The sequence below is a fragment of the Neovison vison genome, chromosome 1 (assembly GCF_020171115.1).
Source record: "Neovison vison isolate M4711 chromosome 1, ASM_NN_V1, whole genome shotgun sequence".
NCBI classification, from domain to species: Eukaryota; Metazoa; Chordata; class Mammalia; order Carnivora; family Mustelidae; genus Neogale; species Neogale vison.
The window spans coordinates 165,062,915-165,134,301 of record NC_058091.1 but is presented as its reverse complement, the minus strand read 5'-3'; the positions used below and the strand labels follow the sequence as shown (position 1 = coordinate 165,134,301).

The 71,387-nt window shown below is 45.0% G+C and overlaps 2 protein-coding genes across 10 annotated transcripts in view; both read left to right on the top strand.

Moving 5' to 3' along the window:
• The window catches only part of ZFP62 (ZFP62 zinc finger protein), a 16,266-nt gene extending 10,325 nt beyond the window's left edge, over nt 1-5,941 (top strand). For all 5 annotated transcript variants that reach the window (XM_044262116.1, XM_044262088.1, XM_044262106.1 and 2 more), the window contains one exon: nt 2,056-5,941. In XM_044262116.1, coding sequence (XP_044118051.1) covers nt 2,070-4,835 — 2,766 coding nt within the window. In that variant the 5' untranslated portion in view covers nt 2,056-2,069 and the 3' untranslated portion in view covers nt 4,836-5,941. The remainder of the gene's footprint in view (nt 1-2,055) is intronic.
• Nucleotides 5,942-38,553: 32,612 nt separating this feature from the next.
• MGAT1 (alpha-1,3-mannosyl-glycoprotein 2-beta-N-acetylglucosaminyltransferase) lies at nt 38,554-57,143 on the top strand. Of its 5 annotated transcripts, none has more exons than XM_044262052.1 (3): nt 38,554-38,641; nt 39,426-39,854; nt 54,570-57,143. In XM_044262052.1, the coding sequence occupies exon 3, from the start codon at nt 54,657-54,659 to the stop codon at nt 55,998-56,000; it is 1,344 nt and encodes a 447-aa protein (XP_044117987.1). In that variant the 5' UTR covers nt 38,554-38,641; nt 39,426-39,854; nt 54,570-54,656; the 3' UTR covers nt 56,001-57,143. The 5 variants fall into 5 exon arrangements, with proteins under 5 accessions (XP_044117987.1, XP_044117993.1, XP_044117980.1 ...); XM_044262058.1 differs by lacking the exon at nt 38,554-38,641 and adding an exon at nt 38,715-38,873; XM_044262045.1 differs by lacking the exon at nt 38,554-38,641 and adding an exon at nt 38,715-39,353.
• Nucleotides 57,144-71,387: the final 14,244 nt, after the last annotated feature.

The following is a 71,387-nucleotide window of genomic DNA, read 5'->3' as shown; positions in this document are numbered from 1 at the left end:
GAAATCATGACCTGGGCAGAGGCTCAACCCACTGAGCCAACCAGGCGCCCCTGCATTTCTCTTATGAGTGGTATTAAAAACATGTTTAAGGGACATTTTAATATTTCTTTCTGTGAATTGTCTGTTTTTGTCTTGCACATTTTTCTATAGGAATTTTAGTATATTTTTTCAACTTCTGAGAAGTTTTTATGTAAGAGATATTAGTGCCTATATATGATGCATGTTGCAAATATTTTTTCATTTGTCATTTCTCAGTTTTGCTTATAGCATGTAATTTATATTTGCCATGTAATTTATATTTATGCAGTCAGATTTATCCATTCCTTCTTATTGCATGTGAGTCATAGTTTGAAAACTTTTTCTGGACGCAGGTTATAGAGGCATTTTTTCATGTTTTCTTCCAGTATTTGTATGGCAGCACGTTTTTGTATTTAGAGCTCTGCTCCATTTGGAGTAACATTCTTGAGTGTGGTGTGAAGAATGATTTAATTTTATCTTTTTCCAGGTGGCTTTAGAGTTGTTCCAACACTAAAGACCATCTTTGCTCCAAGAATTTGATGTATCATCTTTATCATTGCTTGATTTCTGTGTGTGATTAGGATTACTTCTGGACTTTCTGTTGTTTTCCTTTGGTCTGTACACTGGTACCATGCTGCTTTTGTTGTAGAGGCTTTGTGGTATATTTTAATACCTAATGGGGCTAGTCCTGACTCACAGCCCTTTTATGTTTCTCTCTAGTAATTTCTTTGTGTTTTATTTTTTTAATTTTAAGTAGGCTTCAGGCCCAGCATGGACCTTGAACTCGAAGATCCTGAGACTGTGAGTCCTAAGCTCTACTGACTAAGCCAGCCAGGCACCCCTTGTATATTTATTTTAGAGGATTTGGTTTTATGGGTGTAGGAACTTGAACATCTTTCTCTTCTGAGGGCCAAGGATGAATAGAGGTGGAGGGGCCAAGGCCAAAGGGAATTAATGGAGCATGGGCCCTGATGTGTGTGGGAGCAGGATTCAGAGCACGGATAAAAGGCACGTTGCTGTGTATGGTTATGGAGTTCCACTGCCTGCCCAGTAGGCCTCACATTTAAGCAACATGGACAAGTGGAGTACTTTCAGGGGGAACAAAGAATTCCTGCCTGAGCCCTAAAATCTGTTTTAGGAAGGAGTTTACCTTTCCTGAGTCCTGTGCTTTATACCCAGCTTCCAGCCTGGATCAGATAACCAAACCTCAAATAATAAATAGTAATAACTAGGCATCTAGCACTCACCAAGTAGTAGGCATTGTTCACAACACTTTAAATAACTTTCTCAAGGTCACGCGGCTGGATATTTGAACCCAGGCGGTAGTGTTTCCTTTGCTTGGCAGTTTGTATTTTAGCTTCTGATCTTCGATGTGCTCCGATTGCAGTTAGCTCTTTCATAAAGTGGGCATGGAAGCCTCTGCCTGGCACACTGGAGCACACTATTCCATGCAGATTCCCCCGACTGCCCAGTCTCTAGGGTCAGGTTTTCTGTGCAGGGGAAGTCCAGGAGGCCAGACCAACTCCAGGAAGCTGCAGTTTGCTTTCTTTCTCATGTCTGTTGTGACTCTCTTCATCGTTTCATTCTCATCGCCCTAATACCATCACTTAGGTACTGATTTCTTCCTTTTGGCTTTGCCTCTTTAGTTCTGCTGATTATGTCTCTTTTGTTTTATTATTTTTCGGCTTCTTATTCAGAGATTTCTTCTGCTTTTTGTTTTTTCATGACCCCAAAACTGATCAATACTGTCCTTGGTTCTGTGCATTATTTCAATGCCCTTATGCTAAACTGTTATGCAAGAATACAAAAGCTCTTTGTTCCATTGAAAATCCAGGGCTCTAATATTTTAACATTAACTCCAAAGGGGCAGAAATTTTAGCATGTCCCATCTTGTATCCCCTGCAGCTAAAAATGGTACTTAATCACACAGCATGCAGTCAATAAACATTTGTCAAGTGAATGAGTAAATTTGGTTGTAATTCTTCCAGTTTCCTCTAAACAAAGTGAACAGGTATCATTTTCATTTTCTTGCTTTAGTGTCACATTTGAAGATGAGGGGCACTGAGGATGAGAAATCAACTGAAAAGTATGAAAATGTTGGAAATGCAGAATCTTTGTGGCCAAAAGTGGAAGGTCTTCACAAGGATCGTATACAGGAATATAAGGTTGGTGAAACTTGTGATTGGAATAGCAAGGTAGAGAATCAGCTGCAAAATCCTGAGGGAAAAAGAATGAAGGAAGACAAAAGTGGCATCAGGGAAAAGATCGACAAAGCCAAGAATGCAGCAAATATAAAGACAGAACGGGAAGACGAGGCATCTGAGAAAAGCTTACATCCAAGTTCAAAACATGTTATACACCAGACTCTCTCTGTAGAACAGATAAGCAGTGAACAAGACAGATGTGTGGAGAACTTTAATGGAACCTCTCACCCTGGTCTGCAGCAGAAAACCAGTGCTGTTAAGAAGTCACACAAATGTGATGAGTGTGGGAAATCATTCAAATATAATTCCCGCCTCGTTCAACATAAAATTATGCACACTGGGGAAAAACGCTATGAGTGTGATGACTGTGGAGGGACTTTCCGGAGCAGCTCCAGTCTTCGAGTCCATAAAAGGATCCATACTGGGGAGAAGCCCTATAAGTGTGAGGAGTGTGGGAAAGCCTACATGTCCTACTCCAGCCTTATAAACCACAAAAGCGCCCATTCTGGGGAAAAGAACTGTAAATGTGATGAGTGTGGGAAGTCCTTCAATTATAGCTCTGTTTTGGACCAGCATAAGAGGATCCACACAGGAGAAAAGCCCTATGAATGTGGTGAGTGTGGGAAGGCTTTCAGGAACAGCTCTGGTCTCAGAGTCCACAAAAGGATTCACACAGGGGAGAAGCCCTACGAATGTGATATCTGTGGGAAAACTTTCAGTAATAGCTCCGGCCTTAGGGTCCATAAGAGGATCCACACAGGTGAGAAACCTTATGAATGCGATGAGTGTGGGAAGGCCTTCATTACTTGCAGAACACTTCTAAACCATAAAAGCATCCACTTTGGAGATAAACCTTATAAATGTGATGAATGTGAGAAATCGTTTAATTACAGCTCTCTCCTCATTCAGCATAAAGTGATCCACACTGGAGAGAAACCTTATGAATGTGATGAATGTGGGAAGGCCTTCAGGAACAGCTCAGGCCTTATAGTGCACAAAAGGATCCACACAGGAGAGAAACCCTACAAATGTGATGTCTGTGGCAAAGCGTTCAGCTATAGCTCAGGCCTTGCCGTTCATAAAAGCATTCACCCTGGGAAGAAAGCTCATGAATGTAAGGAGTGTGGAAAATCCTTCAGCTATAACTCACTTCTGCTTCAGCATAAGACCATTCATACTGGAGAGAGACCTTATGTATGTGATTTGTGTGGGAAAACTTTCAGGAACAATTCAGGCCTAAAGGTCCACAGGAGGCTCCATACTGGGGAAAAACCATATAAGTGTGATGTGTGTGGGAAAGCCTATATCTCACGCTCTAGCCTTAAAAACCACAAAGGAATTCATCTTGGGGAAAAGCCCTATAAATGTACCTATTGTGAGAAATCTTTCAATTACAGCTCTGCCCTTGAACAACATAAAAGGATTCATACAAGGGAGAAACCTTTTGGGTGTGAAGAGTGTGGAAAAGCCTTCAGAAATAATTCAGGCCTTAAAGTACATAAACGGATCCACACTGGGGAGAGACCTTACAAATGTGAAGAATGTGGGAAAGCCTACATCTCACTCTCAAGCCTTATAAATCATAAAAGTGTACACCCTGGGGAAAAGCCCTATAAGTGTGACGAGTGTGAAAAAGCCTTCATCACATACCGAACCCTTATAAACCACAAAAAAATCCATCTTGGGGAGAAGCCCTACAAATGTGATGTATGTGAGAAATCTTTTAATTACACTTCACTCCTTTCTCAACACAAAAGGGTCCACACTAGAGAGAAACCTTATGAATGCGACAGATGTGAGAAGGTCTTCAGAAACAACTCGAGCCTTAAAGTGCATAAAAGAATCCATACTGGGGAGAAGCCCTATGAGTGTGATGTATGTGGAAAAGCCTACATCTCACACTCAAGCCTTATTAACCATAAAAGTACCCATCCTGGCAAGACACCTTTCACATGCGATGAATGTGGAAAAGCTTTTTTCTCAAGCAGAACTCTTCTAAGCCATAAAAGAGTCCATCTTGGGGAGAAGCCCTTCAAATGTATCGAGTGTGGGAAATCTTTTAATTACAGTTCACTCCTTTCTCAACACAAGAGGATCCACACAGGGGAAAAACCTTATATATGTGATAGGTGTGGGAAGGCGTTCAGGAACAGCTCAGGCCTCACAGTGCATAAAAGGATTCACACAGGCGAGAAACCCTATGAATGTGATGAGTGTGGGAAGGCATACATCTCACACTCAAGTCTCATTAACCATAAAAGTGTCCATCGTGGGCAGCAGCCCTATAATTGTGAGTGTGGGAAGTCCTTCAATTACAGATCAGTTCTTGACCAACACAAAAGGATCCACACTGGAAAGAAGCCATACCGATGTAATGACTGTGGGAAGGCTTTTAATATCCGATCGAATCTCACCAAGCACAAAAGAATCCATACTGGAGAGGAGTCTTCCAGTGTGACCTCTGTGGGGAGTCACAGTGATACATCACAGAAGAGAACTTATGAAGGAGGGAGTACTCTGGATATGACCAACATGAGCATATCTGTAGGTGGCCGAGCTTACCAAGTCTCAGGTCAAATGGAAGAAAAACCTTATGAATGTGTGAACATCTGAGCTCTTTGTTCATTTGTAATTTACACAATGTACATGAGACTACCAGTGCTTTTCAGGGCGATCTGCATCACAGCCAGCAAAGAAGCCTCCAGTGTCAAGATACTTGAGCCTGAATGGGACACAGTTTGTCCTGGGATAAAACCGATCCAAGTAACAGTGATTTAAAAACCTTCCAAACAAGAAGACATTTCTGGACATAAAACACGTGGATGAGGAAAGAACTTAGAGGTCATATAATTACCATCAGAAAGCTCATATTTGGGTAAATTTTGTGAATAGAAATGGGGGAAGTTCAGGTATAGCTTTGAATCCTAATTATACATTAGTCGGTGGGAAAAATACAAGGAGGGCCTCCCAACAGGCAAATTCAGGAGAGAGATAGGCTTCAGGGAATAAAAACTTATTTAATAGTGGTGATTGCAAAGAATAAATTTGATATAATTGAGTAATTTGTGAGGGGTGATGATAAATTTTGAAACAAAATTGGATTTGTTGTAGGAAGAATAAAAAGTGTAGACATGAATCTAGCAGGAAATAGTAATTTTAAAAATGTAAGTTGAATGCAAAAAAGAAAAAGGAAAAAAATGTAAGTTGATTGGACTATATGGTTGTAATGAAATACTCTGAATGGGCAAAACTTTTTAAAAATTTTCAAATGAACCCCCTCAATGAATGATGAAGTGTGGTGAGTGAAAACATCACACATGCTACACATACAAGGTTCTACCATAACCAGAAATTCAGCAATTAAATAACTAATGGAACACGTCTTCAACATGAATTTGCACCTACACAAAAATATTTGATTCAGGGATTCCTGTGAATAGGAATGCTGAGAAAGAGATTTTATTGGAAAAGCTAGAAAGCTAAGTACCTATTGATAATTGAGGGATTGGAGGAAATTCATGATTCTTAATATTCCTGTTAAATGTTTGGTTGTTTTGGAATGTGTTATTGTAAAGATTTCATGCACTACATGTGTGTATTGTCTGTTGTAAAATGTTATGAATACTTTGTTCAGGGCTCACTCTGTCTTGGCCGTGAAAAGCCAGATAGATATGGTGAGGTAAGGTGGAAGTCCAATAAAGAAACTCCTCAAAAGTAAACAGGCTCTGACTGACTTTAGATGGAACAGTACACAGAGAAAACAGTTTGTGTGTCACATCTTTGAGATAAGTGAGACCAGATGTGAGGCAGGGAGGGCAGCAGGGGACTTATCCCATAGGGCTAGTAGCTCAGGTTTCACAAGAAATTACGTGGTGTCTCTACCAGGAGACATGCAGAATGGACTGATCCTCATACCGGGCCTGGATTATAGCTCCTGGGAGTGGGCAGGCTATGGGGCTGGTCTGTCACCTCGCACAAATACTTCCTTTGGGAACAGAACTTAACAAAATGTGGTTTATGTGTTAAAGCTGTTAACAGGGTGACTCAAAGGGTAAAAGTAGTGTGAGCGTTAAGTAAGCTGTCCAACAATACTTTGGATAGCGCCTGTCTGTAGAGGCTGAATCCTGGTCTTATCTGGGGCTCCAAAATCCATTCTCCCTACCAGAGAGCAGTCTCCTCTAGCTGATAGTTTCCTGGCTTTCTAGGATTTGTCTCTAGCCGCATTCTAGTCTCTCATGGTTTCCCTGACCCTCTCTAGGTGTATAATTCTTTCACTTTATCTCCAGCCTCCACCAGTAAGTTTTGATAGAAGGAGAGGGACAGAGCTAGGAAGGGAAGAGGGGAAGAGTATTTCTGTCACTCAGCTCCACTTATGTCACTGCCACGCTTGTTATGTCCGTCTTGGAACACTGACCCTCTGCACAGACTTGGATTAATGGATTCAGCAATTACTCACTGAGGATCTGCTAGGCACAATCCCCTCTACTAGGAGCTAGGCAGCAGGAGTAAGTAAAGGGTAGGTAAGGGAGAAAGTCCTCAAGAAAACCACACTTGGATACTGAACTGAACTCTGCAGTGTTGAGTAGAGAGTGACTGCCACCAAAGGGGAAGAGGGAGGCAGCGGGGATATCTGGGTGGGACATTTGGGTTTTTAAAGAGGAAGGAGTGGGAAATAGGATGGTTTGATTAAAGGCCTCATCAGAAAAGCTCACACATCTTCAAAAGGGGCTGGTCATTCAGGGTTGGTGTGTAATGGGCAGAAAGGAAGTCCATAGAATACCAATTCCAGGAGTCACCAGGTCTCCACCTTTCATTTATCTGAGGCCACCAGTGGCTTGAACATCCCTCCTCCATGCACACACACACCCATGTACTTGAGCTCTACCTGGACCCAGTGTGCCTCCTACAGTGGGGAAACATGAAATAAGGGAGAGGATGGCTACCACTCAAATGGGAATTCAGAAGCTGAGTGATCCAGCCTGCTAAGCAGTAGGACATGCTCCTGCTGAGGCCTCCACTGACTCCACTGACTTGACCACAGGAAATGGGCCTCAGGGCCTCCAGTCCCCCTAGGGCCAGTAACATGCTGCTCAAGCTGATCTCACAAGATTTCCACTTGTGCCAGGTGGACTTTGTGGCACAGATTCAACGAGCTGTTCAGACTGGAGCATGTTTCGGGAGCACCATCTGCCACCTCTTTCCAGAGAAAATACCTGATGTGCAAGAAGAAAAACTTGCCAACATGTAGGTAAATCAAAGCACTCTTTTAAAAAGGCAGAGTCTAATGCAAAGGACTAAAGATAGAATTGAAATGTTGGGGATGTCAGGGTGGCTCAGTTAAGCTGCTGCCTTAGGTCGTGGGATCGAGTCCCGCATAGGGCTTTTTGCTAGCTCACTCTCTCTCTGACAAATAAAATCTTAAAAAAAAAAAAAGAATTGAAATGTTGGACCCTACTAGGTTAAACTGGAAGCTGGAGATCCACATGAAAGTGCCCCAAAGTGCTTGTGGTATTTCTGGGGAGGTCAAGATGCTCTTAGCTCTGCATTTTGTTATGTTAACTATGTGTGGTAAAATGTCATGGGCAAACCAGAAGGATCAAGTGTACGAAGTATCTAAAGATCTGGGCTGGAGAACCTTAAAGTCTGGAAAGAGAATAAAAAAACACTGAAAAGGCAGGGCAGTACCTTCTGGAAAAGGTGGGCTAGTTTAGTTGGGTCCGTTTCATACCAACAACCACGAAAGTCTGCATTTAAAAAAATGTAGATGGCATGCCACCCTTCCTCTCGAGAGCATTGAGGATAAAAAGACTGTAGTTTAAACCGGACAGTTTAAAAATGAGATCCTGTCACCAGAGAGGGGAACACCAAAGCAACTTCTGTCCTAAACTGTCAGCTGATGCTGCAGAGCTGGGTCGCACTTAACCAGCCTCAGGATAACCCTGCGCTATACCTAGTTAACCAGCCACTGGGAGTGAGAGAGACAAAGGTCAGGGCCAGGCCCACCCACAATGGAGAGTCTTTATATGAGAACTTCCTGAAGTTAAGCTGGGTTCCCAAAGTGCCACATCCTCAAGAGAAACCATCCCTCCATCCCAGGGGACTATAGAGAACAGTGGCTGTGTACCTGAGCAGAGCAGTAGAAAAGAAAGGGAAAAGAAAATCTCCCAATACCTTGTGGTCGCCGACCAACCCTTATGACCCAGGTAAACACAACCTGAGCCCCAGCCAAAGCAACACAAGGCATCTTTGGAAGAGGACTTCTTCAACTAGACCTCAGGGAATATTTTGAAGTTCATTTTTCAGGAGCATTTAATAAGTATGCGAAGATAATCAGGCACAAGGGGAAAAGGCATCATGACAAAACCAGAAAAGAACAGATTCACATAGACTTCACATACTATCAGTTACTTTTTAAAATTGTTTTGTTTTATTTTGGCTTTTTTTTGGGGGGGCTCTTTTAAAAAAAACTGCTTAAAATATTTAAAAATGTATTTGGCTACAGATTGTGACAAAATTAAAAAAAATTGGTGAACTCAAAGGTAAAGGTGAAGAAAGTACCAGAATGCAGTGCAGGGTTAGAAAAATATGGGACTACGGACTCTGAAAAACAATCTGAGGGGTTTGAAGTGGCGGGGGGGTGGTGGGAGGTTGGGGTACCAGGTGGTGGGTATTATAGAGGGCATGGCTTGCATGGAGCACTGGGTGTGGTGAAAAAATAATGAATACTGTTTTTCTGTAAATAAATAAATTGGAAAAAAAAAAAGAAAAATATGGGAAAATAGAGAAGGGAAGGTTTCAGTGGGAAGTTTTACATGCAAATATATGTAAAGTTACAGTCTCAGAAGGCAAGGACAGAAAAAAGGGCCAAAGGGACTGGGACTGAGAATTTTCCAGAGCTGATGAAAAACAAAAGTCTGCAGTTTGAAAAGCCCAAAGAATGCATTTACAAAAATCACATCTAGGGGTGCCTGGGTGGCTCAGTGGGTTAAAGCCTCTGCCTCGCTGGGGTCATGATCCCAGGGTTCTAGGATCGAGTCCCACATTGGGCTCTCTGCTCAGAGTGGGGCCTGCTCCCCATCCCCCACCCCCCGCCTGCCTCTCTGCCTACTTGTCTCTGTCAAATAAATAAAATCTTAAAAAAAAAAAAAATCACATCACACATCATAGTGTAACTGCGGAAAAAGAAGAAAAATATTAACAGCTAAAGAGAAATTACCTTCAAAGGGCAGGAGACTTCTCAGTAACAACAGAAGAAAGATTGGAATGAAAACATGAGTGTAAAGGTAGACAATGACCATCCACCCCAACATTCACACCCAGTGAGAATACCTCTCGAGAGTGAGGACAAAATAAATACATTTTAGAGCAAAACTTGTTTCATTTTCCCCTGCCTACCCTCACTAAGAGCAATTCTAAAGAAGGCATTTTAATACAGAGAGTGATCCCAGATGATGTTCTGAGATGCAAAAATGAAGAGCAAAGAGTAAGAGCTATGTAGGCAAATGTAAATGAACATTTTTTGTACAAAACAATAAAGATTTAAAGTTGTTAAGATAGACTCAAAATACCAGACAACAATAATATCTGTCAAGAGAGAGTAAAAAAGGATTCAAGTATAATATGAGTTAAGGCTTTGGTTAATATCATACACATTGTAAAATCCAGGGGAATCATGAAATAGAATATATATATTTTTAATACTAGTAGAGGAAAAATGATTTTTTTAAAAGATTTTATTTATTTATTTGACAGAGAGCACAAGAAGGCAGAGAGGTAGGCAGGGAGAGAGAGGGGGAAGCAGGCTCCTCGCTGAGCAGAGAGCCTGATGTGGGGCTCGATCCCAGGACCCTGGAATCACGACCTGAACCGAAGGCAGAGGCTTTAACCCATTGAGCCACCCAGGCACCCTGGAAAAATGAATATTTAAGAGATCAATTAAAAACAAAAGAAAAAACAGGAGAAGGAAAAATAGTGGCAGATCTTAAGCCAAAAATAAGAGTATTTCTTTTTTTTTTTTTAAGATTTTATTTATTTATTTGACAGGCAGAGATCACAAGTAGGCATAGATGCAGGCAGAGAGAGGGGAGGAAGCAGGTTCCCCACTGAGCAGAGAGTCCGATGTGGGACTCCATCCCGGGACCCTGAGATCATGACCTGAGCCGAAGGCAGAGGATTTAACCACTGAGCTACCCAGGCGCCCCTGAGTATTTCTTTTTAAATGACAAAGATTGTCAAACAATGTCTTAGTCAATTCAGGCCACTATAACAAAATACCATGGACTGGTTGGGTGGCTTATCAACAACAGAACTGTATTTCCCACAGTTCTGGAGCCTGGAAATTGAAGGTCACAGTGGTTAGAGATCAGTATGGTTGGGTGAGGGCTCTCTTTCAGGTTGCAGATTTCTAATTGTACCCTCATGTGGTGGAAAGGGCTGGGAAATTCTTTGGGGTCTCAGATAATAGCACTGATCCCATTCATCAGGGCTCCACTCTTCATGACTCAATCTCTTCCCAAATCCCAACTTCCTAACAATATCACACTGGGCATTAAGATTCCAACATGTGAATTTGGGGGGAATATGAACATTCACACTGTAACAGGACAAAAATATAAAACTCCACTGTATACTGTGTACAAGAGAATCATCTTAAATATGAGGACATTCAAAATTTTGAAAGTAAAAGAATGGGAAAAAAGTTATTTGAAGCAAATAGTAACCATTTAGAAGCTGGTGTAGCTCTACTAATATTAGATGAAATAAATAAGTCATAAACTATTCCTACAGGTAAAGGGATAAAACAACTAAAACTTTATTACATTAAGACAAAAGGTCCAGGGAAGAGAATATACTGGAAAGATACAAAAGTTTTAAGTTAGTATCTACTTATTAACATAGCTCAAGAGTTGGCAAATATGTGCAGAACTCAAAGGAGAAATATAAAATCCAAAATCATGATGGGAGACTTTTGATACCTTTCAGTAATTAGTGGGACAAGAATATTAGATATTAGTAAAGTTACAGATTTGAACACTGTAATTTAGTAAGGAATCTAATACATGGAACCCTGCACCATTGTATTAAGGATACATTTTTTTTTAAGATTTTATTTATTTATTTGACAGAGAGAAATCACAAGTAGATGGAGAGGCAGGCAGAGAGAGACAGAGGGAAGCAGGCTCCCTGCTGAGCAGAGAGCCCGATGTGGGACTCGATCCCAGGACCCTGAGATCATGACCTGAGCCGAAGGCAGGGGCTTAACCCACTGAGCCACCCAGGCGCCCCTACATTTTTTTTTTTTTCAAAGCACACATGAAACATTTTCAAAAATTGACCTATACAATGTGAGATGTCAATTATATCTCAATGAAGCTGGAGAAGAAATTGACCATATGCCAGATCATAAAGTAAACCTTAACAAATTTTAAAGAATTAAAATCATACAGAGTATGTTATCTTGACTATGCAATTAAGTTAGAAATGAATAATAAAAAGGTACTTAGGCCATCCCCATTATATTCAGAAATTTACAAATACTTTTCTTAATCATGGTTCAAGGAAGAAAATATTTTGAACTGAATACTGTAATCAAGACCAGTGGGATATTGGTAAGCAGTGCTTAGAGAGACATTTATAGCCTAAAAAGATATTTTAGAAAACCTGGTAATTAATCATCTAAGTACCATCTCAAAAAGTTAGAACAATCAAAATAAATCCCAAAGAAGTTAAAGTAATAAAAGGTAGACTTTTATGAAATAGGAAAACAAACACAATATAAAGAATCAACAAAACCAAATGCGTGTGTGTATTTTGGAAAAGACTAGTTAAACTGACAAGCCTCAGGTGAGATTGATCAAAACAAAAAGAACACCAAAGTCAAAATAAGGAGAGCTGTGAAATTTTCTACTCTGTGGACATGCACTGACCTCCCCACTCCCTGCTACTGAGAGAACTACCCACTCCCTCCAAATTCCTTGAGCAGCAGTTCTGAGAACAGGCTGTAAAATAAGTGAGCCAAGTCACAAAGAAACACAATCCATTTCTGCAAGATTACAACACCTACATGACCAAAGCCCACCAAAAAGTCAGTGATGTTTGGAGAGACAGTTCCTTTGAGAACGTCCCTTGTTGCAACCATTTGAATAAAGCACCCAGTCCCTTGGAGTTGAAGTCTCAGAGATTTCTAAAGTTTGATGTTACAAATGCTACAGGTATTAAAACAGTAAGATATTACAACTTTATTACAATAAGTTAGAAATGTTGTTTGAAATTTTAAAAATCCTAGAAAAGTGTAACTTACCAAAACTTACTAAGGGTCTCCCATCTTAAAGATGTGGAGTTAGTATAGGAAAGACAATGGAGGGAGTTACAGTCCTTAGGGAACTTGATGGAGAAGCCAGAGGACAGAGGAGAGAGGAGGAAGGGGTAAAAAGTAGAAAGGCAAAACCTTAATCAACAGTGAGTATGGAAAAGCCTTCCATAGCACTCTCTATCAATGAATTTGAAAGTGAAAACCTGAAAAATAATTTTTTTTTAAGATTTTATTTATTCATTTGACAGAGTTCCCAAGTAGGCAGAGAGGCAGGCAGGGGCAGGGGGCAAAGCAGGCTCCCTGCTGAGCAGAGAACCCGAATCGGGACTAGATCCCAGGATCCTGAGATCATGACCTGAGTTGAAGGCAGAGGCCCAACCCACTGAGCCACCCAGGTGCCCTCTGAAAAATAATTTCATCTGTGTTTATGTATGGACACTCTAGGAGTGAAGAGGTACTGAGTACCAGTCATGCAATGCAAGGGAACTTTTCCCTCCTGGATTTCAAAACCAAGAGAGGCCCCACTGAGGACCAGTTAGCTGAGGACAGACAGTGGGGACCTGCAGTCCGTCTGCATCAGGACCTTAAAAAATTGGGTATAACCGCTTCCAAGGGATTACTTGGGCTGGGAGGTTTCTCCAGTCTCAGCTTGGAGACCCAGAGAAAGAAGACACAAATTTTAACTCAATTCTTTCTAAAGGGTGTTTCTATTTAGACCTGGCAGTTCTTCTCAGGGTGTGGAGTGTGTCGGTTATGCTCAGTTTGTATGAATCCCACGTAGAGAGACTACAAAGTATAGTGGCCAAAACATGGCCCTTCCACAACAAAGCCCAGATGCAAATAAGAGCTGTAATAAGCCAGATGACTTCAGGCAAGTAATTAAATCTTTTGTTTTATGTTGTATGTCCTCAGCAGTCTCTTACTGGAATAACAATAGAAGTGAGTTGGAAAAGTTGGGTTATTAGAGCCCTTAGAAGTGTGCCTGGAATGAGAAGCTTTAGCATAAAAGTGTGTGAAGTGAGTCTCACCATGTGGTGGTCCATGTCCCAGGACTCTAGCGACCCGACAGTCAGGTAGTAGAAGGCAGTCCCATCTGAAAGCCAAGAAAATAGCTGAATGACCGCCCTACACACAGATACAACTGAAGATGAGATTCGAGAAAAATGACTACTCTTAATCTGGTTACTCAGCAGTATCTTGCTTCTAAGCAAGCAATCCACTGTTCCTAAGCGAAAATGCATTGCTTTTTCAGGCTGGAAAAAGGGTCAGCAGAAGAAGCTTCCAGCTCTACTCCAGTAAAGTGTTGCCTGGGACCAACGCTTCTTCACACTTGCTTCTCCAGCTTAGGCAGCCTGCCCACTCATACTATATGCATTTTGCTTCTCTCCCTCTCCCCGTTTTCCTACAATAGATAGGCTAGAAATTAATACAGAAAGGGTTGGCGGGAGCCAAGCCTCCAGCATCTTAACCATGGCTGTTTGAGGGGAGACAGTCCCTTAAGATCTCAAAATATGAGAGAAGATCCAGGGGGTGGCAGGGCAAAGCCCTGGAGAGGAGCAGAAGTTCCTCTGGTCTTGGATGTAAACCTTAGGGTCAGCATTTCAGGGAATGCAACAACTATGAATTTCTTTTCCTGGTTATAATTTCCCCACCTATTAAAAGGGAAATGACCCAACTCACAAGGTTGCTTTAAAGATTCGTGAAAAAGCATTTTGTATTTTGAAAATCTCTATATGAACATCATTGTTAAATTGACTAGTGAACGGTCTTGTTTTTTAAAGTTAAAAGAAGGAGATAAAAATAACAGCAAAGATTAATGAAACAAAATGACACAAGAGAAAGGATCAAAAGTCAAGGTTGTCTATACCAAATATTTATTGAGATTTATTTTCCTCTTTACTACTTACTTCTCTGTCTCCTCAATTTTCCATACGGGGCCATTTTCCTTCCTTTTGTCCGGAAAACATCCTATAGGGACAGTCTGTCCTGTTAGAGGTAACACCTTCCAATTTTTGTTTGCCTAAAAATAGCTTTATTCCACCTCATTCTTAAAAGATATTTTTACCCAGGAATAGAATTCTAGGTTGAGTGTCTTTTGTCCCAGTGGAAGCATCAAGCCACCAATCCCTGACTTCCATACTGGTTGGTGGGCGGTTCATCTTCCTGTTTAATGCCTTCTTTTAAGTTTTTTTTTTTTTTCCTCTGTGTCTTTGGTTTATTCCATTTTTACCAAGATACATTTGGGTGTGGATTTTTTAAAAATATATATAGTAATGCTGCTTAGATCCTTTGGGCTTTTAAATTTGTGGATTTGTATCTTCAGTTTTGGTAAATTCTCAGCTGTTTGGGTGCCCTCATTCTCTTTCTCTTTCCTTCTGTGACTCCAGCAAAGGCATATTAGACCTTATCACCATAACTCCTATGGTTAAGTAGTAATCTTACCCTCTCATTTTCATCCCTTTGTCCCCCCTCCCTGCCCAGGCTTCATTCTGGATGTAACTTCTATTTCAGTTCACTAAGTCTCTCATTGGCTGTGTAATCTGCCATTAAGTCGATATTCTGTTTTTCAGCTGGAGACTTTCCATTTGTTTCCTTTTTTATAGTATTCCAAACATGTCTTTTTTTTTTCCTCAAACATTATTTAAAAGCTGTATCTGATGACATCTGGCAGGGGCTTCCCCTGCTGCTGGTCTCTTTGTGTGTCACATGTTCCCTGCATTAGATTCCCTCTGTCCAAATACTTAGAGTGGTTTCTGTTTTCCTGCTTGGAATCTGACTGATACACTGCTATCTGCCAAGCCCTCAACCCTGGGCCTTACAACTTTCTACAATTTTTTTTTCACTACCTTCAGCTCCTCTTTATGTTTTGTTAACTTTTAGCAAAAGGAAACTTAAATTAAGAAGCTACAGAATTTGTGGTCTAAAGCCAGGAGTCTAAACTGAACACAAACGGGAAAAAAGAATCCCTTCCCAAAGACTCCTACTCTTAGTAAATAATTTTGGAGGAACATTTTTGGGGGAGACACTGCCATCCCCCCAATTTTGTTTCAGTTGGCCTGTCATCCCCCTGTTCCACAAAACAATATCTGGGATACATATGTTAGTTATTCACGAATAGTTAAGTCATCCTGAAGCTGTCTCAATTACGTATTTAAAATTTTTCAGACAGAAGTCACTTCTTCCAAAAAAATTTTTTTTTCTTAGAGCCTGTCCTCTGAAGATACATTTAAAACAAAACAACAAAACACTTCAGTGAACACAAACCTCAGAACTCCCAGGTCCCAGCTTCTTTATCAGGAGGTTTATTTTTCCCCCCTCAAAAAATAAAGATAAAAATATGTTACAACAGAAATACTATAAAAGCAATACTCTGACTAGCATTTCTTCCTGTGATCTTATTTCCCTCCTCCACTTTTAGCCACTTTAATGGGAAGAGTTACATCATTTCCCAGTTCTGCTCTCACTTCTCCCCTCCCCAATCTAGAATCTTGGTGGTTACCTAGTTTATTTTGTCTGGGGATATGCTGACCAGTGGAGCCTTGAGGAGAAAACTCAGGGCCTTCCTTCCCAGCCCTTTGCCCTCTCTGAGGTTGACTGACCCTCTCGTGGCCTGTGGGGAGATCTGCCATTGGGCACACCAACCCTTGACAGAGACCAGTCTGAAGACTAACAGTGCCTCAGTGCCTGATCAGTCAGGGGGAAGGGACACAGATAAACACCATCCTAGATGGATAGCAGAAAAACACCGTCCTAGAACTTCTGCACAGAACACAGTCTTGAGGACTAAATGAGGCCCCCATCTGGGGATCCCCACTCACCTCTTTAGCCAGTCCCAAAGTGCAGTATTTCGAGTGGGCTGTAGACTGGTGTAAAGGTACCACAAACATACACCCATTGTGGGGGTAGAATAAGCTCCTTGTTTAGTTAACCAGCTTCAAAATCTTATCAGAAGCAAGACGGCATCTGGGCAGGATTCAGGACCTCACAGGGATGTTGACCTCAGTGCCCAGGGTCCCTGAGCAGCTAGGTTCTGACCAAAGATCTGACCAGATCTGGAGCATTTTTTTTCTTGTCTGGACACAGCCATTCTAAACTCTATCTGTCTTTGGAATCCAAACCAAAAAGCTGTGCATTTATGCTTTCAAGAATCTGTAAAGACAAGAGGCTCTCGCTGGTGGAACTGGACCCAGCAGCACCAGGGAGCACATGAAGGGAAGTGAATTTGAAATAGCACTTGCACTGTTGCTTCCAAACATTCACTTCCAATTTTTCACAGAAAGGAAACTTCCCATACATGCATTAATGTGGTGGTTCTCCTTTCTGCGAAAGGACATAGACATCTTTTGCATTGTCTCTAAAGGCTTCCTAGTTACTTACTGTATAGTTACACCATAACTTATCCAGTCCCTAGTGCTAAATATTTGGGTTGTTTCCAGTTTTTTGTTTGCTTGTTTGTTTGTTTGTTTGTTTTTTGCTAGTATAAGCAGTTTCGCAATAAAATATATTTTCTCACCCTTACAGAAATTTATCTGAAGGATACATTTTTTTCTTTTTTTAGAATCATAAAAATTAATCTTTTTTTAGTTTAATTTTTTTTTAAAAATCTGAATATAGTTGACACACAATGTTACATTAGTTTGAGGATTACAACATAAGGATTTGACAAGTTTATACCTTATGATATGCTTACCGCAAGTATCACCACAAAACACTCTTACAATATCACTGGCTATGTTTGAAGGTTACATTTCTAGAGACAGAGTTCTTGAGTCAAAATTTGCCTTAAATTTTTGATAACATCCTCTTGCTGTCCAAAAATATTGCAAAACTTATACTTCCAACAGTACTTGGTAGAACACCTTCACCCACACTAGGTACTATCGACATTTTTCATCTTTGACAGGCTGATATTTTACAAATGATATCTACTGTTTTTTTTTTCTTATCTTGAAAACTGTCTCAAAGAAAAATGGAAAGTACAATGTAAGACTTCTTCTCTTCCTGAACTATTTGAAAACTAAGTGGCTGACAAGGCACCCCATCACCTTTGAAGACTTAGTGTATATTTCGTACAAGCAAGGATCTTCTACAACACCACCACAAAATCATCAAAATCAGAAAATTAACATTGACTAAGTATGACCATCCAATGTCCTGACCCTGTCCAAGTTTCTTTAATTGTCCCAGTAATGTCCTTTGGAAAAAAAAATATTCAGTTCAGAATAATGCAGTGCTGAGTTTCTGCGTCTTTTTGGTCTCCTTCAATGTGGAATAGTGCTCCCACTCTAGAACAGTGCTTTTCAAGCTTGCACAAGTGTCAGAATCATGTGGTGGACTTGGTAAAATTACTGGGTCCCAGAGCTCCTGATTTAGGGTGTGGCTAAGAATTTGCAGAAAATTCTCAGGTGACACAGATTCTGTTGGTCCAGGGACCTCTCCACACTAAAGTCCACCAGCCTGACTGGTCCCAGATTGCTCCTGAGACAGTCAGTAGGCTATTGCACAAGGTAGAAGGTCAAGACATAGTCTTATCTTCTTAGCATTTAAAATAATGCTTCATACTAGCAATAGGTAGTGTTTGGAAAAAGGAAATACTAAATGGGGTTGTATTAGTTTCCCAATGCCATAATTCAGTGGCTTAAAACAATATAAATTTATTATATTAGCGTTCTGAAGACCAGAAGTCCAAAATAGGTGTCTTTGGCCCAAGATCAAGATGTCAGCGGAAGTTGCATTCTTCCTTGAAGCTGTAGAGGAGAATCCATTCCTCTTAGTAAATAATTTTGGAGGAACATTTTTGTTTCCTCCATGCTGCATCAGTCTTTCTCATGCTGCATCAGTTCTGACTCCCTCTTTCACTTAGAAGAACCCTCATGATTACACTGGGCCCCTGGGATAATCCAGAGTAACACCCTCATTTCAAGATCCTAAACACCCTCAAGTTCTCTTTTGCCACATGAGGCAATACACTCACCGATTCTGGGGATTAGCACACCTTTGGGGTGCATTACTCTGCCTATCATAGTGAAGACCGCTGGCTGTCTACCAAACTCTGTTCTTCCCTCTTAGGGGCACAGAGCTAGACTACGTTTTCTGGTCTTCCTTGCAAATGGGTAAGGTCTCTCAAGAGGAATGTGAGCGGAAGTGTGTGTGCTTTCCAGGCCTGCGAGAACCTCCTTTGCATGCTCCTCCTGTTCTTTCTCCTTTCTCGGGCAGGACCTTAGATGATGGGGAGCCTAGGTTATCGCTGACCTGAACACCCATCCTAGACTATTAAGTGAGTAAAAAATTAAAATTCTATAGCACGGAGATGACACTGTAGAGCCTTGCATTTGGGGTCTGCTTGTTGTAGTAGTCGATCCTTCAATAGTCAGTCAATCCTAACTATTCCATCAACAAATGGAATGTTTCTTCATAGGCCCTTGACTACTAATGCCCATATTTCATAAGACCCAACCCTTCTACTTCCCTAAGAAGACTGAGGTCCTCTGAAATAGGCAACCACAGTTTTTCACCTCCTCCCTTCAAACATTTATTGAACAGGCACAGGGCAGGTGCACTAGGAATGCCTGTGATGCCTGCTTCTTTTGTCTCACTGGGCCTAGTTTCCTGTCTCTCTTGTTGCCTTTTTTAAACCACGTCTCCTTCTCCAACTCTGCTGCCCTCATCACCTTCTTCTGCTTTCTCCTCTCCACTGGTACTTTAACTTCTGCTTTCCAACCTGCTGGCCTTGACCCCAGTGCTGAGTCAGCCTTGCCTTCACTCTGCTGTGCCAACAAACTACTTCTCTATTCCTCTGCCTCTTTCCACTCTTAGACTTCAGGAGCTGGGGCCTCACTTTGGTAGAAGTCCAGAGATGGGAGGGAGCAGAGATTGACCTGGTCTGGGGGCTCAGGGAAAGACATAATGAAGAGGCAGCGTTCTTGCTAATGGGTGATGGCTGAGGAGGCATTAGCCAAGCAAATGAAAAAAAAGTTACAGGCAGACATGCTGCTAAAAAGAGGCTGCACCCGCAAGTACACATGGCAACTGGGGTGGGTCAAGGACGCATGTAAAAGAGAGAAGGAAGGCCTCTGGGGACAGGGCTGGGGTTCGAGGTGGGGTATGAAGAAGAGCTGGGGAGTGAGGTATACATGGCAGGGGGCTCGAGCTCCAAGACAGCTTGGATTGTTGCCTCTACAAAGCTCTGGGGCCTGTCAGCCCCCACCCCACTGCCCAGCACACTCTGCAGACAGAGCTCAAACCCACAATCCAGCCAAAGCTGTCAGGCACCTCCAGAAGTGTGACCTGGGGTTCTGTGCCCCGCTTGGCCACTCAGGAAGCTTGGGCACCCAGGTTTTGACTAAAGGCCCATTCTAATTTGTAAAAATGAGAGGACGACCAAGAAGATGGGTGATGGCCCCGAGGTGCCTCTTCTCCCAGCTTGTGTCTGGAGGTGCTTAGGAGCCGTCAGGGATGTGTGGGGCTGCGAGCAGAGACGCCCTGGTGCTGATTCAGTCTCCCTATGCTAAGGGCTGTGCTGTTCTGGGGCCAGCCCACAAAGATCCCAGATGTGGAAGTGGGCTGGGCTGTGAGCCCAGCAGAAGAACTCTTGGCACGTCATCACTTTGTCCAAACCCTGCATGAAAAGACTGGAACAAACACTTGCATAGTTTCTAACAGGTCAAGGCCATGTCCCTGGGATGTCTACTCTGGCCCCTGGAAGTTCCTGCATGGGAAAGCTTTGAGCTGCCAGAAGAATTTAGTGTACTCCAGCCAACATGCGAGGACAAGGTCCCAGTCTTCCAGTCTCTGTAGGAGGGTAGGAGCCTAGCTTCCATAAGCACCAGTTAGCAAATCCAGATAGCCCAAGCCTGCATGGGTATCTTTCCATTTCCCCAATTCTGCACGCCACCCCTGGTGACTACATTCAGAGAAAGTTTGGGATTTTTCAATGTTGGGATTCTTAGCTTCTCCTAAGACTGGGAACCATTTGGTATGAGTGTGGGAGAGGGATCGGGTGGCAAAACAAATGAGCTTCTTATGTGAGGACATATGGCTGGCTCTGGGTGGATTCTCACCCCCTTACCTCGGGTTCTGCTCATCAGACCGGCTCTGAGGGGTAACTCAGCCTCTCATTGACTTGAGCCTCTTTTTCCTCCTTGGCACACTAATCCCTAAAATGGTCTTCAAACTTGTTTACATGTAGAAACGCCATTTTTTTTCCTGATACAAATTTAGATAATGTTCCCAAACAGATAAAAGTAGATCCTCTTTTGTAGAGTGGGGAACTGAGAGGTTGCCCGTGGGGTCTAACAGACTCTCCAGGGGGAACTGAATCACCTCCAAAGAACCAGTTGTGGCAGGAACTACTGGTTCCTCCAAGGCACCCAGTCTCACCTTCTTCCACTGAGCAATCAGACCCCACCCAGCAGAGTGTTGGCAGGGCACCCGTTTATCTTCCCTCAGGCTTCTGGGCAATGGGATGTGAGCAGAAGTAAAAGAGCAGCTCTCAGTGATTCCCTGAAAAGAAAGCTCTTAGCACTCTGCTTCCTCTGCCTTCTTCCACCTGGCTGGGGAAGGGGACAGCTGGAGTGGCATCTTGAACCCACAGGTAGATATCACGTATTGACAATGTGAAGCCCAAGATGTCACCCTCATTGCCCAGTGACCTCATAGAGCAGAGCAACCATTGCTCTGACCCCCTGACCCCACTATACTATCACCTGAAAGAGAAACAGTGGCCCATCTCAAAGCCCATGTGTCTGGGTCTTTTGGGAAAGTGGCTCACTCAGCCAGTTGCATAACCAGAGGATCAAGGCTCCTCAAAGGAGGAGTTGGGTAAAGTTCTACATGCTCCATGTATGGAAGACCATTTCGCTTATTAGGTTCCCCAGGTGGCTTTGGCCCAGGTTTAAACCTTCCTCAACTCCACCCCAAAAAAGAAGTCTGCAGGTTTGTTGAATGAGAAGATCAGAGTCAGTTCATCCAGTCGGTCATCCCGTAGATGCTAATTTCCGAACTGGTGTAAGAACACAAAGGAAATTAGTAGAAAAGCTGATTTCTTTTTTCTTTTCTTTTCTTTTTTTTAAGATTTTGTTTATTTATTTGACAGACAGAGATCACAAGTAGGAAGAGGCAGGCAGAGGCAGGCAGAGGGAAGCAGACTCCCTGCTGAGCAGAAAGCCCAACATGGGGCTCAATCCCAGACCCTGGGATCATGACCCAAGCTGAAGGCAGAGGCTTTAACCCACTGAGTCACCCAGGCATCCTGAAAAGCTGATTTCTATTTCCTTTTCTTCTTGCATCATTGCCTACCAGCTCCTGCCTTTTGAATTTATTTATAAGGCAATTCTTCCTCACTTCTCTTTCCCCTTTGGATTTTCTATGGAGTGCCTACGTAAGTTGTTCAAACATGTGACATTATATGGGTCTTCAGTGATGGCTCATGGAAAAGTAGGACACAGCTGAGTGATGGTCACTTGAATACCAGGGGATAGTGACACCGCAGGAGAGCAGGGAGCTTCCTGCTGAGACTCGGCTAAACCTCAGAGGGAAAATGGAAAAAGGTCAAGAGTCACCTACAAGTAAGAAGCAGCTGTGAAAAGAATCCTAAAATGTTTAGTGGACTTTCTTTTCAAGTTGAAATCTTAATGATTGCCATCCTTTAGGCGTCAGTCATAGGTCTAGGTGTCTCACAGACACAACATCTTATTGTTACAGAATTACTCAAGGTAAACATTCTTATTCACATTTTACAAATGATACTGGAGCGGACGCCTGGGTGGCTCAGCCAGTTAAGCCTCTGCCTTTGGCTCAGGTCATGATCCCAGGGTCCTGGGATGGAGTCCTGCATTTTCTCTCTCTCTCTCTGATTTAAAAATAAATATTTTAAAAAATGAGACTGGCGTTCAGAGTAAGATTAGGGATTTGGACCCAGCCATGACCCTTTGTCCCCTTTCCTCCACTTTAGACAAGAAACATAAAGTATTAAGAGCTGGCCTTAGAGGATGTGCTGAAATTCGTGTGTCACTTTCACTACCCATGGTGCCCAGGTATGCAGTCAAACATCCTTCTGGATGTTTCTGTGAGGGTGTTTCTGGATGAGAGATTAACGTTTAAATTGGTGGACTAAAGCAGATTGCCCTCCATAATGGGGGTGGTCCTCCTCCAATTAATTGAAGGCATGCGTACACCAGACAGATGGATGTCCTCTGAGCCAAGAGGAATTCTTTCAGCTTTGGGCTACAGACTTCAACCACAGCATCAGAGTTAGTCCTTGGGTCTCCTGCCTGCAGATTTTGGAGATGAATGCCAGTACCTAACAAACTGAATGCCAGTGTTCTTGGAGATGAATGCCAGTACATCACAAACTGAAAGCCCCAGAGAGAAAGTGAAGTGGGTTCGAGGCTCTAGGCTGTACTGAACGGCTGTCCGGCATCTTCAGCGGTTTCTCTGTGAAAGGCACAGGGGGTCATGAGCTGTGTAAGGAGGCTGAGTGTCCTCTCCCAGTCTGTAATCGCACATGCATGAAGGAGTGCCTCTTCCTGGGCTCGTAGGAGGATGGCTTTTCCCAGTCTCCTTTGCAATTAGGGGTGATGTTGTGACTGGGTTCTGGTCAAGGAAGGGTGGGTGGTATGATGTAAACTACTTCCTGGCGTGGCCCCCCAAAATTTCTGTAATCCTCCAGCTCTCTTTTCCCCCGTTCCCACGACCTGGTAAGTTCATGCTCAAAATGAGTTGACAAGAAGAAGGAACAGGGCCACCGGTACTATATTAGACTTTGTATGAGCAAGAAATAACCCTTTAAGCACATTAACTCAACTGAGATTTGGGGTTTACCGGTTCCTTCTTCCTAGGCTAGTCTGGGCTGATAAAGGCAGCATCCATTAGTCTCTGTTGGTTAGAGGAAGTTAGGCTGCGGGAACATGAAGAGCCAATGACACAATGTTTGTAAAGCCGACAGATCTGTTTACACAGCCTGCTCCCTGTGATTATTTTCACAGGTGTCTCCATGTAGGGGATGTTATATGGACACCCTATTTAAGGAACAAAGAACTTTAAATCTCTCTCGCTTCCCAGTCCAAAGTGAGCATTCCTGCCTGGCAGCTCTGTCCTGAGTTCCTTTTATGTAATGGCTCTGCAGAATTCAGGACGCTGCTGTCATCTGGATGGTTGGAGCTGGGCTATTGCAAGGCAGAAGTTGTCATCGGGGACTTTTTCACTTTTCTTTTCTTCCTTTCTTTCTTCCTTCCTTTCTTTCTTTTTTTAGAGAGTAACAGTGAGTGTGCTTGGGTGGGGAGAGGTGAGGGGGAGAGAGAGAATCTCAAGCAAACTTCACGCCTAGTGCGGAGCCTGCTGTGGGGCTTGATCTCATCACCCTGGGATCATGACTTAAGCCGAAATTAAGAGTCAGATGCTGAATCAAAGGGGCCACCCAGGCGCCCCAACTTTTTGATTTTTTGAATCTTCCAATTCCCATGGTTAAGGAAAGACCAAGGTAGAGGCCACATTTTGAAGATACCCCTAGCCCAAGCACTCTTAGTCATGTAACTGAAACCTAAAACTGTCGCGATTTTTTGATAATGCTGATTCTGACCATAATCAAAGTTAAGCTTTCGGGGCGCCTGGGTGGCTCAGTGGGTTAAAGTGGGTTAAAGCCTCTGTCTTTGGCTCAGGTCATGATCTCAGGGTCCTGGGATCGAGCCCCGCAATGGGCTCTCTGCTCAGCGGGAAGCCTGCTTCCTCCTCATTCTTTGTCTGCCTTTCTGCCTACTTGTGATCTCTGTCTTTCAAATAAATAAATAAAATCTTTTAAAAAATCTTAAAAAAGAAGTCATAAAAAAATTAAGCTTTCTTCATGTCAGCAGAATCTATAGTGTACACACACTTAAACTTCCGTTGCTTTTCTACCCTAGAAGGACTATCAGTTCCTAGTAATCAATCGCAAGAGAAACAATGTATTTCCTCATGCTCTATCAGTTGCTGGGAGCCAGCTATAACCACTTTCGGTTGAAGTCTTCCTGTTCACCAGTAGCTTGTTTTCTGGCTCAAGAAAATATTCATATCAAGTAAGTCTCTCCGGGTTTTCTCTTGACACCATTTGAGACTGTAAACGCAAAGAGACCAGAGTCCAAATGTTTTTGCTTCTAACTTCTTATCTTGCGATCATTAGAGTCACAAGCAGTTGCAAGAACACAGAGATCCTTTTACCTAGTGTCTCCGGAGCAATGACTTCTTGAAAAACTCTAATGTAGCATCACTACTAGGATGTTTATATTGGTACAACACCAAGATCTTGTACGGAGGTCCTCAGTTTTACTTGTATTCGTGTGTGTGTGTGTGTGTCATTTAGTTCTGTGCAGTTTTATCACGTGTGTGGGTTTGTGTGACCACCTCCATGGCCAAGATGCAGACAGACCAACCTTCCTCCCAGACCTAGAGCAATGGCTGCCGCAAAGAACTCAGTAAATCCTCGCGAGTGAATGAATGAGCGCTGTGCTAGCTAGCTAGGGTTCTCAGAAGCCAGAAAGGGGATGCAAAAATCCACCAATGTAAACAGTCCACAGTCCAGAGGTAGGACTGGTGGGGACAGCTGTGCCATCTTCCTCTGTGCCCGGGGATGGCTGCAGCCCACCATGTCCTTGGCCGATGGGCAGGGGAAAATCCTGGCATGCCCAGTGCCTCCAAGTGCAAGGCATAGACATTGCACACATTGCTCCCCTTGGGCTAGAACTGAGTTGCAGGCACACATCAAGCTATAAGAGAGGCTGAGACTGAAGGTGTCATGCACCTTCCCTTGTTTCTCCCCTCTCTGCCCTTGGCGAGGTTCCCCAAGGCGGGGAGTACTTCCCCCAGCAGTTTAGTGGTGAACATCCCTTCGGAGGTAGATGAATTCGTCCCTGTATTAGTATTAGCTGCTTATTTGAAACTGAGGAAAATAAAACATAGCTTAAAGCATTTCTTCAGTTACAAACATATCCTGGATTTTATCTAGGGTTTGTTTGTTGTTTTTGTTTTTTGGTATTTAATAACTTCCTACCTTTTGGTGTGACAATTTAAAAACACTTAAAAATGTTAAAAGACTAGAACCACAAACGCCTTCCATCTAGATTCAGTGGTTGTTAATATTTTACCATACTTCTTTTTTTTCCTTCTCTCCCCTCTCCCAACATACCCAAATACACCAGTTTAATCTGACCTTATAATCTCTAAATACTTCAGCACAAATCTCCTCAAAACAAGGGCAACCTCCTAAATAACCCCACTGCCACTATTACGTCTAAGCAAATTAACATTCTACAATCGTAACTCATATCCAAGCCATGCTTAACTTTCCCCCATTGTCTCCTAGAGATTTCTATACAATTCCGCTATGATCTAGTCAAGGTTTAAGGATTCCATCTGGAGGTTAATCTGGAAAATTTTCTCCACCTTAACTTCTGTTCGGTTTTGACCTATGAGGCTGATTTTTCAAGAATCCAGACCAAATAACTCACAGAAAGTCACACATTCTGCATCTGTCTGATTGTATCTGGATGGTGCTCTTTAACACTTGCTTTCAAGCCTGTATTGTCCTTAAAATGGAAGTTAGATCTGGAGACTCTCAATTAGGTTTAAACTTTTTTTTTTTTTTCCAGGAATACTGCAGAGGCATCTCAGAAGAATGTTCACGCATTGGGTTTTTCCACTAGTAGTGATGCAGAGGGTAATGCCTTAGTTGACAAAGTGACTGCGAAACTCCCATGGAGACGGAGGGAAAGTTCACATGCTAATGTTTGATGACAGGTGCAATCCTATAACTGCAAAAAAGGTGGGAGAAAAGAATTAAAACAGCAAAAAAGGGAAAATGAATGCAACGCAGTTTGTTGCCAAGCTGACCGTGGTTTTGTACACAGTCAAATGTGGGGCATCTCTGGAGGTGCTCTGGGCACCATTTCATATGGGTGGAGCTGTTCTCTGGCAAAAAGCCCACAGTGTGTAAATGCGCCTGTACTTCCAGATTGTGTTACCAGGGCCTCTAGGCAGTCCCCGGGAAAGGCAGGATTCTGTGGGTCCCACTGTGTTTGACTTGGGTATGGGAACTTCTATAGAGCTTCCGAGTGTAATGACAGCCTTGCCAAAGGCAGAGATACCTGTTATTGTAGGAGGAGAGGTGACAAGATGGAGCCTGGAGCTTTACAACCATCACTGGGACCTCATCAGGGCAAGTGGGTCCTGAGAGGCAGGCTGGCAGACAGGGCCAGACACATCCATGGGGAATGGGCAAATATTGGATTCAATACCAAAAGGAACATCTTTCTCTTTGAAACTAGTAATGCTGCGGAATGTTAGTTTGCCCCTGTAGGACTAGCCTATTGCCCAATTTTGCACTGGTTTTAGTACTCATTGTTTATTTGTGCCTGAATCACTTGTTACATCAGGAGTTGCAAGTTATGGGGGCTAGTGGTACCCACTGTTACTAGATCTAGGGTGTCATTTCTTCTAGGTTCTTCAGGAACACAACTGGGAATAATGTGTATGTATATATATACATACACATATATACTTAAATACATACATATATATATATGAAGTAGCAGGAGTTCATATTGTTTTTGGTTTTATTAAACAGTATTTTTCTTAAAATACTTTTTATATTTTATTTTTCCCTTGATATTGGAAATTCTTGGTTCCCAATACTATTAATGTAGGTATACTCAGAGTAGTGTGCTCAAGTTACCAGAATAATTTTGTCTTTCATTGTTGGTTTAGTAACTAATTTTATATAGAGTGAGGTCATTTGTTTAAGGTCCAGGTTTAATGCCTTTTCTTTATGATTAACTTTTTTTTTTGAGTACATAACACATGGTTCAAAAATGAACATTGTATCAACATATTTAATCAGAGAAGCCCTCTCCCATTGAGCATCCTCTCCACTGTTTCATTTTCATTAGTTCCTGGTTTCTCCTTTACTGTATTTCTTTTTGCAAAAATCAGCAAATACAGAGCTAGAGTTGACTCTTGAAGAACATGAGGGTTAGGGGTACCAACTTCCCATGCAGTCGAAAATCCATGTGCAACTTTTGACTCCCTTAACACTTAATTACTAGTACCTTACTATAGTATTATATACTGTGTTCATATAATAAAGTGAGCTAGAGGAAAGGTAATTAAGAAAATACATTCATAGTACTGTACTGTACAGTACTGTACTGTATAAGTGGACCCACACAGTTCAAACTCTGTTGTTCAAGGGTCAAATATATAGTTTAATTTCCCCTTCTTATTACACAAAATGCAGAACACTACACACTGTTCTTTGTCTAGATTTTTTTCTTTTCATAACATATATGCAAGAAATTGTTTCATACTGTTCATAGTTTAAGTTAAATACTAAAATTCATTAACTGTTTACTACATATATATGTCAAGTGTATTAGTCAGGATAGGCCAGGCAATGTTGTAGTAACAAACCCTCAAATCTTTGCAAATAAAGTTTGGTTTCTTGCTCACATAAAGTCCTGGGTGTGGTAGGACACCCTCCGATGTCTTATAGCCACGTGACTTGGAACAAATGTCCCCCGTGGTAGCCAGGCTGAGTAGTCATGCCAGAGCCCAGTCACATGGCCCCAAACCAATAGAAGAGAGGTTGAAAATGTGTCTCATTCTTCATGAAGAGGAAACAGAAACGGAATTTGGTGAGTCATAGAGCATTGCCTCTGCCACACCAGACTTCATATTCATTCTCTCATAGAAATCCCTCCACAGCTCTACAAAGTAGGTACTTTTACTATGCCCATTTTACAGCAAAGGACATTGAGGCATCAAGCCTCCATATGCCTTTCAAAATTATGGTGTTCCCGTGTGGTGGGATTAATTTCAGATCCAGGTGTATCTGGTATTGTTCACTTAAAAAAAAAAACCACAGCAAACCCATTTCATCCATGCATAAAAGCAAAATCTGCAGAAATGCTGGAGATCAGAGCAATTGGTGATGGAGAGTAAATATGGGTTAGGATTAATAAGATATTTCTTACAAAAAATAAGTGCAAAATAAAAATGAAATCCCTGGAACAATAAAGATGAAAACATCACAGGACGCTGTGTTTCAGTAACATTGGAAGATAAAACAGCTTTATTTATAATTTCTGAATCAAGAGTTAATGTTATAGACATCTCTTAAAGTACAAAGTGAGATGGTAAACATTTTTTTCTGCCTCTTCCTCAGTAAAAGCATCATATGTTCACTGCATGAGAGAAATAGTGACTCTTACAAAACCATTTGGGATAGTTCTGAGGAATTAAGCCACGTAAGCTCCAACGATTTTAAAGTTGAAAAACCTTCCTTTTAGAGGAGGAAATAAAAAAACTTTTAGAGGCCATTGGATGGTGCATTTAGTTCCACATTATTTGTTATATTTATATGGTATGTTTCATTAGTCTATTTATTGCTAAAATTGGGTGCAACAATTCTGGATCCCAGTGTATGTTTCTAGTAAGCGATTGCAGCAAAATGAACAAAATGACAAAACTAGGAACTCCACTTTAAATGAAGCATTGGCCATCCATATAGGCAAGGGACTGCAGATTCCGTGAAAAGGGAAGGTGGTTCCAGAAAGTGATTGTTCTAAATCAAGGCAAAGCTCACCCTCCCCTATGAGTGTGACGCAAACTCATTCTGTCTGTTGATCCAACAGTTTTCATAATGTCCTGCAAGCACCAACCTCTTGTCAGTGGTTTCCAAATATTTTCGACCCCAACTACAGTAAGAAATATTGTTAGCAGTGTATACACACAGCCACTCAAAGATGCTAAGTTTCATGAGACATAGTACAGGCAAAACAGTCTGATCCCCTCCCCTCGACCTACTCTACTCTATCCCCTCCTTTTCTCCAAATGCCGGCACCCCTGTATTCACATCCTATAAGACCGGCTGTTTGAAATTCCTAAGCTGTCACTGCTTATTGCTTTGGCTGGCCAATCAAACCAGCCTGTGTCAAATGTTTATTTTCTCTTTTTGTCCCACAGCTCCCAGAAGGAAGAGAGGCTCAGTGCATGGAGAAGGTACAGTCATCTCGGATCAATAACTAAACTCTGGAGCCTGGAAGACTCAGTGTAGAAGCTACCACTACTTGTTTAATTCCATCTTCAAAAATGTTCAGATTCGCTTACCATGTTGGCACATCGCTTGGATTGCCAGATTTGGCAAAGTGAAGCAAGCCAACAAAACCAAGATGCCCAGTTATGTCTGAATTGCAGATAAACAATTTTTTAATGTATGTCTCATGCATTAACAGTAATTCCTTGTTTATCTGAAGTTCAAATTTAACTGGGTATTTTGTATTGTATCTGACAACCCAGTTGGCCACACACCCTGTTTCCTTTTACTTTAAACATCTTAAGTCTTAAGGATAGATCTAGGTTGGACAGGATGTGGGCACTGCTCTTGGGAGGGGGGACATTTTGGCTTAGCCTCCTTCTGCTTTCCTCTGTTTTAACTGCTGGCTACATGGCCCACAGCCCCCTTTAGGGTTCTCCCATCTGGTGGTCACCCTCTTAGACTTGGCATTGGATAGGCAAGATGGTACAAACCCTGCTCCTGCTGTGTCCACTTGGTTCAGATCCTCTTGGAATCTTGGCATCCAAACCTCAGGGATGCCAAAGGTGAGTCACCAGCCCTATCTAGCTGTTTCACAGAATCACAGTCTCTCCTTGCAGCAGTCTCCATAAGTGATCCTCTCCATGAGGGAGAGCCTGTAGGGTGGACAGGGAATTGCATCCTGCTCCATGCCTCCTGGCAGGTATCCCCAGCCTCCTTCTGCTTCCAAGTCTATGTATCTCAAAGAAAAGCCTTGCCATCAAAACACACTATCTGTCCATACATGCCAAGCCTCTTCATCCCCTCAGAATTAGGATCTTTGGACTTGGTTTTTCCTCTCATTGTCCATCCCATGCCACCCCAAGACAATCAGTCATTGTCCGAAGTGCTGGGATCTTCCCTCCCTGTGTGCTCTTTGGGTTGTTCTGGCCGTTCCCTTCCCGTTTGGTTAATGGCAAGAATAAATCTCACCTCCTGGTGCAGGCTTTGAGTCTGAGTTCTGAGCTTGGGGGTCTTTTAGGGCCTCCCTTCAAGGCTTGGATTGGGTTGTAAGGTAGTTACTGTTACAGGTTGTAAGGTGTTTCTTCAGGAGGCAGTGACGCACAAGGACAGGGGCTCCACATTTGTGGAATTAGTACATGTAGCAGAGTCTGCTGCAGGTGGATGGAGAGGAGCAGTTGAAAGGTATGGGCCATGATCCTTGCTGTCCCTTCCATCAGACTTTTTCAGGAAACACGCCTCCCTCCTGACTGCTGAGATCCATCAGGACTTGTTACCTAGGCCAAAGTTTCTTCCAGGGCCTTCCCTCCCCTTGTTAACTGTCTAAATGGCTGCCACTGGGATAAGTTTGAAATTCTTTATTTAAAAAAACAAAACAAAACCCCTCATAGATATTTATTAAGTTCTGCTATTTGTGCCTAACACTGTTAGGGTCACACAAGGTGAAGACACAAGTTCCTGCATTCAAGAATCATAGCGCAGGTCAAGATTTGTATACATTAAAAAGCCATTTCAGGATGACCCTAAAAGTAGATAATAAAATGCATTTGACATGATTTGTAAAGGTCATACAATGACAGTGCTTCATCATTTGTGGAATCAGAGGATTTGATCAGATTTTCCCCAAAGTTTGCTTACTTCTTCCAAAAAATATTAAGATCGTTCAAGTTTTATAAAATAAAATAACAAGATACTGCATTCATGCTGTGCAAGGCACTGTTGCTGGCAACCCTTCCACTCTTCCTAAGAATACCATGAGGTGGCAATTACTCATTTCTCACTTGGCAGGTGAGGAAATTTAGGCACCGAGGGTAAGAATTTGCCCACGGCACAGCACTCTATGGTAGAGCTGGCATACGTATAAACCCGAGGCAACAGGCTCTCAAGTGCACAGGCCCTAGAGCTGTCCTGTGTCTCTGCAGGCCTTCACCCAGGCTTTCCCATACTTTTCAGGTTTCACTTCCTTATGTTTTAAACACGGAAACAAAATATTGTTCTCGGAATGCCTATGTTATTTTCCATTGCCTTACAAACTTTGTCCTCTGGGTTCAGACTTGTACAATTTGCAACCCAGTTTCTACATTTTAGAAACTATGTATCTATGGGACTCTGGCTGTATCTCCTTTTAGGGATTTGATTTACTGGAATCTGTAAATTTCACTCAGATTTTAGCCCAAAGTTCTGACTCATTCACTAGGTCATGTTTCTTTCCTCATTTTCTCAAAACTGATCTAATTCTATCCTCAACATTCTCTCTCTCCCCTCAGGGAGGGAGTGGCATTTGAGTTGGTAATAAAAGACTTGCGAAGATTTTTCTGGGGAAAGAGAAGGACAAAGTAGAACCCAGGCTGGGGGAAGGGAGATGAATTCGGAGTCCCTGTCTTCCTCGGACCAAAGATCCCTGGTCTCTTCCCTGGAATGAAGTGTCTGTGCTATTCTAGGGAGGGTCGAAGTCCAGAAAAAGCAATTCTTCCATTATTCCCAAGTAGCCTATTGTGGGGGTGGGGTGGGGGAGAATGTGGAGACACATGTGGTCACCTTTGTCCCAGAATAGGATGGAAAACAGTGAATCACCCACCTAGGAAAAGATCAAAGATGTTCCTTTGAAAGATTTAGGTATGTCCTTTCATTTTAAGACTCATGAAGATTGTTACTAAAAGTTATTTAAAATGTTTCCAATAATTAGAAATGGTTATTCTGGTTTAAAACCCATTTCAAAAAGATAAGGGAATTATGATAAGGTTATAGATAAATTTGGGGGTAAGATTGTAATCGTTTTCTCCCAAGTACTTTGAACTGCTCCAGTATGAGGAGAAGCTTTGAAGGATTTGGCTGGGGTATGTGAGAGCTGGTCACTGCAGCCAGGACCTTTAGAATCCAAGCACCTTTACACCAAAACCAGCTTAGGTTATAAGGAGTAGGAATATTCCCATTTGAGCTTGGTTCTGCTTGAAGCAAAGCATTCATGACCCCAAACCAGGAGTTACTCGGATTATTATTTTTTTTTGTCTCTCCAAACACTTCTTCAGTACTTCTGAAATGTCTTCAGTTTTTTATTTGTAAATTTCCCTATTCTTTCTTGAGAATAAGTCTCCTCTTCCATGTGACTGATAAGTCTTGAAGGCAAAAGGCACTTCTATTTTGGATGTGCTCCTTTGACTTCTCCCTTCTCCATCTCCTCCTCTCTCCCAGCCACCCCCACCACCTGTGGAGGCTCAGTACAGGGAAACCTCAGACTCCTGGCATCGGGAGCCAAGGTTTTTTACTCATTACATAACTGGATGACCCTCACTAATGGTGCTGGTCTATGGAAATGCTGACCCAAGCCGCTCTGGGTTTAAATGCAAATTCACAGATTTAAAAACAAAGCCACCCAGGGATAGTCAGAGCTTGTAATTATTAAGAAAAGTGTTTGAAAGCAGACCAGCTTTCACTATGGCCTAATCATACTTTGAGAGCCCTGAAAAAGGGACAGACCAGGTGAGAAACAGGAGTGGTTTCCTAAGAGGACCAGGGGGGAGGTGGCCCTCAGGCTTTCTCTGGTCTCAGATGGTCAGGGCATGAAGTGATCTCCCATGAAAATTCAATGTGACCACCACCCTGGCACTTTCTGATTGCTATCTGTAAACTTCTAAACCTCACAGATATTTACATTGCTGTGTGTAGATTTAAAAGCATTCCCACAGCCTTGGTTTCATTTGATCCTCATGAATACCTTGCCAGGGGTGAAGGATACATTTCCTTATCTGCACCTTGCAAAAGGAAACCAGATCTTCCACCGCAGAAATCAGAGGAGCCAGGATCTGAGCTGGCAGGTAAATGTTCACCGAATTAAACAAATGCAGAAATATATGAATGTTTTAAGGTAAACAGGTCTCTGCCCCAAAGAAATTCATTGTCATCGCTTCTCGGCCTTTTGGCTAAGATCAAGTGAAGAAATTCATTGTCTGTTTGGGGAGAGATGCTCAAAATTAAAATAATTAAAATAACAATACAATTTAGTAAGGAAAGACCAGGTACAGTGCAGATATGATCAGTGCATCCTTCACTGTGAAATGAAATGAAGAAAGCACTAGGATTCCAAGTGTACTTAAGTAGCTTTCATCCCGTGACTTTCATCTCCAGCGTCCTCCAACTGCTACCTAACCTTCATCTCAAGTCTCTGCTTAATATCCTGGGTTTTACTAGGATAAGGAATCCTAGTGTCTGTAAGAAGTCCAGCTTTACACTTAACTAGGGTGATGTTTGAGCTTGTCACATCCTCTTCAGTCCTGTACTCCCAGTGAAACTCCGGCCCTCCCCACCCTCTTGCCCCCCCACCCTTTTTTTTTTTGCCACAAGGAACATGAAAAAGGGATTGGGGGAGATCTATCTTCAGTGTTCTCGAAAAGTCCGCCCTCACCCGCTGGATTTGCTGAAGGGAGCAGAGTTCAGAGAACGATGTGGTGACTAATGCATCAGACATTTAGGAGGACGGTGTTTTACGAAAGAATACTGACCAGACCAAAGAGAAGACAAAGTCAGAACATGCCCATGGTCAGGACTATCATCACCTGACACAGAAGAATAATTGTGTGAGAATTATGTGTGTATGGATAGGGATAACTAATAGGAATAACAGATCATTTAAAATTGAGATTTCCAAAAATCTAGGATGGCACTTGGGTATCAATGCTCTCCAGAAAACACAAATTGTCCCCCAAACGCCTCCTTCTTCATCTGGGGACTCTGTGGCCTTTTCTTTGGAGACTATGGTCCTGTCTTCTTATTTACTCCTTATATCACATGGGCAAAAACAGACACAAAAGTCTCTAGTCTACTCCTAAGCATTAATTTATTCTGAAGGCAGAGCATGGGCAGCAAGACCAGACTTCTGGCCTAAGAGCTGTTGAAACCTGCAATGTCAAATGAGCCAGAGACAGACTTAAAAGGCAAATAACAATCTGGGAAAATATTTACAACCTAAGTAACAGTATTTTATTTTATAGTCTATAAAGAGTCCTAGCAAATGAGTAACATGACTGTAAAAGATAAAAGTAGGCAATTCAAAGAAGTGACATAAAAACAGGTTCCACTTGGGACACCTGGATGGCTCAGTCAGTTAAGCCTCTGCCTTTGGCTCAGATCATGATTCCCAGGTCCTGGGATGGAGCCCCATATTGGGCTCCTTGCTTGGCAGGGGAGCCTGCTTCTCTTTGTACCTGTAGCTTCCCCTGCTTATGCTCTCTCTCCCTCTCTTTCTGAGAGATAACTAAATAAAATCTTTTTTTTTTTTAAAGATTTGATTAGATTAAGATATAAGATTTTAAGATTGACTATCACTGGGTGTTTTTTAAAATTTGATTATTTCTGGACGTTTTAATCTTTTCATTTTGCTTATTTATGGTTTACTGTTTTTCTGCAATGAATGTCCATTTCTTTTATAATAATTTTAAAAACTGGGTAATTATGTGAAAATAAAAGGATAGAAGAAAAGGTATTAATAAATTCTGAATTCACTGGAATTAAACTGTAGCTGATCATTAACAAATAAATCATAAAGTGCCAGCATTTGCCCTGAATTAACTAGATTTAGTTTTCTGCCATCAGAGGTAATAAGGCCTAGAATTAAAAGTGACTTGAGTTACAGAAAATAAAGTTACAATTCTGACATTACCTGTCTCTGAACTATGAAATCTGTACTTGTTATGTGTTTATATGTGTGTCTAGCAAATATTTGGAAATGTATCCACTAAATTTAAAAGTGGTCCTGTTCAGCAGGGTGGGATTAGAAGAAGATAATTAATTTTTTCTTGATGCTACTCTGTATCATTTGACTAATTAGAACAAGCATGCAAAAAATCTATCTTTAACAAGCATTATTATGAATATTTAGAAATGTGAAGAGTATCTATGGTACGGTGAGAAAAAAAATCATAATGCAAAATATACGATATCATGTACCTACTGGTGGGAAAGGCCTGGGTGGGAATACTCTATCATGAAAGTAGTTCTTCCCGTTCATTTATTAGTTCCTTTATTCCACAAATATTTGTTGAGCACCAACTAAGGGCTAGGCACTTGGGAGACAGCAAGGAATCAAATAGCCAAATACGGCCCCCCTCATGGAATTTATATGGCAGCAGGGGCAGACGGACAATAAGCAGTAAGCATAATAAATATGTCGGTTGATAAGTGAGTGCTACGGAGAAACTGGAGCTGATGAAGACAGACTGGCACTGCTGAGTGAGGAGGAGGGTTACAAGGGTTGATCAGGGAAGGCCTCACTGAGCTGACATTTGATAAAACGTCTGAAAAGAGGTGAGAGGTGTCAGGCAAATATCTGGAAGAGCTTTCTAAGCAGAGGCGGCCACCAGTGCCAAGGTCCTGAAGTGGGCTCAAGGAAAACCAATGAAGGCAGTGTGGCCGAGCAGAGAGAGAGCAGGTCAGAGAGAAGCGGGGCAGCTACTAGGTGGTGGGCTCTGTAAGGAGTTTGGCTTTTCACTCCAAGTGAACTGGGAAACCAATGCCAGGATCCCACTGGCTGTTGTATGGAGATTAGGCTTTTGGGGGAGGGGTTGTACAGCAGAGACCTGATTGGGTGAAGATGCAGGATGCTGTGGGGATGCTGAGGTGTTGTATACTAGATATAGTTTGAATGCACAGTCAACAAAATTTCCCAGTTGGGTAGAGGATGTGAGAGGAGTGTATGAGGATGGGTCTTAAGGTTTGGGCCTGAATAAATGAAGTGGAGTTGCTGTTAATTCACATGAGAAGGACAGCTGGATGCAGTAGGTTTGAGTTGGAGAAAGAACTTATTTGTGAACCTGTTATGTTTGAGTGTAACAGCAATGTAAGTTCTGTTTAAAGAATGTTTCTAATATGACATCTTTCCAAATAAATCATTTCAAGACTCCTGACTCAGCAATTATTACACTTCCAGTACTGAAAATATGTGTTAGTCACTGCTAGCAATCTGGAGAAATCACAGGAACAGAAGATATGCCAGAAGACTGGAGCCCAGGTTCCAGTTTTCAAAAAAGGAAAAAAACGAGGGCTGCAAATCCATCCACAGTCCTGGCCATATTCTAGAACAAGTGAACTCCAAAAATCAGTTACAGCTCCTCTTAGATTCAGCTTGGAGTCTAGCAAGTCAGACCAATGCATGTACCAGAAAAACCCAGGCTTTCTTTCCATGTCTTCTTTCCTATTTTATAGAACTCTTTACTTCTGATAATTTCTGACCCCAAATATGTGGGGTTTACTCCCCCCCACCTAGCAATTTTCTGTGACACCAGCTGGTTGTCCTACAATTTAACTAGTTAAATTGGACCCCACAGTCCATTTGAGACTGACCACACTTCAGACACCAATGACATGTAGCAGGTCCCCAAGTTACCCACAACTTCTGCCTGATCTGGCTACACACTGGCAGTTCCCAGGACCTCCTTCTTTTGGACTTATTTGCCAGAGCTGCTCACAGAACTCAGGAAAACACTTACTTACACTCAACAATTTATTAAAGGATATAATAAAAGGATACGGATGAACAGCCAGATGAAGAGCTACCAAGAGCTTGGAACCAATGGAACAGCCGTCAATGACCAAACATTAAAACAGAAGATGCACTTAGTGCTCTTACCTCTTAGGAAGTTTCAAGGGTTTTAGGAACTTTGATCCAGGAATGAAATGAAGAGCAAACCTACACAATCCTTATAAATCATAACATCTCACAAGGCAGGCCAGAAGACTGAAGCCCAGGCTAGAGTTTTCAGAGAGGAGGTAAAAACCGAGGCTGCCAATCCATTCTGTCTCGGCAAGACTCTAGGACATGTCCTTAGGGGATGACACATGAACTCCAAAAATTAGTAGTAGCTCCTCTACTATTACTGATTCAAGTTGAGCGAGTCAGGCCAATACATTTAGAACAAAAAGAAAGAAAGAAGATAAAAAAAGCAACCAGGGCCATTCTGGGACTTGCAAGCCCTCTGCAGAAGCGGACAGGTTTCTTCCGAGAGAGGTGTCAGGCTGAAGGCGGCAGCGGCAGCCGCGGGGTCGTGTTACAGGCTGGAAGGTCGGAGACCGCCTCTACCGCTTTCCAGTCCCGTAACCGCAGGCTGACTCCCCACTGTTCGCGGGTGGTGGTGGTGACCAAGTAATACAATTAATACCGCAGTATTAATACTTGCAAAATGCTTCGCAGAGCGTGTACAACGCGCACTGAGGGCGCGGGGCCGGGGGGGGGGCATTCATTTTAGAGCACTCTTACCATTTTCTTTCTCTTTTCTGACCCAAGGAAACGTTCTGCCGGGGCGACAGAAGCAGCGAGAAAAAAGCGACGCGCAGAGTGACACTTCCCCCGGGTGTCGCTCTGGAGCTGCCGGCGCAGGCACGGTTAACTCGGGCCTCGCAGCTTCCCGAACCGCGCCCGGCCGGCGGGACCCGAAGCCGGGCAGCCGAGCTGCCCCGGCCTACCGCACCACCCCGGCGGCCGGCGGTTGCTAGGCGACCCGAGCAGGGCTAGGGCCCAAGGCGACCCTCCCCCATCCTTGCCCGGGTCCCACCCCGCCCAGCCCGCGGAGCGTCAACACCCGCGACCGGCCGGGGCGCCGCGGCGCATGCGCGCTTCCCCGCGGCGCCCGGTGACGCGCGCTCCCGCTCGTCGCCGTACTCTCTGCCCCGCCACTTCTCGTACTCTCGCCCCACGCTCAGTTCTCTTCCAGACCCGGTCCGGCCCACACCTCGTCTCCGGTCTTGGGAACAGTGCAGACCCACGTCCCGCGCTCCCGTGGTGGCGGTGGTGATGGGAGGGGGAGGGGAGGGAGCGGGGTGCGGAGGAAGAATGAGGCGGGACGAAGGGAGGTGGCCGTTGCCGCGGACTCACTTCCGGAGCATGGGCGGAAGTGGCTGCGGGGGATGGTTGGGGGGGGAAGGAGCGCGAGGGGAGGGCCCGGCCGCCGGGGGTCGAGGGGGTGGGGCCTGGGCCGCCTGTCGGGACCCAGCCTGGGGCCTGGACTCCGACCTGGGAGGGCCACGGCTTCCTGCTGAGACCAGGCGGGCGGGATCCAGGTAACGACCCAGAGCCGCCTGGGCGAGGGTCGTCCGGGCGGTAGGGGGTGCGGGGTGAGGGGTGGGGGTCAGAGTCTAGGGAGGGTCGCCGTGTCACTCCCTACCCGGGTGCGCGCGGAGCAAGGGGTGCGGAGGAGACGGGTGGGAGGAGTTAAACTCATGGAGGGGGGGGTCATGTGAACGCCACGCCCCTACAGGAAGGACGGATGTGTGCGCGCGCGCGTGTGTGTGTGTGTGTGTTTAGGAATAAATTTAGAAGGGAGGGGGCGACGGGGTTTGTGTGTGTGAGAATAAACTTAGAAGAGAGGGGGCGACCGGGGTGGGCTTCCCAGCTGAGAAACTGGAGCGCGGGGCGGCTGCTGCCGGCCGGACTCGGGCCTCTCTTCCCGCAGAGCGCTCTCCGCGGCCCCGGGAGGGAGTTCGAGATCAGGAATCCCAGCCCTGCCACAGTTTTGGGAGCCGAGGGCGAGGCGAGGCCGAAGGGAAAGGAGCAGAGAATGTATGCGGAAGGGGCCCGTGTCGGGGTCTGGAGTGGATTGAGTTCATTCTGGGAGCGCTGACCGGGCGATTAAAACACTGAACTCCCTAAGCTTGGGAGCTGGAGGAGATTAGTGTGTGGCAGTAACAGGACAAGAGGGAGAAGGGAGAGGGATGTTCTTTTCCATGTGTCTTAGAAGACAGTCTCCATTGATGGTAGAGGAATCCAATCTAGGTAAGGGGCCTTAGGCATCCGTTGGGGTACAGCATAGGATAGAAAGTGTCGTAATGCTTAAATATTCCACAGGTTAACACTGACACCAGCCTTCTGGCCATGCCGGTTTTGTGGCCTGTTTCTTCTCATGAACCCCAGCAGAAGACAGACCGGCCGGTCCTCACAGTGGATGACTTCCCTTCCCTGAGCAAGATATGGGATAGAACCCGGGATCTGCCCCACACCAGACTCTGGGCGGAATAAGCCAGCTGAATGAAGGAATGTAACAGACCCCTGGGAGGGACACTGAACCCTGCCGTGGGGGGGGAGGGGCCTGGACTTACCCCTTCCCCCCCCAGACTCCTCCCCCTCAGAGTCCACTCAGCCATGGACTTTGGACCTGGATAAGGGGAAAGAAGCTGCGCTTTGGTGTATCTGATTTGGGATTCTGAATTTTGGAAATGGAGTGCCGGAAGGGGGTTTGATGATCTCCAGGGGAGCAGCTGAGAGAAGAGAAGAAAGGTAAGGTTCCTGTCTCACTTCCCAATGGGTGTCTTGCTGCTCTTAGGCAGAAAATGTTGAGTGGGGCCAGTCTGGGGATGCTGCCATTTAGGAAGTGCCGGATGAGAACCCTTACCGCAATGGATACACAGGAAGCTTTACCTCTGTTTCACTCTCTTAGACTTGTTCCTGGCCTCTCTACCCAGGTAGGAGGAGTACGTTGTAAGATGTTTTGTGCGGTGGCATTTGAGAGGTTAGGCCTAGGAGAACATGAAGAGAATTTCAGCTTCTGAGGAGAGGCTGGGTTAGACTATATATAAGGACCAACACCGAGTCAACACATGTTGGGCTAAATAAGACTCTAGGGTGGGTTACTTAGGCAGAGGCAGGCTGCCGTGTTTTGGGGGAACTAACTGAGTGGAACTGCCTTGGGGGAGGTTAGACGATGGTCTGGATAACTTCCTAAATTGTCTCTTTTCAGATTTAGGCCATGAAACCTTATGCAGACCACAGAAAAACAGAACACAGGTTTAAGATCAGTTGAATTTTTGTTCTAGCTCTGACTTTCTTAGTGTGTAACCCTAGGAATGTGGGTTAAGATCTGTCATGTTCTGTTCACCTGTAAGACAGGGGTACCTAGATTTAGAGCTTCCTCACAGGTTGTCATAGGGAGCAAATGGGGGGTAGATCTTGAAAAGTGTCCAGGGCCATGTGTGTGGAAAACAGTACTGTTGACATTGCTTGATAATGCTTGTGTAATTGGTACATACAAAAAAACTCTGAATGAGGAGTTCTGTTCTTTTATTGAATTAGTGTATTGGCAAAAGCCTTGGATGTCCTCAATTAAAAGCCTGCCCTGAATGTGTCTCATCTTGTTGCTGTTAAACAATACCTGGGATCATCAAGTGGTGGAAAAAGTGCACAGGTCCTAGGAGAGCTTAGGTTGGGGATTCTGGTCCTTAGGGCTCTCTACACTTGTGATAAGTATGCCTCTTGGGGTAGCAGATTAAAGAGGGCCAAGTGTGTGGTTAGGAGGTGGAGCTCCATTTCTTGGAGTAAATTCTGGGCCTTTCTTCCTGTGCCATATCCTGGTATTCTCTCCTGCTCTTGAAGATGACAGTGTTTTTGGACTTCATCTCTTAGTCCTTTCTGTTTTTGCAGGCTGTTCCCACAGACCTGTTCATAGTTAACCGTCTCACCTCCTTCCTACTCCTTCCTTGAACCCCAGTTTACTTATGCCGAGATACCTGCTTTTCTCAGTTACAACAAACAGAAAGGAGATATGTTGGCAATTTTGATAGGTGGTAGGGTATGGTGGCCTGGGGGCATGGGGCAGAAGGCTTGGCTTCTAGCATCTCTGCCTCTCAGTAGCTGTGTAACACCTGGAGCTCATATTCATTGGGGTTGGTGCAATAACGAAGATCATTTGCAAGCTGAAAATCACGTTATTTATGACTTAGCTTCTTTTTTCCCCTCCTTTCTTGCCTGCCTTCCCCCAGTGGTGAGCTGTTTCTTCTCTGGTCTGAGGCTGGCTTGGAGCAGTACCTTTCAGGCCAGGGCTCTACTTTAGAAGGTCTAGATTTCAGGGTGGCAAGTCACCTGCCCCAGCTTGGCCCACCACATTCCTAGTGCCAGTCCTTGCAAGGGCTTTCTGGTCCCAGGATCCTTTTGCAGCCTTCATCTTACCTGGAAGGCCTGCGAGTGTACAGAGTTGTGCTGTATATATATGGCACTTTTGTTACATGAAGTGTCCAGTTGGGTCACTTTTCTGTCATCACGCTGTTATAAGGAAGAGAGAGCAGGGATTATTTCCCTAGTTCAGTAGGTAAGGGGAAGCTACAGAAACTCTGAGCACAAAGGACTTGCCTCAGTGTCGAGAAGCAGATACCGTAATTGCCTGCCCAGTGCTGGGCTGCTTCTACAGCATCTGACCTAATAAGGGCCATCTGGATCCTGCTGCAAACCTTCAGGGAGGGAAATTTAGTGCCCTGTCAGCAGCCTCTCTGGTAAGACATTTCCTCCCTAGATTGAACCAGAATTCCTCTCCCCTGTCATTTTCACTGAAAGTGCTAGTCCTGTGCTCTGCCTGACCCTGTCTCAAGATAGTCTTCTCAAGACTGTCATCAGCCTTCTCACAGGGGTACAGGATCTCAGACCACTTAGCCAGGAGCAGTGGTAGACTTAATCAAAAGTTGTGAATGTGTTTTAACTGAATTTATTTATACCATTGTGTCACACAAAAGGAATTGTATGTAGTTAACCAAAAGTCTCATTTCATAGACTTTGCTCACTGGTCCTTTTATTAATCTTTTCTCTTCTTTGATCTTGATGATCTGTGTTTCTGGGTCTCCAAGGGGAGTATCGATGTTGGGAGAATGGGAGAGGGAAAATTAGACACAGCGCTGATTTAAAACTTTGATTTTACTTCTTCTGATAGTTTCTAGCGGAGATCTGCCTTAAGTTCAGATCATGAATTTTTTTTAAGTTGCAAAAAATTTCAGGGTATCTTAGGTATGGTTTATGGGGAGGCAATTGGAACAATTTTCATGTCCTTCTCCGTATGTCTCCAGTCCTCTTTTGGAGGTAGTGGGGGTGGACAGGATACAGTATTTTCGCTTCTAAATTCTCTCTTATCTTATGATCAGATCTTCCTATTTTTTCCGTTTTCGCATACTCCAGTTTCGGTTTCATTCCCAGAATTCAGGCACCTAGCTCCTTGTTTCTGCCCTTCTTCCCCTTCCCACTCAGCCCATAACACCTCCTCATGAAATCTCCATCAAAAGCCCTGGGCCTCTTTTCCCAGGTCAATGTGGCACATGTCACCCTGACTTCTTGCCTCCTAGACCAAGTGTTTTCTTTTGTTTCCATTCAAGAATTCAGCCCAAGCCAGTTCTCTAACCAGGCTCTTTGTGCTTGGGACAGTCCTCTTGTAGCTGGGGAATTTCTACCTGTAGATCTTCCTGTAAGCCTTGGAATTTCAACAAAGTAGTCATTGGGTGTTAGTTCTCATGCACAAGCAGTTCCCCATTCTTGTCCTCACTGAACTGCCTTGGATAGAGGAGGATTATTAGAGTGGGAATGTGACATCTCGTGGGCTGGTCTGCCCCATTTTTCAGCATCCTACTATGTCCTTTTCCTGGAGGGTGATTTTAGCTTCTGATATCTTGGATCTACAAACTAGTATTTCCCAACTCTTTATACTTTTAGAAATTACGGTTTTCCTTCTTACTTTGATGTGGAGTGTGAGTGTGTAGGCCTTCTGCATCCCCCAACTCCCTTCATAAGGAAAGCATAAAGAGAGGGCAGATGTGCAGACACAGTGGCTATTGGCTGACATATGAGTCCATGAGACCATGGTCCATAAAGTCAGTTCAGCTGGAAACCTTGAAGACACACATAGTACAGTCTCAATGAGGTGTCAGCTCTTTTCTCACTCTGCCCCTTCAGAGCTAGGCTCCAGGTGCTTCTTCCATAATTTCCTTGCTGCCCCAGTATGTACTTGTCATGCTGGACACACAGCCATCTCGGTGTATTTTCACTCAAGGGTGTGTAAGAGGAAGGAATGAGTGCAGGAATGCCTGGGTCTAAAACCTGGCCATGCCCCTCACTAGGTCTTGTGACCTTCAGCCAGTTGGCACTTAACCTGAGATTTACACTGCCTTGGATAGAGTTGGCCCCCCTTCTGTAGAATGCGATGATAATGCACACTCTGCAGAGCTGTTGGGAAGGTTCTGCATGTGGAGGCCTCTGTGCAACTGGTTTATTTCCTTAGCCCCTGGTGGGGGTGGGGGTTTTAGGGCATACTCTGCCCTTTTTTTGGGGGGGGTCTGGAACCCTTCATAATTCCTGGTTTCATGTAGAAACATGTTAGTGAGCGAAAGCAGTCAGTAACCCCACACTGCTAAGTTCCTGCCAGCGGTGTGCGGTGTGGAACACAGGAGGGAAGTGGATTGGGGAAGGGCCTGGAGCCTGTAGACTGTCCTCATCACTTGGTGGGGCTGGCCCTAGACTGGGTGTGCGTGAGTAGCCAGGAGCTCTCAGTGCCCCACCCTCAGTCCCAGGATCAGATACAGACATCGGGGCTTTTCCAGGGCTCCCTCACCCCCTTTCACAGGACTTCCACAAAATCCTGAGATGAAGTCCTGTATTCCTTAGGTCTCATGGTTCTTATCCCTGGGACAGGTCTGTCCTCTGCTCCTGTACTCAGAGTGAACAGCTCTCATTCCCCACCTCGAAAGAAAAAAAAACAAAGTATTAAAAAAAAAAAAAAGAAAAGAAATAAGAAAACAGTTGCCCTCCCCCACTTCTGCTTCTGGCAGCAGGTGTTTCCTCTCTGGCTTCTTTTTTGGCACCTTGGTTCTTGTTCTCACATCCCCGCACCCCGGGGTCCCTCTGTTGCCCCGGCTCCTCCCCCCGGAAGCTAGACTTTAGCGGGTTGATGAGCGCTGTCCGCACGACCTCGGCCTTGGATTTGGTGGACTTTGGTGGACGCACCGTCCGGCTGCCAGGTCTACCTGAGGCCGCACTGACCCCATCCCCTCTGTGAGGCTCCAAGCGCTGGGGCTGGGGGCGACGAGGCTCCCGAAGTCTTCTCGGGACGGGTTGAGTGTGCGAGTGGGGTCGGGATCGTGAGCCAGGAAGGGCACTGTGTAGCCGCTTCGGCACCGCGCGTCCCGAAGTTCCGAACCCCGGAAACTTGGGACGTCCGGCCGGCGGGGATGGCCCAGTCGGGCCGAGGGGCGGGCCCGGGACGCAGGGGCCCCGGCGAGGGCGGCCGGCCCCGCCCCTCGGCCCTACCCGCCCCGCCCCGCCCTCGCTGGGGAAGGGCCACGTTGCTCGGCTGGCGGGCCGGCCCGGCGCGAGTAGGAAGCGCCGGCTGGGAGCGGGCCGCCGGCATCCGAGCGAGCGCCGGCTACGCGCCCCGGGGCGGCCGCTTTCGGGGCCGGGAGGTCGGGAGGACCTGGTAAGTAGGGCCCAGAGCGCCGGCGTCCGTCGGCTGGGAGGCCGGCCCTGGGGAGGGGACGGGGGTCGGGCTGAAGGAGGCCCCGCGGAGCGGAGAGGGCGCTCCGAGGCTCGGGTCCCGGCGCGGGAGGCGGCGGCTGTCCGAGCGCTCCGCGGCCCCGGGCGGCCCCGGCGGGAAGGGCTCGGCCTGGCGCGGGTTTGGCCGCGCGGCGCTCGCGAGCCGGGAAGGGGAACTCCGCGCTCGGTTTTCAGAACCCCGGGCCTCCAGCTGCTGGAGAGCGCGGGCGGGCTCCGCGGGCGGGAGGCGGTTGTGAAACGCGCTGGCGGGGCGTCCGTGGGTGCGGGGCCGGGGAGGCGGGGAGGGGAGGTGGCCTTTCCCCAGACCCATCCCAGCGTCCTTCCACGGGCTACTGGGGTTCCTCCTCCTCAGCCTCGAGGAGTGACTCCATGTGAAAAATATGTAGACGGGAAAGAAAACTTTCACCACCTGTTAGCCAGCGTGTGTGGGGTCGGGGTCCCGGAGCCGTGCGGGGCCCCATCTCAGAAGCCGGGGCGGGGTGGGGGGGCTGTGTGGCCCGCTGATCCGCTTTCGGACTCACCCGTTGAACCCAGGGTGAAAGGCTTCACCTCGGCCAACCCTTGCCCCTGAGGCCTGTTTCATGACTCTTTGCTTTAGGTCATCGCTGGCTGAGGGACCAGCTTTGTTTTCTGTCGTTTGTCACAGTTTTCAGACCCCGGAGCCTTTTCTCCTAGACGCTTACATCCCCCCAGTCAGCCTCCCATGGTGAATCACCCCCGTCCGACCCCATTGCGGGAGACTGTTGAGCTCTTCTGGATTCCTGCCTGAGTCCTGTTGTCAGAGTCGGACCGCACTGTAGTCATGGTTAACCTCGGTGCCATATGTGACACCTTCAGCTCACTTCCTGTTTGGGACATTGGGGAAATAGTCGCTGTCCTTTTCATCATCAGAAACCAGGGAACCTGCGGAAGATCCAAATCGATTCCTTTTCTGTTCAAATAAGTGAACCAAGGCACAAGTGGGTCAAGGGACTTGCCCAAGGTTACCTGGTTTCCCAGGCCTTCAGGCTTTTTGCTGCACTAACATCATGCTTCCTCTTAGTCTTTTCTTTTTCAGGATGAATAACCTGCGTGCCTTCCTCCTAGGTCTTACTCTGTAAGCTCTTGAATTATTTAGTGTCTTTTCCTGACTCCTCCTCATTTCTTCCGTCCTTGTGAAAGTATGGAGACTGATACTTGATTCAGGAGTCTAGCAGAGGTCTAATAATGAACGAGAAAGTAATTCAGTTAGGTCTCCATTATCTGAGGTGTATTCTTTGCTTTAGGTTTTTTAGGTGGTGCATTTTAACCTGGTAAGACAAAGGTAGAAGGGAAAGCCTGTCAATATTACTTTAACTCCCATACTTTTTGAAGCTAAGTATGACTTCTCCATTATTGCTCATGAAGGGAAGTCAACTATTTGGTGTTCTCTTACTGTGTAAAAAATAGTTTTGCCAGATGGGGGGGAGCTGGCTGCAGAATACCATGGAATCAGGGTGGTGGAAAGGGATCACAGCTTCTAGGCAGTCCTTCAGGGGAAGAAACTGAGACCCACAGGAGTTGGTGGGACCTCCTCAGAGCTTCCTGGGTTTTGGCTGAGGGTTCACACTAAAAATGCTCACTCTTCATCTTCCACCACAGTGCTGATGTCTTTGTACTTGGTGGTGTGGATCAGCTGTGTCACTTCCCTAAAGGAGTGTAAAGACTAGCAAATCACAACTAGGTTTGAATCTGCGACTTGCAGGCAAATGTCATTAATTGCAGAACATCAGGAGCTTATGTCAGGGTTAAGGACTATCATTCTATTTTAGTAAAGGAAGGTGTGGCAGATTATATTTTCCCCAAATGGTCACTCCATAAATATCCCATTCCACTTTTTGTTACAATTGCACTTTGTTCTCCCCCCACGAGTGGTGGGATCTGTGGTTTTTCTCCCTTTGAGTGTGGGCAGACACTTATGATTCCTCTGACTTATGAGTAAAATACGGAAGTGATCCCGGGCTGGATTATGAAAAGGATACAGTTTCACCTGGCTTACTCTTTTTCTCGGGACACTCATCTTCGGAATCCAGCCGTCAAGTTCAGAGGAAACCCAGGCAATGTGAAGAGGCTACGTGCAGGGCATTGCAGCCAGAACTTCATCTAACCGTGCTAACATCAACCTGCAGACATGTGCCTGAATAAGCCTTTGAGGGAGAGTTCCCCTCCACCCATACCCAGCGTTCCAGCCTTCAGTTGAGGTCCCAGACATCATGGAGCAGAAGCAGGTCATTCCCCTCTGCCCCACAGTCCAAATTCCTGACCTGTTGAAACTGTGAGAGAGAGTAAATGATTGCTGTTGAACATTAAATGTTTTTATTGTTCAATAATAGCTGTTGATGAGGAAGGGAATAGCAGTAGAGGCAGACACTCAGATTTTGGACTTGGGGCTCTGAGCCAGAGGACAGGAGGAGCATGTGCTGTGCTTACCAAGGGTGCTTAGATTCTTTTCTACTTGTTATTTCAAGTACTTACTGCTCTATCACACATCACCTCAAAACCTAACGGTCTGAAACAGCAGAAGCATTTTATTCCTATCTTAGCTTGTGGTTCTTCCTCATGGTCATTCCTGCGGTTGCAGTTCAGTGTGGCCAGGGCTGGGATCATCCAAAAGCCCTCCTCCCATGTCTAGTGGTTGGTGCTTGCTGTTGGCTAGAACTTTAGCTTGTGAGCTAAGGGTCGTGAGCTGGAACACCTGTAGGTGTCCTGTTCATGTGGCTTGGGCTTCCAGCCTCTGTGGCTGCAGTCAAAGAGCATGCATCTCAGGAGCAACAGGTGGAAATTGCATTGCCTTTCGTGGACAAGTTTTGCAATTCATGCATGGTCACTTCCTCCGTAGCTACAGATCAAAGAGGGAACACAGACCTCGCATTCCCCACCTCTAGTGGGAGAAATGGTATTACGTTCTTGTAAGAGGAGCATATGGGATAGGATGTGTGATGATCTTCTTTGGAAAAGCACTGTCATGCTGCTGGTTTGGTCTTCTTTCTCCCTATTTAGCTAATAATGCAAGCAGTCTGCCAGCTAGCCACTTGGACTCCATAATGTGCGTTAAGCACTGTAATAGGGTTAAGGGTCATAGAGCTTTTCCCCTAAGGAGTAAGGTGAGAACCACATAAGCACAGCCACAGATTCTGTTACAGTGTGGAGGGGAGAAACAGGAGGAGGGGAGAGAGTGGCTTGAGGGTAGTTGCGGGAAGGCTTAGCTCTGGCAGTGGTGCTGTGGAAGGATTTGCTGACCTGGGCTGTAAAGGATTTGCAGGTGCCCACAGTGTGGATCCACAGGTGATGTTTTGGGATGAAGGAACAGCCAGAGCAAAGACTGCAGCATGTAAGTAAGTGTACTCATTAGGGGAAACAAGTAGCTTGCTGACACCAGAGAATGGGGTTCAGAGGCTAGTGGTTGGAGGTGAGCTTGAAAAAGGATGTTTGAATTAATTTCTTCTGAAGGCCTTGTGTGTCATGATGAAATTGAGTTTTATTCTGTAGGCAGTGGTAGCTAGCCCCTGATGGTTTCTTACGGCAGACTGGTGGTGTGACCAGCTGTGCATTTTAAGAAAGAAGGGTGCTCTGTTGCAGTTGGGAAGGTTGCTTAGGGGGAAGCAAGATTAGCGATAGGTAGATGAGCTACATACATCAGGATTTCAGGCTTAAAGCAGTATGGCATAAGCAAAGAGAGTTCAGGGGGCTGGCATGAATGAGTAACTGTCTCTTCGATTTTCAGAATTGTGAAATGCTTGGTGCTGGATATGTTTCAGAATTTAAAATTTTTTTGGATTTTAAAAAGATAATCTGGGGCGCCTGGGTGGCTCAGTGGGTTAAGCCGCTGCCTTCGGCTCAGGTCATGATCTCAGGGTCCTGGGATCGAGTCCCGCATCGGGCTCTCTGCTCAGCAGGGAGCCTGCTTCCCTCTCTCTCTCTCTGCCTGCCTCTCCATCTACTTGTGATTTCTCTCTGTCAAATAAATAAATAAAATCTTTAAAAAAAAATAAAATAAAATAAAAAGATAATCTGGTGCATTTATGATGTAGTGTAAAGTGTGGAACCGCACCATAATCCAGCATCTTGACTTCTGTGGCAAATATATAAATAGTCACACTAAATGGATAATAAATACTATAAATAGCCTTATATTAGATCACATCAGATTTCACCAAAGGTTTTACTGCCATATGAGTGAAGGAAACTTCTCTTTGTCAGTGCTTTTTGAGCTTGGGGATTGCAGTTAAGGGATTGTGGGTGAGTGGCATCCATACAGAAGTCACTTTTTAGGTCATTAGCAAATCTCTTGATGGTCAAGGATCCTAGCACAACAGCTTGGATGCACTGGGGGAGCTGGTCCCCGTCCTTGAATAGCTTGTAGCCCTGGGGATTTAAAAGATCTTGAGCAAGAAGTTGCACTGATGTCAGTGATGATGAAGGGGAGGTAGACTTCACATTGTCTGACTTCTTCCCTGGCAGAGACATGAGGGCACACCAAGTGAAGGAGGGAGGGAAGAAGACACCAGGCATACAGGCTCATGTGAAGGCCTTGAGGCAGGCTCAGGTGTTTGTAGCCCAGAAGGATCTAGAAGAGTGGAGCATAGAGAGCCAGCTAGAGGGGGGACGGAGGAAGGACTGGCTAGCATCTGTGTCACAGATGGGCACTATTCTAAACACCTGATGTAGATATCTCACCCAGTCTTTTTAGCAGTCCAGTGATGTATTCTATTATGATTTCTATCTTAGAGGTGAGAAGATTGAATTTTCAGAGATGTGAAAAAATGTGGGATGGTGCCAAGCATTTGTTTGGCTTGCCCTTGTTACTCCTGACAGTAGGAACGAGAGCCGTACATCCTCAGTGAACTGGTTGGCTTGCCGGCCAAAGGCTGGGCTGGCCTTTGGGGCTTCATCATCCCTCGGACACAGCCAGCCGCTGGAGAGCACAGGTGCTTGTGTATACACACACTGTTCATTAACTTCCATTTAGAAAGGAGGATCCTGTCCCAGAGAGTGTGTGAGGAAGCAGTGGGAAATGGCACTGGGACTCTGGATGAGTTTGTGTAGAGAAGCAGTGGGGCTTGGGAATAGACATGTTGTGTTCTCTGCGGAAAGAAGAGCAAGTTCTGTGATACGGTTTAGCAAAAAGTGGTCATGGTCTGGAGAATGAGGGCCTGAGCGCTAAGGTAGAGGCCTGGGCTGGACTGGGACAGCTGTTTCCTGTGCGCCATCCGGCCATGCCTGATGGTTACAGACCTGCTTAGAGTCCAGTCCTCTGAGAGACTGACAAGAGTGCTCTGAACTGCATGGCTTAGAAGGATGGGTGTATGGGGGGGGGGCTGCTTCAGGGCTTCTGGAAGTAGATGTGGGCCACCTAGTTCTAATGTCTGGAGGAGAGTGAAGGCTTTTACATGTCATCTGCAGGGCAGAGAGGATGTGGTCCCCTGGGGTTTTGCCACCAGTCTGAAGAGCTTCCTGGTCTGAGATGGTTCATCAGTAAGTCAGAGACAGGTCTGCTTCTCCAGCCTTGAAGTAGCTTCGGATATGGGGGTCAGTCTCTTTTGTCCTTCTGCCATCCCTTTATCTAAAGACTTTTCCTGCCCAGTCAGTTAGGAGGCAGGAATTCAGCAGATGAGAAATCCTGATGAGGAAATTAGAGGGAATGGTTATCAACGACCACATCCTGAGGCAGAGTGAGAAAGAAACTGCAAATCTGTTCTCTCTCTCTCCTAGGAAACTCTGATTTGTGTATGAGCACTGATAACACGGGAATTTAATGACACAGTAAAGTGGAAATGGACTTGAGTTTTCTGAGGAAGACTGGTGCTGTGGAGTTGTGGGGGTAGATGGTTTCTCAAAAGAAGATAGGTGGTGGTGCTGCTAGCAGAGGCTGGAGGAGTCTCCCCAGGAGGGAGACCGAATCCAGGTTCCTCTAGAGATCCTTCTGGATCAACACTTTGATCCTTTGACCCTGGATCTGCCTGCCCAAGAGTCCAGAAGTGCAGATATGAGATCTGGAACCTGAGATTTTGGTGGCGGTGAGGCAGAGGGTAACTGGCAGAGCAGTGGGCACAAGAGGGCACATACCTGAAGCTTTAGGGTGTGAAAAGTGGGACCAGAAGTAGGAGGGCCAGGGAGAGAGTTGCATTGTCAATAATGTCAGCTGTCTGGAAACTGGATGGTATGGTAGATCTTTCAAGTAGTGTGTTCTAGTTGGGTAAGAGGGCTGGTAGGACCATGCCTTTTTCTTGTAAGATGTGTGTCCCAGTCCCTTCCCAGAGCTTGGCAGACAGCAGGTATGTGCCTTGGGTGTTTAAGGAGTTCAGGACAAATGGATTGCTTCAGTTACCCCTACTGATGTGCCTAACTGGGGCTATATTGGACAAAGTTAGTCAAAACTGTGGGTGACATTCCCATATTGATTTTAAGAAACTTGGAAATTTCAATTTGCAAAAAAGATCAAGAATTAGAATGGTGTAAGGAAACTCATTCCATTACTCAGATTCACCTATTAGCATTTTGCCACATTTGCTCTCTCTCTGTATACATGATACTTTTTTTCTGAGCCTTTTGAGAAGTTGCATCTTTCGTGGCTCTTTACTCCTAATTACTTCAGTCTGAATTAGCTAAGAATTGGGATTTTATTTTCCATAAGCACAGTATGGTTATTTGTCAGTCCGCATTGGTACTTAATTGACTATCTACATTTCAGTTTTGTAATTTGACCAAATAATGTCATTTTTTAAATAAAAAGTTTTATTGAGGTACAATTTACATAAAGGGCACATATTTAAAATGTACAGTATTATAAGTCTGTAAGTATATATACACCCATGAAGCTGTTACCCCAGTCAAGATAATAGCAAACTTTCCAACTGTCCCTTTGTAATACCTCCCCTCACTGTCCTTACTGCCTCCGTGCCTAGGCAACCACTCTGCATTCTGTCACTCTAGGTTACTTTGTATTTTCTGGAGATTTATGTATGTGGAATCAGTGTATGTGCTCTTCTTTCCATCTTTCACATATCACTAGATTATTTTGAGATTCACCCATGTGTTATATCAGTAGTTTATGCCGTTGAGTATTACTCCGCTTTATAGGTAAGCCCAATTTGTTTATCCATATTCCTCTGTGGATGGGCATTGGGTTTTTCCCAGTTTGTGGTGATTTTTGAATAAAGCTGTGATAAACATTCCAGATAGTTTTGCATGGACGTGTTTTTATTCCTCTTCAGTATATGTCTAAGAGTGGACTTGGTAACTCTCTGTTTAGCATTTGACAAACTACCAAACTGCTGTAAAAGGACATTAGTTTCATACCTTACACCATATACAAAAATTAACTCAAAATGAACTATAAACCTAAATGTAAGACTTGAAAGAGAAAACAGAGGGAAAGATATGTGTGATTTTGGCAAAGATTCCTTAGATACAGTGTGAAAAGCATGAGCCATAAAAGATGAAACCCTTGATAATTGAATATCATTAAAATTAAGAACTTCTGCTTTTCATTTGACACTTTTAAGAGGACAACTGTTTGAACTTTTGCATCTGATGAGTGAGAAAATTTTATCTTAGTATAGTTCAGTTTGCATTTTTCTTATTTTAAGTGAAATTGATTATCTTTTAATATGTCTTAGGACCATTTCAGTGTCTTTTTGTGTTTTGGCTTTTTATCCCCTCAGTTTAAAAGTTCTTTGTCTCTTAGAGTATTGGGTTTTTATTTGTATGTATATTACAAATATTCTCTCCAGTTTGTCTTTTAACTTGGCTAATAGTGTTTATATCATGCAAAAGTGTTTTTACTTATTACTCCCTCTCGATTTTGAATCAAACTTAGAAAGCCTTTCTCTGTACCCAGGTTATAGAGGAATTGGCCCATATTTTCTTCTAGCAGTTACATAGTTATATTTATTATATTTAGTTCTCTAATCCACTTGGAAGTTATTCTTCTGTACAGCTCTAATTTTGTCTTTCCAAATAGCTATATAGTTGTTATAACAACAACTAATAAGACCATTTTTTTGTCCTAGTAATTTTAAATATCACCTGTATCATATTATCAGATTTCTATGTGAATTTGTGTCTGTTTTCTGTAGTTGAAATTATATTCCTTTGGATGATCTGTTTATTTGTGTACTAATATCACATAGTTTTATTTATAGAAGATTTGTAATATGTAGTACTTTAGTGGATGGTAGGGCTAGTCCCTCTTTCACATCTTCATTATTTTCCTAGATGATCTTGTATGTTTATTTTTTTCATTTTTTAAAAAATTTAATTTCAGGTAGCCAACATATGATACATCATTGATTCTTGATATAATGTTCAGGATTCATTAATTGCATATAACACCCAGTGCCCATTAGTGTCACTTTGGCTCCCAAAAACCATATTTTTATTGAGATTTCTGAGGATGCAGAAATGTCCTAAGAACAAGGATATGTAAGTCCTCTTTTGTGTCTTTCAAGAACCATAGTCTTTTTCATAGAGGTTTTGAATATTTCTTGTTAAGTTTGTTCTTACATAGCTTACCATTTTTATGGCTGCTGTAAATAGGGTCTTCTCAGCCATTGTGACTTGTAATGAGTTTATTATTTGTGGATATGAAGGTTATTGATTTGTGCAGGTTACTTTTTATATCCTGCTACTTTTCTCAGTTCCTCAGTTGTCTGGATTTGTTTTATCATTAATTCTCTTAGAGTTTCCCACGCATATTCTTACAGTATCAACAAATAAAGATAGTCTTGCTTCCTTTGCAACTTCTGCCTTTGTCTTCTGTAGTCCATTCACATTGGCTGATCCCTGCAACTGAAGGTTAAATAGTCATATGGATGGTGGGCAGCTTGGCTTTGCCCCTGACCCTTGTGAGAATGCCCCCAGTGCTTCCTTACTGGGTAAGGTCTGGCTTTATCTTAAAGGGGCAATATTAGAGTTTTTATTTTTATTTTTTAAAAGTGTTATTTATTTATTTATTTGAGAGAGAGGAAAAAAACATGGTCTTGTGAGCTGGCAGAGGGAGAGAAACTGCAGCAGACTCCTGGCTAAGCCCAGAGCCCCTGCGTGCTCTGTCTCAGGACCCTGAGATCTTGACCAGAACTGATATAGCAAGGGTCATCGCTCAACTGACTAAGCCACCCAGGTGCCGCTGACATTAGAGTTTTAAAAGCAGTAATCTGGGGCGCCTGGGTGGCTCAGTGGGTTAAAGCCTCTGCCTTTGGCTCAGGTCATGATCCCAGGGTCCTGGGATCGAGCCTGCTTCCCTTCCTCTCTATCTGCCAGCCTCTCTGCCTACTTGTGATCTCTGTCAAATGAATAAATAAAACCTTAAAAAAAAATAATAAAAGCAGTAATCTTTGAGCAATGGGAGACAGGTGGTCTCACGTCCAGCCCTGCCCCTGAACTCTGAATGGAAGATAAGACAGAAGGGTGTCAGGTATGGCAGGGAAAGGAGGATTCTCTTGCTTCCTCCTCTGCAACATCACTCTCTACTTCCCCTTCACACCACATTGCTTTTCTGAGGACTCATGGACTCACTGCGGAGTTGGGGGGAGTATGGTGTCCTGTCTCATCTGTCCCAGGTTAGGAGATAGGCAGTGCTTTCTTTGAGGGAGCTCTGGGTCAGCCTCCCGGCCTCCCTCCACCCAGCACGCCTTGTGCCTCTGTGATGAAGGCTGGTTTTCTGTGTCCTCTCCGCAGGTGCATGGCTGCTTCCTAGCCGCGCAGTAGGCGAGCCCCGGGCAGCCCCGGGCCCCACCCCGGCCGGCCTCCCCTGCGGAGGCCAGGATGCTGAAGAAGCAGTCTGCAGGGCTGGTGCTGTGGGGCGCCGTCCTCTTCGTGGCCTGGAACGCCCTGCTGCTGCTCTTCTTCTGGACGCGCCCCGCGCCTGGCAGGCTGCCCTCGGACAGCGCTCTCGAGGACGACCCAGCCGGCCTCACACGTGAGGTGATCCGCCTGGCCGAGGACGCTGAGGCCGAGCTGGAGCGGCAGCGGGGGCTGCTGCAGCAGATCCGTGAGCACCATGCCCGCTGGAGCCGGCGGTGGCGGGCGCCCTCGGCCGCCCCGCCCGGGCCGCCGCGCCCGCCCGCGTCCCCCGCGCCGGCCGTGATCCCCATCCTGGTCATCGCGTGTGACCGCAGCACGGTGCGGCGCTGCCTGGACAAGCTGCTGCACTACCGGCCGTCGGCAGAGCTCTTCCCCATCATCGTCAGCCAGGACTGCGGGCACGAGGAGACGGCGCGAGTCATCGCCTCGTACGGCAGCGCCGTCACGCACATCCGGCAGCCCGACCTGAGCAGCATCGCCGTGCCCCCCGACCACCGCAAGTTCCAGGGCTACTACAAGATCGCACGCCACTACCGCTGGGCACTGGGCCAGGTGTTCCGCAGCTTCCAGTTCGCAGCTGCTGTGGTGGTGGAGGACGACCTGGAGGTGGCCCCGGACTTCTTCGAGTACTTCCAGGCCACCTACCCACTGCTGCGCGCCGACCCGTCCCTCTGGTGCGTGTCGGCCTGGAACGACAACGGCAAGGAGCAGATGGTGGACGCCGGCAAGCCCGAGCTGCTCTACCGCACCGACTTCTTCCCGGGCCTCGGCTGGCTGCTGCTGGCCGAGCTCTGGGCTGAGCTGGAGCCCAAGTGGCCACGGGCCTTCTGGGACGACTGGATGCGCCGGCCGGAGCAGCGGCAGGGCCGGGCCTGCGTGCGCCCCGAGATCTCCAGAACGATGACCTTTGGCCGCAAGGGCGTCAGCCACGGGCAGTTCTTCGACCAGCACCTCAAGTTCATCAAGCTGAACCAGCACTTCGTGCCCTTCACCCAGCTGGACCTGTCCTACCTGCAACAGGAGACCTACGACAGAGTTTTCCTGGCCCGTGTCTACGCGGCGCCCCTGCTGCAGGTGGAGAAGGTGAGGACCAGTGAGCGCAGCGAGCTAGGGGAGGTGCGTGTGCAGTACACCGGCAGGGACAGCTTCAAGGCCTTTGCTAAAGCCCTGGGTGTCATGGACGACCTCAAGTCTGGCGTCCCCAGGGCCGGCTACCGGGGCATCGTCAGCTTCCTGTTCCGGGGCCGCCGTGTTCACCTGGCCCCCCCGCAGACCTGGGAGGGCTACGATCCGAGCTGGAATTAGCTGCTGCGCCAGTCCACCCTGCTCCTGCTGGGCTCCTTCCTCGCCGCTCGGTGGGCTGAGACAGACGGAGCCCCTGGGCTGCATCGTCTTCTCTGTGTCTCTCTTTTGGGTACATTTACCTTTTCTTTTCCTTTTTTTGAATGGCATTCGAGAGCACAGAGGATGAGATGAGGGTTATTCTCCTGTTCTCAAGGGGGTCAGATCAGGGGAACCTTGGCGGGGGTATGTTGGGTTTCCACACAGGAAACCGCTGTGTGGCAGGGAGAGACTTGGGCATGTTGGGGCCACAGACTTCCACGTTCCAGGTTTTCTCAGAGCATCTGCTGAGGTGGGCAGCTTTAGCTGTCTTGACCAGCTCTCTTTCCCTTGTCCTGCCTCTTCCAGCCAGGGTGTGGGCTCACCTCCTGTATCTGTTCCCCATTCCCACCTTCCCCCAGTTGGAGGGGTTGTTGGGTTCTTTGCAAAGGGGACTTACCTGTGGCCAGAGTGAGACTAACCAAAGGGGTGTCATCATCAGAGTCTGGGTGGAGCTCTTGGGCTTTCAGGGTTTACTGCTGCCCACCCCTGTTTCTCTTCTGCCCCTCTCCTAATCCTGACCTTCTCTCTGCTCTTCTTTCCTTGCAGCTTAGCAGTGTGTGATTCTAAGATGAGAAGTCGAAGGGGAAAGCCAGACTTCTCCTCAGCTTATCCGCAGAAGTTGGGGTGGGAGGAGCGGAGAATGTGGTAGGGAGAAAGCCTTGGTGTGCTGGGACATGCCTCCCTCATCCTGCCTCAAAGAAACAGACTCTGTTCCTGTATTCCTGGCCTTTCTAAAAATTGACCCCTTTCCTGTTGTAGTAGGAGGTTTCATGCTGGCTTTCTGGAAGACAGATTAGCTCCTTGTCCTTTTTCCCCTGGGGTTTGGGACACTGGCCCCTCTCTGAAGGTTGAGGCCTCAGGTGGCCCTCTCAGGGTGAGGTGGAAAGATAGCTCTTGCCTCCCTCCCCTGCCCACCGGGCATTCCCCTGTCTGCTCCGATTGCGGTGAGGATGGCAGGTTGGAGAGCAATGTATGTGTGTTTGCTTCTGGCCTGACCTCAGTTCATGGAAGAAAGTTGAAGCTACAGAATTATTTTCAAAAATAAAGGCTGAATTGTCTGAAAAACTGTGTGTGTGTGTTTGTGTCCTGGAACAGGAAGGAGCTGAAGGGTAGAGGAAGAAGGAAAAAGAAGGGAGGACAACAGCTGAGGGAAGGGCCTGGATGGCAAGAGGAAGTGGATCAGCTAAAACAAGGAAAGCAGATGACCAGAAGATGGGAGCTGGGAGGGGCTGGGTGTGAAAGAAAGGCCACAGACGTGGGCGTAGGGGTGGGAGAGGAGGTGCAGGGGTGGAGTGGGTTAGTCCAAGGTTACAGTACCATGTTGCTCATCTCTGAAGTTGTGCTGTGAGCCGTTGGTGGACTTGAGCTTGCTGTAAGGCTGAAGGCCTGGTCTGAGAGGACCCAGGCAGTCCCTCACAAAGTGGGTGCTATGTGCTGGGTGCCCCATTTCCTGGGCCTGCCCCTAAGCTCCGAGATGCAGTCCTGATACCAGGGCAAGCTCTGTCAGGGAGAGGCACTCAGAGTCCTGACAGTGATCCCAGTGAGAATGCTTTTGTCCTGCCACCTACAACACACACAAACAGCTGGCAAGCATGTCCCGAGACTTTGAATCATGGGAAACACATGCCGAGAGTTTCTGTTCTCTATTTCTTCTTTTTTTGATGATTCACTAATGCGTTTGACAACCCTGGGGAGGTGACTTTGTTCACTTATACCATTCTGGAGCTTCACACATACTAGCTGTAGGGGGAGTGGGGTCCCCTGGTGCCAAAGGGAGTAGCTCCGGCCTCCCTTCTGGGCTTAGGAATGCTGAGTGTGCTACGGGAACCGGAGTCAGACATTCATTTTAATCTTTCAGATTTCTGTAGAGCTAGTTTTGTCTTCCTGTGTGCTCCCAGACGGATCATTTAATCCTGTGGGGTAAATAAATTGGGGTAGGGAGGTGGTCGTTATCCATGATTTGCAGACGGGGAAGGGTGCAGTGATGCCCTGGCTGGGAGAACTTGGGCTGCCAAACTCCATGCTCTTAACACTCAAAGTATTAAAACAATTGCTAACGAACACATTGTTCTGAGTGCTCCGTGGTTAACATGAACTCATGTAATCCTCCAGGTAATTGTGGGGGTAAAACTCCTGTTTTACAGGTGAGGAAATGGGTACACTGAGGTTCTTTTGACCCACCACCTGGTTGGGATGGAGTGGCGGATTTGAACGGGGCCCATGCTGATAACGACCACCTACTACTGAACTGTTCCCTTCTGTCCTTTACTGCCTTCCTCCAGGGATGCCTCCCCGGTCTCCTTTGTACTCTGGTCTCCCCTCTGTCAAGCCCCAGAGTGGTGAATGGGGCCAGACTTCCTGGCCAAGCAGCACATAGTCAGCCTGACATGGTGGGCTGGTGGGGGGCAGCCCTCTGGGAGGGATCTCTGAGGAGAGGACACTCTTGGAAGATACCAGCTGATTTCTCAGGTTTCTCCTGAAGCAAGGAGAACTTCCAGAGGTCTCCGGGTCCTGTTTCTCTCTCTTTTGATGCAGGTCCTCAGGCCCCATTTGCCCTGTCACGTCATCTTCAGGTGTGGTTTATGGGTGCATGGCTGCTGTCCCTGCAGGACTGTGATCCTCCTGTATGCACAAATGTACACGTACATGTACAAAACCAAACGCAAAAGTACATGATAAAAATGTCAGGATGAACCTTGAGGTCAGAGATTCAAAGGTAATTCTGAAGAGTTCACCCAGCTCCCTGCAGCTCCCCTGCTGGGTGGGTCTGCCCCAAAACAGCTGGTGACTGACTGGCATGGCCCGTGCTGGTGGCAAGTTCCCAGGGGTAGAGGGTCTCAGCTGCCTACGGAAGGCCTTGCAGGGATGCAGCATGCCTGTGGGTCCAGTAGCTGCTCAGGCCAGACCTCTGCCTGTGTCCCCTAGGCCTTCCTCGACTTCCAGCCATCCTCTTCCCGCTCTGGGTTCCTGAGAACCACTGTTTCTGCCTTCCCTCCCCCAGTCTCTTGGCCTTTGCTGTTGTTGAATAACAAATAGTAAATTTTAAAGATCTAATTGGCCTTGCTGAAGGATTCATGATCGTCGCATCCCATTTGGCAACTAGAAAAGAGTTGTAAAGGGCTCCAGAAAGGGAAGGTTTTTAAAGGCAGGACAAGGAAGTCCTAAACAGACTTAAACAACAACAAAAAAAAACTTATTTTGGGCAAGTTCACCTCCTTTTGCGAAACAGAAGGGTCTTTGGTGGATTACGTCATCAGGGCTGACCAGGAAATTCCAAACTGGTTAAGACTGCATTCTTGAAGAAGATGGAAACTGCATTCATGTTAGGTATGAAGCCCTGTTTAGCAACACGGGTTTACCACAAGTGACTCCATTTTGGATCTATTGTTTCTTTTTAACCGTTTTCTCTCTTTTCTGGTGGATTTTCTCTCTTCTTCCTGGTGGATTTTCATTTGTGAGGTAACAGATGCATCAGTGTGGACAAATGGGTGATGACCCTGACCATGTTTTCCCTGAGCTGACCTCCCTGGGTGTGTTCAGAATCCTGCCAGGGCTGAGGGGCAAGAGCGAGGAGTGGAACATGGGGACCAGGGAACAGTAGGGGACCAAAGGTGGGAGCGGGTGCTGAGGCTGGGGACCTGTCTGGCCTGGAGGGGTCTGCGTTTGATGTTAGATTTCAATGCTTTCTAAAAATGAAAGGTAGGGTCGCCTGGATGGCTTAGTTAAGCAGCTGCCTTCTGCTCAGGTCAGGATCCCAGGGTCCTGAGGAGTCTGCTTCTCCCCTGCTTGCTGTTCCCCCTGCTCGCGCTCTCTCTTTCTCTCTCTCTCTGTGTCAAATAAATAAATAAAATCTTTTAAAGAATAATAAAAAATTATATGTGACCCTTTACCAGATTCGCACATGACAACTGAAATTCTTTTTTAAAAATTTTTATTTATTTTTCAAATTTCTTTTCAGTGTTCCAGAATTCATTATTTATGCAGCATACCCAGTGCTCCATGCAATACGTGCCCTCCATAATACCCACCACCAGGCTCACCCAACTTTCCACCTCCCTCCCCTCCAAAACCATCAGTCTGTTTCTCAGAGTCCACAGTCTGTCATGGTTCATCTCCCCCTCCAATTTCCCTCAACTCCCTTCTCCTCTCCATCTCCCCATGTCCTCGTGTTATTCCTTATGCTCCACAAATAAGTGAAACCGTATGATAATTGACTCTCTCAGCTTGACTTTTTTCACTCAGCATAATCTCTTCCAGTCCCCTCCATGTAGATAAAAAAAGTTGGGTATTGGGCACCTGGGTGGCTCAGTGGGTTATGCCTCTGCCTTCGACTCAGGTCATGATCTCAGCATCCTGGGATCGAGTGCCGCATTGGGCTCTCCGCTCAGCAGAAAGCCTGCTTCCCCCCTCTCTTTGCCTGCCTCTCTGCCTACTTGTGATTTCTCTCTGTGTGTGTCAAATAAATCTTAAAAAAAAAGAAAGTTGGGTTTTCATCCTTTCTGATGGAGGCATAATACTCCATAGTGTATATGGACCACATCTTCCTTATCCATTCGTCCATTGTGGCCATTGCTGCTATGAACACTGGGATACAGATGGCCCTTCTTTTCACTACATCTGTATCTTTGAGGTAAATACCCAGTAGTACAATCGCAGGGTCATAGGGAAGCTCTGTTTTTAATTTCTTAAGGAATCTCCACACTGTTTTCCATAGTGGCTTCACCTACTTGCATTCCCACCAGCAGTGTAAGAGGATTCTCCACATCCTATCCAACACTTGACAACTGAAATTCTTAAAGGCCACTTAGCCTTTCTTATTACAAAAGCAATACGTTTGCATCTTAGAAAATCAGGAAGCAGATGATAATAAAAATATTCACACTTCCACATTCCCCCTCGTCTCTATTTATACCTGCCAAGTTTCTTTCTTGCATAAATAAATAAAACACTTATTCATCAATAAAATTCATGAAGGCACAGAAATATTTATTTAGCTTTATATGAGTGGAACACTTATATATGCCCTGTACACTGTTTCATAACCATGTCAAATATTTACCTGTGTCAAAATTTTCCTCGCTTATCCTTTTTCTTGATAATCTTCCACAAATGCTGGATTTCAGGCTTCCCAACAGGATTTCTGTAGAGATCAGTGGTTTGCCTCGGGTGGGGCCCTTGAACCTCCATCCGTTGTCCCAACCACCCTCTGTCTAACCTGGGCATGTCACAGAGAGCTTATACTTGGAGCAGAGGGGAGAGGAGGAGCACCACCTCTGTTCCGAGGCCCAGACACCGGACGTGGTGGTGAAGTCTTGTCACGGGAAGACCTACACTTGGCCCAGCTCTGCCTCAGCCATTTTGTCCTGCCAGAGCCTCTTCCTGAGGGGCAGGGACAACAGTGCCTGCCTCCCTTTGGGGTGCTTGTGAGGATTAGTATGCGTGAAAGCAACCGTCCACGTCCTTGAGAAATCTCTGTCCTGGGTGCTCTCTTTCCCCAGGTTTCCTTTTTGACCCCACCTGATGGTGGGAGGAAGGCGAGTGAGTACAGGCTTAGCTGTTGAGAGAAAGGGGCCTGGGTGGTCCTGAGGCTGTTACTCTCTCTCCTGCTGCCCCTTCAGCTTCCTTGAAATCTGGCTCTTGATACTAAAACGCTCGGACAGGATGCTGGATCAGATCCAGCTGCATAGAGCGGAAAACTCGTCACGGCATCTTAGGGAAGCGAGAGCCAGGTGGTCTAGGGCTCTAGGTGGGTCTAGGGCCCAGCTGTCTCTGTGTCTCACTGCTTCGCAGGGGACTGCCATCCTAGATGTTACTCTTGGCTGGGGGAGCTCTGGTCGGCATGCTCACATTTTAGGCAGGACGAAAGAGGAAGGAAGACGGGCAAAAGGTGAATTCCTGTGGCCAGCGCTCCTTTCTTGGAAGCTGGCAAACAGCCCGATTATAGCTCCCTGGCCAGAACCGGCTCACACAGACATACCAGCCTGCTGGAAAAAGTAACTGTTTAGTCAGATTCCTCTTACTAAGGGAGGGGCCAGTGATTGTGTAGGAAGTTTTGGGACCTCTGGCACACACTGGGCCCGGGGGCCTGATTTAGGACAGTGACAGAGAACATTTGAGAGGGCAGGGTGGTGGAGAGATCCTGGGGAGTGCATTAGGAACCTTGACCTGGAGGGGGGCAGAGTTTAAGCCGCCTATGGCCCTAATCCTAGTGGACTGTGTGAGAAGCAAGGCCAGGGTGCTTCCGGGAACGAGGCTTTCCCAGGGTCACACATGACAACTGAAATTCTTCTAGGTCACTTAGACCCAGAAATGCTTACTGAGAAGGGAGCAGATTGTTTTTCCTTAAGTGTTTTTAAAAAGATTTATTTATTTGAGAGAGAGAGCGCACACAAATGGGGGAGGAAGGGCAGAGGGAGAGAGAGAATCCAAAAGCATATCCCCCCACCCAGCACAAAGCCCGACACGGGGCTTGATCCCAGGACTCTGAGATCTTGACCTGAGCTGAAACCAAGAGTCAGGTACCTGACCGATTGAGCCACCCAGACACCCACTATTTTTGACAGTGTAGACCCCACTTCCTTCCCAGACCCTCTCGCTGCTGGTGCACTGCTGTGGGAGACCCTCCAGGAAAAGTCAGAGAGTCTGGCACCTTCCGATTGATCCCCACTTGATGTTATAATTCCATTTTATTTTATTTTATTTTATTATTCCTACTGCTCTTTCTTTCTAAGGGGAGGAGAAAGGACTTACTTACATTCTTGTGACCATTGCCTAAGCCATGTACCCAGGGATCTGTTTGCTTTTTCCCAGGAGATGCACAGTCCATCTGTGTTAAAAAGCAAAGGACTTTTATCTGAAGGGGTGTCAGTCTGGCAGCTGGAACAGAGACCCAACATGATCCTGGCCTAAATAAGATGGCCTGTTTCTTACTTGCTCAAGGATCCAAGTGAGTGGTGTTTCTGGACTGCTCCAACACATCCACACCTACTAGGGACCCAGTCTTTCATTTGTCATCCTAATATCTTCAACACGCGCATCCCAGCTCCCAGTCAAAGACGATGTCCCGGCTCCGGTCAGGACGGAGGAGAGGATGAACTTTTTTGTTTTAGAATGATACCCAGACTTTGTACAGAAGACCTTCCCTCACCTCCCACTCACAAGAACTTGTTCTTGCTCCCCAGCTTTCAGGGGAGACTAAGGAAATGGAGTGGCAGCCATGTGTTCAGCTAAAACTTCTCTCACCCTGTAAGATATGATGGTCAGTCAGTCTTCTCTGGGTATGAGCCATGTGGCCAAACCTGTCAAAAACCTCTCCTTGAAGATAGCGTTTGCTTATTATTATTATTACTATTTTTAAAGTTTCTATTTAGGAAAAGGGAGCGCCCCTCAGCCCCTAATGGGGTAGGTGAGTGGTGGTCAGGCCTCACCAGAGCCCTTAATGCCCTCCTGGATGAAGACAACAGGAGCAACCCACCGTGGGACCAACCATGAAGCCATGCAGCAGGACTGAGGTCAGAACACGAAAAGGGACCCAGCTTCTGCCTGGTTTGCTGGGCTGCTCAAGCTAGGAGCCTTGGGCTGGGCAGAGCTCCCATGTGAGAAGTCTCATGACCCTGAGACTGTCTTGCTGGGGACCACGGCCATGTGAGTGAGCCATTTTGCACCAGCCTGCTGACCTCCAAATGCACCTGCACAGGACATCCCAAGTGACCACTGCCCAGGCAAGCCCAGCCCTTCCTGCGTTTATGACCCACAAACAGTGAGCAAACTTAAGTGGTTGGGGTAATTTGTTAAGTAACGACAGTACCTGGTAGTCTGTGTTCTGTCATGAAAATGTTAGAAGATTTTTCATAATCAGAAGGGAATGTTTGAACAAATACTTAATAAGAATAAGAATTTTTCAACATTTGTTCATCGGTACCTAGGAGTGAGGGTGTCTAAGAGACTGGTTCTATTATTTAGATAGAAGTCCTAGAATTTATAGATGTGAATTGCTTTTTTTCTCCTAAGACTTTTCTCAATTTTATATTCAAGGTATTCCCCAAAGTTTTATTACAAAAATTCTCAAACCCACAGAGTTGAAGGACCCATGCCAAGAAGATTCATATTTCTTCTACTGAGATGATTCAACAATTGGTATTTTGCCGTATAGCAAATACCTATAATTTTCTGTACTATTTGACTAGAAAGTTGAAGAATGAATTTTATTTTCAAATAACATTTTTTCCTGATCATATAAATAATATTGCTCATAGTATAGCTCTTGTAAAATGTAGAAAAAATATAGAAAATATAACAGTCCTTCTCCAAAATAAACTCTTCTAGATCTGAAAAAGAGAAAGAAAAAAGGAAAGTAAATAGTTTTACAAATAACCCAACTGACTGGATTCTTGGTTTCCTGAACGCGCTGCGGATCTGAATTCTGTCTTCCTTGGGCAGGCGCGCCCTCTCCTGACAGCTTGGTGATTTGTCAAGTAGTGGGATTTCCACTTGCGTGGTCTCTTGGGGGTTTGGGTTGAACGGATTCCTCAGATTCCTTATTCATGGATGAATCGAAAAAGTTGAGTATTTATTATTTCATTTTATTTTTATTTTATTTATTTATTTAGTTAGTTTTATTTTACTTTTATTCATTTCATTTCATTTTTTCAGTTTACAAGAGTCACTGTTTATGCACCACACCACAGAAAAGATCCTTATGGACCTCTGCCTGGGAATTTTACCAGGGTTTTGGGTGAGGCCTGACCTCCAACAGCTCGTCTGACTTGTCTGATCTGTTATATTGCTCCTGAGAATGATGAACATAGGCTCCAAACTGCCCCCGGTGTTCTCCACCCCATGAAGACACATGTGCGTGGCTCCAAATACCGGTCTAATCCCACTCAACTAACAACCTCGATTTTTCTTAGATTCTTTTTCTGTTTCTTCCTTTGGTTCTTCCTTCTTATCTCTTTTTCTCCAATCATGTCTTGTTTACACTTCTGGGGCCACGGGGATGAATTCATTTTACTTTTCTTTTTTTTTTCCATCAACTTATGCCTCTTTGAAAATTAGCACATTCAAGTATTCACATTTCTATAACAAGGTCTCTAGAAGATTTATAAAAAGAATAACACCTCTCTCCACCTAACCCCCGCTTAATATTCTGCCCACTTCTTTTTTAAAAAAATTATTTAAACTCAATATGAGTGTGGTTGACATACAGTGTATTATTAGTTTCAGGGGTAGAATTTAGTGATTATCGGTTACTTGTTCCATCAAGTGCCCTCCTTAATGCCCGTCACCCAGTTACCCCATTCCCCCCACCCACCTCTCCTCCAGCAACCCTTAATTTATTTCCAAGTCTTAAGATTCTCTTGTGATTTGCCGCCTCCTCTGTTTTTATCATACTTTATTTTTCCTTCCCTTCCCCTATGTTCCCTCTTTTGTTTCTTGAATTCCACATATAAGTGAAATCATATGGTATTTTCCTTTCTTTGACTGACTTATTTCACTTAGCATAATACCCTGTAGTTCCATCCACATCATTGCAAATGGTAAGATTTTATTTTTTGATGAATATTCCATTGTATATATATTTATACACCACATCTCCTTTATCCATTCATCTGTCCATGGGCATCAGGGCTCTTTCTGTAGTTTGGCTATTGTGGACACTGCTGCTATATACATTGTTCCAAACATCCATCACACTGAGCTCACCTTTAATAACCTTGTTGACCACCTTCATCCCATATTAGGAATTGAAGTGATTTAAGGTAAATGAATAGAGTAATTTAAAAATTTCAAGGTTTACTGCCATAATCTTTCTACCAGGGGAAACTCAAGGGATAATTTGGGTTTTTGATATGAGTGTGGTGAGTGGAATGAAGGAGGGAGGGAGGCATTTGAAGATCTCAAAAACTGGAAGCATCAATCTAGAATGGGCTGAAGTCCAACAAAGGGATAGGACTACATCACTCTCAGACTTTTCAGCCAATAGTTCCCCCATTGCCTCATTTTTTGTACATCAGACAGCTCCTTCCCAAGGGGCTCCAAAGCATAGTGCTTTGGAATGTGAAACTGTCCCAAACCTTTTGCTGTTTCAGCCATTCAGAGAACCTGATGTGATGTCTAGAACAGATGTGTCTCACAGTGCTCTCCACTTAAGCTAACCTGGACCTGCTCTCATCTTCCTTCCACTAGCAGGTGGGGAGCCTTCTTAAATACCTGACCCATTTTCAGTGGGTGGTGGACAACTGCCCTGACCCAGGCCACACAGAGTTCTTTGAATTCCAAATGTGTGGAAATAAAAATGAGCTCCATGTAGACAGATCTCAGGTCCCTCATTAAAATTAAATGTTGTCATCCAAATAGGCCTTTAAGAAAGTAGGGAAAAGGGCACCTGGGTGGCTCAGTTGGTTAAGCAACTGCGTTTGGCTCAGGTCATGATCCTGGAGTCCCAGAATCGAGTCCCACATCAGGCCCTCTGCTCATCAGGGAGCCGGCTTCTCCCTCTGCTCCTCGCCCCTTTCATGCTCTCTCTCTCTCTCTCAAATAAATAAAATATTTAAAAAAAAGAAAGTAGGGGAAAAAGTCATAAACTGTGAAGTAATCATTATAATATGTAAAATTGACAAGGAATTGGAACAATGGATAAAGAACTTTTACAGACCAGAAGATATATTCAAACATTTTTTTCAGTAGAAAAAGGGCAAAAGATGTGATATGCAATTCTGAAAAGAGGAAAATCTTTTAGCCTTTAAATATATGAAATGATCCCTAATTTCTACTAATCAGGGACATGAAAACCAAAACCGCATTAAGATAATTTTATAGACACTTCATTGATCAAAATTAAGACATTTGACATTACCAAACATAGACGTGGATCCACTGTTGGGGGTCAAGGGAATGTAATTTAGAGCAACTGCTTGGAAAACAATTTGCGATGAATTCAGATCGTTGAATATTTGGGTACTTTAACACCCATGAGTAGAACCTGGAAAAATCTTGCACATGAATCTCAGGAGATGTGTGCAAAGATGTCCATACCAACACTGTTCATGGTAGCAAAAAATCGAAAACACTGAGATGCCCATTTGTGGGAGCAAGTAACATAAATTATGGTATAGTTGCACCATGGAATGGTAATCCCAATACAAGGAAGTGTCCCGCAATGAATGGGGGCAACTTTGCTGAGTCTTTGTAACAATGGTGAGTGGAAAAAGCAAGTCCTAGAAGAATATATACAGTACAATGCCATTGGTAGAAGGGAGCAAAACTAAACAATGTTGGTTAGGCATACATCTCTGTGTTACCTTCCTCCCTGCTTATCTATGATGCAAAGGAATTAAAAACACAAATGCAGACTAGCACTTACCACCTGTGGGGAGGTGTGTGGACAGGATGGTGCAGAAAACAGCGACAGAGTACAATAGAGATATATGAATTATTGGAAATATATAGCTCTTGTGTCAGAGTGTTTCTATATAATGTTTATATTATAAACAGGTAAATTAATTCACACATAAATAAAACATGATATGGGAGTCTATTGTTAAAGATGAAGAGGAGAATGGAGATAGAAGGTGAAACAGCAGGTGACTCTTGGATTTCTTGCAGGAGTAACTGAAGAGAAGGAGATGCCATTGAACCATGAGATACTATGGACCCTGAGAAACAATCTGGGGGTTTCAGAGGGGAGGAGGGTAGGGGAAGGGTAACAGGGTGATGGGTATTGAAGAGGACATGTGCTCTTATGAGCACTGGGTGCTATACTTAACTAATGATTTACTGAACACTGCATCAAGGGCTAATTATGTACTACACAGTGGCTAACTGAACATAATAAAGATTTTTTTTAAGAATTTAAAAAAAGAGAAAATTTTCAAATGATGCTGACAGGATAAAATAAACCAAATGTAGTATATAAAATATCTTGCTTTCTAAGTATGCAACAGCCTTTGATTTTCTGATTGAGGTATCCATGAGAGCCTAGCTGATGATCAATTAAAAAGGAATTGTCTACAGCAGTAAATATTTACTCAATGCACATATAGTACACAAGGTATTCACTTATTCCAACAACAAAAAAAAGAATTATAGGAAAAAATTGAGAAATGAATTGTGAGTGTGAGGATAATGAATTCACCTTTGAATATATATATATATATATATATATATATATATATATATTTTTTTTTACTTGTCTGTGTGACAGCCAGTGAGTAGTGTAATCTGTGGGTCAGGATCTCAGAGGAGAGGTTTAGGACAGAAAAATAAATTTAAAGGTCAACACCAGAAGAGGTGGGCTGTGGTTGCAACATTTAGAAGTCAGACGGGGATGGGGGCACCTGGGCGGCTCAGTGGGTTAAAGCCTCGCCTTTGGCTCAGGTCATGATCCCAGGGTCCTGGGATTGAGCCCAGCATCCGGCTCTCTGCTCTGAGACTGCTTCCTCCTCTCTCTGTGCCTGCCTCTTTGCCTACCTGTGATCTCTGTCTGTCAAATAAATAAATAAAATCTTAAAAAAAAAAAAAAGAAGAAGAGGAAGTCAGACGGGGAGGAAACCAGGCAAACTGTTTCATACAACGAATGGCCATTTGGATATCTTCTTTCAGAAATTATTCTCAAGTATTTGCCCATTTTTTTTAAATGGGGTGTTTGTCTTTTGATTTGTAAATCTTTAAAAAACATATTCTGGGTATAACATCTTATTGTTTATATCTAGTGTACGTCATGTAATTTCTCAGTCTGTGCCTTCCTTTTTTATTCTCTCAGTGGCGTTTTTTGATAAGCAAATGTTATTTTTTTCCCTCCTCTTCAAGTTTTTATTTACGTTCAAGGAAGGTAACAGTGATGCAGTGTTGGTTTCAAGAGTAGAATTCAGGGGGGGACAAGATGGCGGGGGAGTAGGAAGAGGCACCTTTTCAGCCGCTACCCCAAAGTGAGCTGATTACCTACCAAAGAACTCCGATCACCCATGAAATCAGCCTGATATCAGAATTATACACGTCTGGATCTCTACAGGGGCAGAAGACGCCAGTGGGCAGGTAAAGCAGAATGGGAACAGCGGTACCCCAATCCGAGCGAGAGTGCCCTGCATCTGGGGACCAGCAGTAACTTGGAGACTGGTTGAAAGCACTCCAAAAGAGCAAAGGATCGCAGGGGGAAATTGTGGGAATCAGGGCGGCTAGGGACAGGGACTTAAGTCCCCGGGCCCAGGACAGCCTCCCCGGTGCTGAGGTAGAGAGAGTGCAGCGGAGAAACCAGCTCCTGATCCCTAAGCCGCCAGCACGCCCGAGAATGTGTGGATTCTAGTTCCTGTGAGGGGATGGGAGCCATGCCGGTGGGCAGAACGCGCACTAGCCCTACCACAAAGCTTGAGATACCCGCGCACATCCCTCATGCTCCCCTGAGTTACAAAGGCCTGGCCAGCTCTCTTTGACCCGTGCCATTGTTTCAAAGCCTAAGCCGCGCGCCTGAAACTCTTCCCCTGACAGAGGTGCGCAAAAGCCCAGCCTGGGGCTTACGGACCAGCACCCCGTTCTCAGTGCCCCAGACGCACACCGGACCCATAGCTGCCTCTGAAAAGAGGTGCGCACAAGCCGGGCACTCCCAGCCCGGGCCAGAGGCAAAATCTCAGTGTGCGATTGCTGCTTGGAACCTCTCTGGCGGTTGGGAGCTCCAAGACAGCCGCCACTGCCTTGGCTTTGGGTACAAGCAAAAGATCCTGCGCCCCCAGGGTCTGCAACTTGGAACCTGCGCTGCCAGCGGCCAAGGGGGAACTTATTCAGGTTCTGCACCCAGACTGAGGCTTCTCTCTGAGAGGGAGATCAGGGTGCGGTTTGATTTCCTCTAATACTACAAAAACCATCAAAGGCAGTCAAGGTGAGAGAAAAAAAAAAGTGAACAAGCATAAAAACCGCCAGAGAACAAAAGCCTGAAAAAAATCAGTTTCTTCAGAGCCCACCCCCTTGAGGGGGGTGGGAGGACTTAACTCAGGAAACATCATTGACTGACAACCCACGTGTCAGGCCCCTCCCCCAGAAAACAAACCAAGAAAGAAAAAAAGAAAAAAAAAAGGACTGCAAGAAAACAACCACTACTTCATAGGAAAACTTGTATTGTTCACTCGTTCCCACTATTCCGGTTCATGTTATTATTTTTTTTACACATAGGTAATTTTTTAAACCTATTTACCATCACAGCGAGCTGTACAGTACATCAAATTCCATAATACCTTTCTAACCTGAAATTTTTGATACATAAACCTATGTTTTTCTTTTGCATTTTTATTTTTTGAATTCCTTTTTTAAAATTTTAGTTTAGTCTAGTTTATTCCTTTTCATTTTTATCCTCTAATATTCATATAGAGTTAAACTTCAAAGTAATCCCCTTTCCCGAATAAATACTACCCCTATAGGTAAACCAATTTTTAATCCCCTTTATCTTAGGAAAGTTGAGTCCTTTAACAAAGATATCAAGATACATCCAGGAAGAATCAAAACAACCTTCCTCGCACACACTGAGAATTTATTAGAACTCTCCCATCTTCTTCCACCAGTGTTTCTGTGTTTTTTGTGTTTGTCCTGATAGCATATAAATTTTACACTTGTGGTTCTTTTTGACGAGGTTCTTTCTTTATTTGCATATATATATATTTTTTCTCTTGCCATATACTTCTATCAGTCTTTTTTATCTCTTTTTGTTTGTCTACTTCATAAATCTTACCTTGGGGCCAACCTGGGCTAAACCTTCTTTTTCATCTTCCCTTTCTTTCCTGTCCCTCTCTCTCTCGCTCGCTCTTTTTTTTTTCTTTTTCTTTTTCTTCTTTTCTTTCTTTTTCCTTTTCTTTTCTTTTGTCTCTCATTTGGGTGTTCCAGGGTGCACCTTGACTGCACCAGAGTTGATATAATCAGCTACATCTGTTCAATCATCTCCCGCCAAAATGACTAGAAGGAGGAATGCCCAACAGAAGAAAAATAGAGAAGATGGACCTTCTGCAACAGAGCTAATGACCATCAACATAGACAATATGTCGGAAAGAGAATTCAGGCTAACAATTATCCAGGCAATAGCTAGGTTGGAGAAAGCCATGGATGACCAAACAGAATTGATTAGGGCCGAACTGAAAGCGACCAGACAGGATGTTCACAATGTTAGGGCAGAGCTTAAAGCTACCAGGGAGGAGGTCCACAATGCTCTCAATGAGTTCCAATCTAATCTAAACTCTCTCAAAGCTAGGGTAACTGAGACAGAAGATAGAATTAGTGATCTGGAAGACAAACAGATAGAGAGAAAGGATCAGGAGGAAGCCTGGAACAAAC

Bases quoted from the DNA above. Each gene is read 5' to 3' on its own strand.
- MGAT1 (XM_044262052.1), top strand. From the start codon at position 54,657: ATGCTGAAGAAGCAGTCTGCAGGGCTGGTGCTGTGGGGCGCCGTCCTC.